The sequence below is a fragment of the Gopherus flavomarginatus genome, chromosome 7 (assembly GCF_025201925.1).
Source record: "Gopherus flavomarginatus isolate rGopFla2 chromosome 7, rGopFla2.mat.asm, whole genome shotgun sequence".
Taxonomy (NCBI): Eukaryota; Metazoa; Chordata; order Testudines; family Testudinidae; genus Gopherus; species Gopherus flavomarginatus.
Genome location: NC_066623.1, coordinates 111,941,091 through 112,011,239, shown reverse-complemented (window position 1 = coordinate 112,011,239; position 70,149 = coordinate 111,941,091). Strand labels below are relative to the sequence as shown.

The window sequence follows — 70,149 nt, the reverse complement described above, 5'->3', positions numbered from 1 at the left end:
CCTGCACTGGTCTGTAGTATTTGTGTGATACAGAAGCATGCTGGTTGCTAATATGCAAATAAGCCCACCAAGTAAGGGGATATTTGAACCCTAACATTGCACTCAACAGGTTTTATCCTTAAGAGCGCCAGTGACAAAAATCAGAGGTGACACCTACAGGTGAAAAGGGAGAATTGACCTAGTTGTGGATATTTGTATATTCAAATACGCACCAGATGCTTTGCCTGTTAATAGGAAAAAGATACATACCTGTGGTAGCAATTGCTGCTCCAGTGTTTACATCAATGACTGTAAATTAGAATATTTTGTAAATGAATTACTTGGAGTGAAGCTGAGTTAGAGATCAAATTTTGAGCTAATTTCTGACTAACCAAACTAGTCACCCTAACCTGAAAAGGGCAGACAGAGATCCTGGCCAAGCGAATGACAAAGCCAACAGAAACATAATTATGTCTTTGCTTTAGTGGGTAAGAATGAAATACTGTTGTTATATAATACAAGTCAAACAGCAATGTGCCTGGAAATTGAAAGAAAACAGAAATTAACCAAATTTTTGCTGGAGTTATGAAAAGAACTCAATAATGTTTTAGCTCTTTATTTCATAACCACAGTGGGTGGGTGAGGTTAAGGTATTGGGAAGCATCAGAGGCAATGTTCTAAACTCCAATTACCTCCCAACAATAAGGAAAAAACCACACACAAGCAAGGTGGAAATCAGAGCAGGGCCTCCCAGCGCTCATTAAATTCCCTGCATTGGCACAACAACTTGCTAGGGCTGGTCATCAGCAGGTTCTTTCTGCCACTTGGTCTGTTTGCTTTGTTTCACCAGCATCTTAGAGAGAAATTCAAGGAATGGAGTTGGAGTGGGAAGAGGGAAAGAGATGAAATTTCTCTCTCTCACACACACACAAACACATATAGCCTACCGTGCCTTTTAAATGCAAGACTCTCAAATTCCTGCATAAACTGGGGCAAGTCATTTTAATCTCTGTGCCTCAGTTTCCCATCTGTAAAATGGGGCTCAGGATCTTTCCCTTCTCTCACCCTTTACTGCCTTTAGACTGCAAGGGCTAGATCTGCAGAGGGATTTGGCCATCTAATTGCTCCATTAGGTGCCTAGGTTCAAAATTTAGATCCTCAGCTCTCCCTCCTCAGCTGCCACCTAAATTCTCTTGATGCCTAAGCTTCCAGCAGTAAAGCAGCCAAAGCATTTACATTTCTGCAGCTGCTGGTCATGTGCAAAACCACCACAGTCCCCTGAGCCTGGGGCAGGATCCTGAAAAGTCAGTGGTCCCCCACTCAGCTCCACTCTACTCCAGGGCCCAAGCCAGTGGGCATGCTCACCGGCTGTCTAGCAGATCGGGCTCCATGCGCAATGTCAGGCTTCCTATTCTCTAGCCCCTCCGGTAGAACACTCACCTGGGATGCGCGGGATCCCAGCTCAAATGCTCACCTTGCCTGATTCAGAGCAAGGATCTGATCCCAAGTTCTCCCAGCTGAGCACCCACATGACTGGGTATTCCAGGGTGGGCCTGTCTCAAGTCCCTGCCGCAGAGCAGGCAGTGTGGGAGTCTGAACTCCACACTCAGTCGCAGCTGAGTGCTCTAAGCACTGGGCAAGAGGGGAGAAAACCCGCCACTGCCTCCGTTTTTGTGCCAGAAAGGACTGCCCTGCCTTTGGCAGCTGACGCCGGGGCAGAGGGAGGCGTCTCTCTCCATTTGGGAAACGCTGCTGCGAGCTCCTTTCTGAAGCCAGATACCTAACTCCTTTTGAGGGGGAAGGTTAGACCACATCCCTCATCTTTGCATTTCCAGCTGGCTAGCTTAGGTGCTTCCCTGCTCAATGGGCTGGCTTTCCATAGGTCCCATTCCCAGGCCCCCTCACTCTCCCCACGGAGCTGAGGTGTCGACTTCATAGCTGCAGGTTCCACTCGGCAGCAGGTGCTGCAATACTGAGGCTAAATCCTCATTGTGGATCTAGCCCTGAATTCTTGGAGGCAGGGTCTGGCTCCTACCGTGTCTGTCCAGCACCTACCACAACGGGGCCCTGACTACAACCTACCCATAATAACACCCCTCCATAACCCTCATGTTAGCTACATGAACCTATTTGACCTGCTCTCAAGCCAGTGCAGGTGCTTCATTTCTGATGCTCTTTACAGCCTTAGAACTACAGAGATGGTCAGCTTGCACCTGTAGGCCTGTCTTGTCCTCTTACTGTACAAACAAGGCATCTGAGCTTCCGCATCTGTTGGCAAACCCAGGTTTTATTAATCTGTTTGACAAGGCTGAGCTGGGGCTTTTCCATGATTTAGCAACAAAGGTGGCGTGGACTTTGAGTAATATGGCAGCTAATTGTGAGCTGTATGCAGGAAGGAAATGCTTTGGTAAACCCTCCGGGGAGAGAATTCTTCACCCCATCCTCATGACTCGACGACAGGGACAAAAAGGCAGTTTACCTATCTGTGAGATGGGGAGAAGGGTGTTTATAATAAAACTGGTCCCAAAAAAAAACCCACCACATTTTTTCAAAATGAAATGGGTTACCTAGGGAGGTGGTGGAATCTCCTTCCTCAGAGGTTTTTAAGGTCAGGCTTGGCAAAGCCCTGGCTGGGATGATTTAGTTGGAAATTGGTCCTGCTTTGAGCAGAGGGTTGGACTAGATGACCTCCTGAGGTCCCTTCCAACCCTGATATTCTATGGCAATGTTGTGTGAACACTGTTTTCATCATTCAAATTTCTCCAGGGTTCAGGGAAAGAATTGGAAATGCCGCAGTTTCATTTCAATTTGAACCAAATAGGATCAGGACAAAAATATTCTAGGGTGGGGGGGTTACTCCTTCGCCTTTCACCCTCTAGCTGGAATGGAACATTTTTGGTTTCCAATGGGGGGGGGGGGAATTCAAATAATTTAAGGGGCAATGAAGTGAAAAACCTTTCAAAGTTTTCCAGTGAAAAGAATTCACAATCTTTCAACCAGCTTTCGCTGGGTGCTTGGAGATCTGTGAATGAAAAATTGCTATTCTCAGAGAGAAAACGGACTTTCCTTGACGCTGAAGACTCTTGCTAGCAAAAGGGTTTGATTCTTGAAGTCCTAGGCAGTCACAACCCCCGTGCAGGGACCAGAAGTGCTCAGATGATTATTAATCAACCCCCAGAATAAGTCCCCACAAACTGCTACCTTTTACCGGCCCCTTTCCAGTCTGACTCAGGGTTGGTGACAAATCTATAACCTTTCATTGTCAAAACAGCCTTCACAAATTTAACATTCTTAGTGCCCAGGTTTTATTCAACCCAACCAGTACAAACATCAGATCAGTGGTATTTCCAAACAGTATTAGTCACACGCCAACATCCTCCATGTACGTGACCTAAGGTGTGGTTCTCAGTGTGGGTGTCATGACCCACAGGGAGTCAAGAGAAAAGGTCTGGGGGTCGTGATCACCCTGCCCTTGCTGTATTTTTATGTAAGGTCCCAGCTGGTTGGGGAAGAGACCCTTGATGTGAGTAAGGGTGTCCCAGGGTGAAAAATCCTACCACCATCCTATGGGAATAGCATAATCAAATCATCAACATGTAGGGTTAGAAGGAGCCTTGAGAAGTCATCAAGTCCGGCCCCCTGCGCCAAGGCAGGACCAAGTAAACCTAGAACATCCCTGACAGGTGCTTGTCCAACCTGCTCTTAAAAACCTCCCATGGTGGGGATTCCACTGCCTCCCTTGGAAGCCTGACCCAGAGCTTACCTGTCCTTAGAGTTAGAAAGATTGCCCTAATAGCTCACCTAAATCTCCCTTGCTGCAGATTAAGCCCATTACTCTTTGTCCTACTTTCAGTGGCCCTGGAGAACAACGGTTCCCTTTCTCTTTATGAAAGCCTGTGAAATATTTGGAGACTGTTAGCAGCTCCCACCTTGGTCTTCTGTTCTCAAGACTAAACATGTCCAGTTTTTCAAACTTTTCTCCTAGGTCAGGTTTTCTAACCCTTTGATCATTTTTATGGCTCTCCTCTGGACTCTCTCCAATTTGTCCCCATCGTTCAGCCACCCCTATTTTGGGGTAAGAAGCATTCACCTTAAATCCCTTCTACGGCCCCTTTCAAACCACGGGGCCTGTTTGATCAAGTCCCAGCCTCCCAGCACGTCACTCTCTATAGAAAAGCCTGCACTTTGAAGAGGTTATTATGCCCTGGGGGTCATGTGCTTATCAGTGTTTCTCTGGAAGTTAGCAGCGAGAGTGGTGCCGTGCCCAGGAAAGGTACGGCTTAGCAAATGTTTGCAATCTGATAAAGCCCCGTCTAATAGCTCTGCAACAGAAACGGGTCCATAATAGCAACAGGTGACACCGCCGGGTATTTATGGACTGTTTTCAGGGGTGCTACGGTAATGAGTTCCTCCTGATATTGACGGCAGCAGGGTCCAATGGGACAGGCCATCAGCAGACCAAGATGCTATTTATAGCTCTTCTGCTGACTCATGGTATGACCTTGAACGAGTCACTTCACACCTATGGATCTCAGGTTCACAGCCTCTGAAATGGGCGTGAGACTGACCTTTATTGAGTGCTTTGGTGCCGAGCTAGGGATAGTGCATTGCCAAGCTAATAGTCTTGCTTCGGCTCATTTTTCCAGGCCAAGGTTTTCAATGAGCAATTGACACTTAGAATTCAGTAGCATCTTAGAGGCCAACCCAGCTGGGCCCCCACTGTGCCAGGTGCTGTACGCACACTAAGGGCTGGCCTACACTGGGGGGGGTTGATGTAAGATATGCAACTTCAGCTACGAGAATAGCATAGCTGAAGTTGATGTATCTTATTTTGACTTACCTCCCGTCCTCACGGCGCGGGATCGATGGCCACGGCTCCTCCGTCAACTCCGCTTCCACCTCTCGTTCCAGAGTCAATGGGGAGCGCGTTCAAGGATCGATTTATTGTGTCTAGATGAGACACGATAAATTGATCCCCGATAGATCAATCGCTATCTGCCAATCCAGCGGGTAGTGTGGACGTATCGTTAGGGTAAGATGTTCAAAAGCACCTCAGGTGTTTAAGACCACAAGCCCCTCCACTCTTCAATGGGACTGGAGTGCTTTTGAAAACTCCCCCCTAGTAAAACATCCCAAAGAGCTTCCAACCCCAAACTGATTTTGGGTGCCCAACATAAGCCGCTTTAAAAGGGTCTGATTTCCAGAGGATAGGCGCTTGGCCCTTTCTGCCAATCAGTCCCTTTACGGTGTTTTAAGCACCCCTCAAATGGAGGCACGCAGACTCACTAGTCACTTTTTAAAATCTTGGGCCCCGTCTGCGATTGGAGGTCATAACGTTTGACACCCCCCACTTTGAAAAGCACTCTTGCGCCCCACAGCCGAAAAGCTCTCCATAAATGCTAAGCCATCTTGTCGGCATCTGTATAAATAACACCAGGCAATGAAATGACATTACGGCAGAGAGTTCAAAACCACCACGAAGTCAAGAAGCACCAAGTTTGATTCGCTCCCCCACTCCCATCCGTCCCACTTAGGGACATACCTGGCCTCCACGTGTGCAGTGTCAGAGCACCTTCCTGTCGTCAATGTATTTATCCTCACAACACTCTTGTGAGGAGGGCAATGCTACTGTCTGCCTTGTACAGCTGGGGCACTCAGGCACAGAGGGACTCAGGCCTGGGCGACATTAATGTTCCCTCTCATTTTTCCCGTTCATGTGCAGAATGAATTCTGTTAAGTGCACCAGTATGGAGGTGATGTGTGGTGGGGGTGGGGCCGATAGGTTCATGGTGTGGGAGGGGGCTCAGGGCTGGGCAGAGGGCTGAGGGTGCGTGCTCTGGGGTGGGGCCGGGAATGAGGGCCTTGGGGTGCACGCTGCCCTGGGGCTGCAGCAGGGAGAAAGGACTCCTTCCAGCCCTCTTTCCCCACAGCAGTACCTGGCTTGGGGAAGATGCGCCTCTCCCTGCTGCGGCGAGTGACCAGACAGCAAGTGTGAAAAATCAGGACAGCGGGTGGGGGGTAATAGGAGCCTATATAAAAAAAAAGCCCCAAATATCAGGACTGTCCCTATAAAATCAGGACATCTGGTCACCCTACAGCTGCAGCAGGGCTGGGGCTGGGGCAAGGGCCGGGGCTGGGGGGAGAGACGCCTTTCCCCACCACAGCAGCTCCGGGGGTGGGGCTGGGGAAGAGGCACCTCTCCCTGCCACAGCAGCTCCGGGGCTGGGAGATTTAGGTGCGCAGCCCTTGGTGGCCTCCTGTGGGCCGTGCAGGTCTGCACCGTCCAGGGAGCTTAGGTCTATTCATAGACTCTAGGGCTGGAAGGGACCTCGAGAGGTCATCGAGTCCAGTCCCCTGCCCTCATGGCAGGACCAAATACTGTCTGGACCATCCCTGATAGACATTTATCTAACCTACTCTTAAATATCTCCAGAGATGGAGATTCCACAACCTCCCTAGGCAATTTATTCCAGTGTTTAACCACCCTGACAGTTAGGAACTTTTTCCTAATGTCCAACCTAAATCTCCGTGGCTGCAGTTTAAGCCCATTGCTTCTTGTCCTATCCTCAGAGGCTAAGGTGAACAAGTTTTCTCCTTCCTCCTTATGACACCCTTTTAGATATCTGAAAACTGCTATCATGTCCCCTCTCAGTCTTCTCTTTTCCAAACTAAACAAACCCAATTCTTTCAGCCTTCCTTCATAGGTCGTGTTCTCAAGACATTTAATCATTCTTGTTGCTCTTCTCTGGACCCTCTCCAATTTCTCCACATCTTTCTTGAAATGTGGTGCCCAGAACTGGACAGGTCGACGTAAAGCATCTTTCATCAACCTAACTATGTCAGCGTACACACTATAGCCTGTCCCTCCAATGTACGTGCCCTCCGACACCGACAGAACTCCGCCTCCCCCAAAGGCATAAGGCTCCTGTTGGTGCGGTTAGCATGACTCAGTGACTGTGTAGCCACAGCCTTACTTACACCCGCTGTTAGCTCGGTGGTCAATTTCACGGCTCCGAAATTAACGAGTGAGCTGGACAGCTAGAGCTCAGCTGCCACGCACTTCCCTGGAGAACTGGGTGGCTGGACCCTGCTCCTGGCTGGGAGCCTAATCTAGGCTGACTTGTTTTTCATGTAGACATACCTAAGTCTGGACCAGAGCAATACTGCCCTAACCACTGCTCCATCCTTCCTCTCTCCATCCCCTTAACTGAGCCCTTACATTACACAAAACCAACAGCTGTGAATATCTACCACCATCTAGCCAGGAAGTACAGGCTGCTACAGATGAGTACTCATGTGACGCTCAGTGTAAGACCCATGGATTGGGACATACTGACTGTGGGTCACTTCAATTCCCAGCCTGAATGTTCAGTTATCAGCGAGGGGCATTTCTCAGGTTTTGGGCACTGCGTATGTGTAAGAAAACATTTCGCTCCCTTTGCTCTATATCTCGCTTCACCCAGGCAAATTGTCCATTGCCTCCAATGAGTGTTTTGCCCAAGTGAAGACAGGGCTTGGGAGAAAACCCAGACAGAACTAGGCCCTAAGCTTGAATGACAACAAGGCCCACATTCAGCTTGCGTTAGCCTCAGTGCTTCTGTTCTTTCCCCAGCCCTTATTTCCTGGAAGGGAGGCTGGGGGAAGGAGGCTGCTGCTGAAAGATCTGGGCTGGCGTCACAGAGTGTAAACAGCCAGCGCCTACTGATGTCAGCGGCAAGATTCCTGTTGACTTCAGTGGGCACTGCCCCCTCTCAACTCTGCCAAACCGTTTCCCTGGGCTACTCCCATCCTGAGCTCCACACCCTTGACGTTGCGCCTCAATCCTGATCTGCTTCACCCCCTTTAATTTCTTGACCCCCCACATCTGTGCCAATGCAGCTCAGCACTCCGCTCCCACAGAGAGCCCCCAATAGTTCTCATGACGCACTTCGATCCCGATCTGCACCAGCGGCCCATCAACCCTTCCGGGGGCCTGAGTGCAGATCAGCCTCATTTCTACCTGTGGTCTAAGTCAGCAATCAATTCAGAGCTCTCCAGGTGAAAGCCAAGCTCATCTAATCCGTGCAAGGTGTTTCACCAGTGCCCATCGCACACGTTATTTAACCGTCTCATCTATTGCTCCACTGGGCTCCCTGCTAGCTAAGGCTTACGACTGTCATTGGTAACCCAGAGCTCTGCAAGGTCCATTTTCCCTGAAGATCTTACACAACAACACATTAAACTTAATTGCATTAAAAATTCCTGTTGGACTTCATAAACCTGGGGTGATTTTCTGTGGTGATAACGTAACGTCCTGCCCACGACTGTTGTTCCAAATGCCTCACCCATGAGGTAGCGTTCAGTACCGTAGGTTTATATTTAAACCAGGAAAGTTACTAATTAAAGCTACCCAGGTTGTATATTACAATAGCAAAGTGCAATAGCTATAAACACCACAGATATGGACTAATTAGATTGTACATTAATTCATGCCCGCTCCGCGCTGCATGCAGGAGTACAAATAAATATATTTCTTCTACTGCAGTAGGAAAGCAAAATGTCATGACAACATGGCGAGCTGTGTACGCAGCGCTATGGAACCGACGTCATTTAATTAGTCCTTTCTTGGTGTAATACTCGCAAAAGAAGGACAGTTATCGCTGGGCAATCTCCTCCACAGCCACAAGTTTAACTACCATCGCTGTGCTGACAACTCACAGTTCTACCTCTCTGCTCCAGACCTGCCTTCTTCTGCCTGAGCTAATATCTCCACCTGTCTCTCTGACACCTCCTTGCAACTGTCTAGCCCTCAGCTCAAGCTAAATATGGTTCAAACAGAGCTCATAATCACCCCCCCGAACGCTCCTCGCTACCTCCTTTTTTGATCATTGCAGATAATACCAGCACCCTACCTGTCGCTCAGGCCCATAATCTACATGCGATCTTCGGCTCGGCCCCCTCTCTGGGCTGACAGTCACAGCCACAGTAATTTACAAGGTATTGATCAAGTCTGAGTGACGCCTCCAGAAATCCCTCTTGCTTTGGGATTTGGATCTGTGTAACACCGTACCCTAGGGGTTGCCAATTTTGGTTGGATGTATTCCTGGAGGTTTCATCACCTGACATAATCTTCAGTTCCTGGAGACTCCAGGACAATCCTGGGAGGGTTAACACCCACACCCCACTTTTATTCTGGTATAAGAGTTACTTTTTTCAGTTTAGCTTAAAACTCTTTTCCCAAGTGACGGAAGCCAACCAACAGAAGCTTTATCCTGGATTCAGAGTGTCCACACAGGGGTCCTATCAATATAACTGTATCGGTTTAAAATCACACCTTAAGATATACTGAAAACAAACTCTCCCATGTAGACAAAGCCTTAGATAGAAAGCTCTTAGCCAGGGCTGGTGCAAGGATGTTTCGCATTCTAGGTAAAACTTCCACCTTGCGCCCTCCCCCGTCCCCGAGCCCCCGCCCTGAGCCCCCTCCCATGGCAGCTCCCCCCCTCCACCCTGAGGCACCTACCCCGCGGCAGCTCCCCACCCCACCCCCGCCCAGAGGCACCGCCCCGAGCTCCAGCCCACCCCGCTCTGCCTCCACCCCAAGCACGAGCACCCCAAACACGCCATCCCTGCTTCCCTTCTCCCACCTTCCAGGCTTGTGGCGCCTAAGCTGATAGGCGCCGCAAGTCTAGGAGGTGGGAGAAGTGAAGCAGCCACGGCGTGCTCGGGGAGGAGGCGGGGCAGGGGTGAGCTGGGGCAGGGAGTTCCCCTGCGTGCTGTTCCCCCCCTCTCTTACTTGCTGCAGGTGGCCCTCCCCGTGCCCCACTGCCCCAGTTCCCTCCGCCTAAATGCCGGCGGTGACCGGGGTGTCCAAAGATCCGGCCGCTGCGGTCGCTGCCAAAGAAAATGCCGCCCCCCAAATCCTAGTGCCCTAGCCGACAGCCTAGGTCACCTTGTAGGTTGCACCGACCCTGCTCTTAGCTGATGTACTCTTTGGATCAAGGAGCAGGTCTTCTCCACTGCCGTACAGCACCAAGCACATGGTCAGCACTCAGAAAGCAAAGTAGTGACAGTGGGTATAAGAAGGATCATTGCTAGGTGTGAACGGACAGAGGGAGGTGGTAGATTCTCTATCAGGTGCAGTTTCTGAGATCAGATACCTTGCAAGAACTCTGCTCTCGCGCACTCAGAAGTGACAGGATTGATGCAGGAGTTATAGGGTGAGGTGGTGCGGCCTGTTCGAGGGAGGTCAGAGGAGATGATTGTAAAGGTCCCTTAAAATTGGCAAATCTGCTATGAACCTCTTGAGGCTAAAAATCATGCTGGAAAACTCGTGATGGCCAACTTTTGTAGAGAGATTCCCGGTACTTTTCATGGCGACAACAGCCATTCCCACAGCGTTCTGGCACAGCCGCTGTAACAGAAAGATAGAAAGAAACTGGAGTGACTGTAACACCGACAGACCCCGCTGGTCGGAGGGCAGAATGGAACCCAGGACCTCTGGAGCTAAATGCAGGAGCCTCCAGTGCATGAGCTAAAAGCCACGTGGCCCTTATCTGAGGCTGTAGCAGATTCATTCATCTCAAAGTGGCCTCAGTGCTGCTAGAGATAACACAGCACCACACCCAGGAGGTGTGTAGGTTACACAAGCTCAGAGACATAGAACAAAACAGACCGGAGGCCAAGGATCACCAACAGATGGAGAAGGATGAAAAGGGCTATGCAGGATAAAAGATCAGGGAGATAGCTCAGTGGTTTGAGCATTGGCCTGCTAAAACCAGGGTTGTGAGTTCAATCCTTGAGGGGGCCATTTCGGGGTCTGGGGTAAAAATCTGTCTAGGGATTGGTCCTGCTTTGAGCAGGGGCTAGGACTAGATGATCTCCTGAGGTTCCTTTCCACCCTGATATGGTCTGCAAGCTGTGGATACCTAAGGGAGAGAGGAATTACTTAAGGCAGTTCCTGTGGTAGGAGCAATGGGATGGAATGAAGACCTCATCAAGAAAGTCAGCTTATAACTTCCCAGCAGTGAGATGGATAAATCCATGTAACAGTCTCCCCAAAGGAAGCAGCAGAAATTGTACAATCAGGGATATTGCAAATGACCTGAGATGAATCACTAGAGCAGAGGTTCTCAAACTTCATTGCACCATGATCCCCTTCTGACAACAAATATTACTACAGGACAGCAGGAGGGGAACTGAAGCCTGAGCCCACCCAAGCCTCACTGCTGCTGGGGGTCCAAAGCTGAAGCCCAATGGCTTCAGCCTAAGGCAGGGGACCTGTAACCTGAGCCCCTCTGCCCAGGGCTGAAGGGCTTGGGCCCTGGGCCCCAGCAAATCTAAGCTAGCCCTGGCAACCCCATTAAAATGGGGTCACAACCCACTTTGGGGGTCTCAGTTTGAGACCCCACTGCATTAGAGAATGGGTTGTAGGGAACAATCTTGAACTGGCTACAGGCAGGGGGAACTGGATAGTCAATGGAGGCCTTCCCACCTTAGCTTTTGTAGCACAGTAGCATCTAGCATCCTCAGATGAGATGGGGTCTCATTGCACTAGGTGCTGTACATAAACATAGTACAAGACAGTCCCTCCCACGAAGAGCCCTAAATAGGCAACAGAAAAATAGGCAGGACTGCGACCCCCCCACGTAACAGACAAGGCAGATAGAGCGACTTGCCCAAGGTGTTTGTGGCAGAGACAGGAATTAAACCCGAATCTCCTGAGTCCTGACCCAGTGCCTTATCCGCGAGCCCCTCTTCTCCCTCAGGAATCGATGGTCTTCTCCAGAACTAGGCAGTGCAAAAGCCGCCACCAAACACATAAAGAGCCAATAAGGCTGTGAAACATTTCCCTCTCCTCATCAAAGGTCATGGTCAGGTTGAAGAGAGTTTCAAGCAAAAGTTTCTCTCCCACTCTTTGTTTGGAGATCAACAAACTCCAAGAACTTGGCACAAAAACTAGCTGGGCCAGTCAGGTGCTGCGTGGTAACGTTCCACAATGAAAACCCAACAGACTAGACAGAAGGGGATGAGGGACTCCTGGAAATGCTGAACTCATCAAACCAACAGCCTGGTGTGACACAGCAACGCTGCCTCCATCCCTAGCCGCACACGATACAGGCATCAGACAACATGGCATCGGTGATATGAAAACACTCTGGGTTTACCCACAGATAATGGAGGAAATCTTGTTCACCCTCTAGATATCCGGGGCTTCTGGGGGCTTCAAATGGAGAAATGCAGTGATGCCATACTCACCTTGGCTAATCAGTCATCACACGGCCCCTTGTTTGGGGAAAGAAAGGCCATTCTTCACCAAAAAGTTAATGGAAAAGACTATGACGAACTTTAATATGACCATGACTATTGAAATTAGCACCTGAGATTAAAGTCCCACCAACGTCCAAGGAGCTGGGCTGGTGACCTAGGGCAGTGGGTCTCAAGCAGGAGTACACTTACCCCTGGGGGTACGCAGAGGTATCCAGGGGGGTACGCAACTCATCTAGATCAGTGTTTCTCAACCTGTGGGTTGCAGCCCCCAGGGAGGTCATGAGATGGGTTTAAGGGGATCACAAGTGCAGGGCCGGCATTCAGGGGTAGCAAACAGGACAACTGCCCAGGGGTCACACGCCACAGGGGACCCCACAAAGCTAAGTTCCATGCTTCAGCCCCGGCGCCTGGGGCTCGGGTTTCAGGCAAGGCTCACAAGTGAGAAACAGGCTCAAGAATCACACTGAAACGTAGGCACAATATTTATATTCCCATCAATTGACTCTATAATTATATGGTAAAAGGAGAAAGTCGGCCATTTTTCAGGAACAGGGAGCTGGGGCACTTCTGTAGTTTTAGGTCTGATTTTCAAAGCAAGTCGTTTTTAAGTGAGGTGAAACTTGGGGTACGCAAGACAAATCAGACTCCAGAAAGAGAGAGTCTGGGAAGGTTGAGAGTCACTGAGCTCCGGTAACACGTCAGCGGTGCCTGACAGATTTAGGCACCTACTTTCAAAAGTGACTCAGGGCTTGTCTACCCCCCAAGCTGTACTACTGGAACTGCACCGGATCGTGTAAAGCTGTGCAAGCCACCACCCCCACGGGGAGGCTGTTATACTGGTATAAAGAGGATTCATCCAGTTTAGTTTATTCCTATGGGAAGACAAATAACTTATATCTGTAGAAAGCACCTTTATACTCATATAACTGCATCCACTCTAGGGGCTGTACCAGCATAATCTTCTTTCATATGGAGCCAGTGGAGCAGTGAAAACAATGGCCTGACTACAGTCGGAACAAAGTTTCTTATCCAGTCCCGAGCAGAGGGGGTAGCCATGTAAATGGCTGCAACAGCTCCAGGAGGAGCAGAGAGCGGGCAATCGGCCGCAGTGCGTCCGACAGTTTGCACCACACCACAGGGGCAGTTCGGCAATTCCCTCTGTGCGGTAAGTCTGTTCCTCTCCCGCGTTGGGTGCGGCTACGGGTCCACATGCACCGTGGAAAGCAGGAACTGGGCCCTTGCAGTTGGGATGTCACTGAGATTTTTGTTTGGTTGCTGGCAGCTGCCCAGGCTTCAGACCATCTGCTGCAATCAAACTTCCTTATTTCCACAAGATGGGCTGTGGCATGAGATCAATGGGGTTTTCTTGATTTTATTTGGTGAGAAGGAGGGCGAACTAGGCCTTTGTGGTATTTTCCAGGCTCCTTATCTGTTGCAGCACCTCGCCGGGATATTTCCTGGTGTGCTGGTAGCTGGTACCAACAGCCACAGAGGTGACACTCATGCATTAATTTTGGTGGCTGCTAAAATGGCATGGGCTTCTGCTCCCAACTGGGGCACAGTACTCCCATCTCCTGCGGAATGGCCCAGGGCCAGCGTTGCTATTCGAAGAGAGGGGGAAGAGAGACCAGCCTGCTCTCTGTGTCCCCTGCTACGTGTGTAAGCACAATGAAAGGCATCGACTTGGCCACTGGATGTTCTGAAAAGGCCCCCAGTCGGCAAAGGAAAATGACCAGTACAATGATATCGTTTTAAAAAAAACCCACATTCCTAACAACATAGTGATACCGGTACAAAAACTGTCTGGCCAGTCCAGGCCAAAGGTACTTTGTCTCCTAATTTCCATTTAAATCAGTGGGAATTAAGAGCCTAAATACCTTTGTGGCTCTGGGCTTGAAGAACCCAACTGGGATTTAAGCCACCACAGAACTCACATTGCTCCCACAAACAGGAAGAGCAAGAAATAGATGCATTCCAGTCTGGCCAAAGACAGGAGTTTGGCATGATCAGGAGTTTCGCAGGAGCAGAGTCTCCTCTGTTACATTATACAATGGAAAACCACACCCCTTTTTGTGGGAACCCTGGCAACCAAATGAGCCAGGAACACTGCCCAGCTTGCAGGAAACTTCAGTGAAAGGAGGCACAGAAAAATATGTTTGCTTTGGGTTGGAGGCGCCTTTGGCCAATGATCTAGACGCACCATCTTGACATTATGCCAGGTAATTAACAAGGTGCCACAGAGGCAGGTCATGTGTCCTTGTTACAGAGCATGTCCTGCAAAACAGAAGTACTCAGGGCCTTTCGTGCCGAGCTGCCAGAACTAATGTCCAGGTAGTGGAACTTTTCCAGCGTCTTCTCCACTAGCGTTTTCTCTCCCAGCAAAGACAGTGCCAGGCTGACACGTGTTAGAAAGAGGATACTGAGCTGTTGCTTGCCATGTCCACCGAGAGTCGGACAAGGAGGCAGCAGCTTAGTTTGTGGCAAGGGAGATTTAGGTCAGATAGTAGAAAAAAACCTTTCTGATTGCAGGCTAGTTGAGGTTGTAGAATCCCTGTCATCGGAGGATTTAGCAACAGGTTGGACAAACACCTGCCAGGGATGGTCTAGGGCAGGGGAGCCAGCTAGAGAAGGAGCCAGAATTTCCCAATGTGCATTGCCAAAGAGCCACAGTAATACGTCAGCAGCCCCCACATCAGCTCCCAGCACCTCCCACCCACAGGCAGCCCAGCTGATCAGTGCCTCCCCTCCCCCTCCCGATCAGCTGTTTTGTGGCATGCAGGAGGCTCTGGGAGGGAGGGGGGAGGAGTGAGGGCATGGCAGGCTGAGGGGAGGGGGCGAGAAGGGGTGGAGTGGGGGCAGGGCCTGTGGCAGAGCCAGGGGTTGAGCAGTGACCCCCTGCCCCGGCACATTGGAAAGTTGGCGCCTGTAGCTCCAGCCCCGGAGTCGGTGCCTGTACAAGGAGCCGCATATTAACTTTTGAAGAGCCGCGTGTGGCTCCGGAGCAGAGGTTGGCCACCCCAGTCTAGGTTTATTTGATCCTGCCTCAGTGCAGAGATCTGGCCTTGACGACTTCTCATGGTCTCTTCCAGCCCTATGGTTCAATGAGCCTAAAGCCCTATTTATTCTGAGAACAACTATCAAGTGGGCTGCATCCTTCCCCCTCCAGTGCAGCCTGGTCCTGCGCTAGCGAGGCCACAAATAGGGCCCGACGGCCAACCCAACCCTGGATGCCTGTGCTGAGACCGGTGACAGGAGCAGCCAGGAACAGTGGCAGTTTTGGGGAGGAGGGCAATTTCCCCGTTTTCAGCAGCTTTCCTCCATTGCCGACTGGGTGCAAGGGACCTGCCCAGGGGCCCTGGGGTCCAGCCATTTCACAGTACGGCGGTCAGCTCTCAAATGCGCCAGGTCTTGGCTATGCGCCTTCACCAGCACGGAGTGGGACAAGCATCCCTCCCGTGCCCCAGGACGTGACGAACGGGCGCCGCTGCCCCCTGCTGGAGAGAACATCAGCGTCACAGGTTTGTGACTGTCGCCCTCTAGTGGGGGATGCCTGCAGCAGGTGCGGACGTCTCATTGAGACTAGCACAGGTGGGGAGTGGAGGGGCTGGGGAGAGCCTGTCTGCATGGGGGGATGGATTCTCATTACACCGCCCCCCGGTGGGTGCCAATGGTGGCTCAGCCCACGGCTAGTGTTCCCTCTGCAGCTGGAACCACAGCGTAATATTTGCACCGTGCGGAACCTTCCCAACGCAGCCGCTGCGTCCTTCACCCGCTGCCTGAAATGACGCGGAGCCCCTGATTCCTGCGCCACCGCCCTTGATACGCCGCTGGATTCCTGCCCTTATCTCCCTCCTCGCTGCTCCTCTCCCTAATGGCTGTTTGCAGTAGTTACTGGTTAATGCGGACGCGATAAGCACTTGCCTTCAGAGGGAAAATAACTGAGTGTGTGGGAGGGGGGGACACCAGCTCGCCCTCAACGTTTTCAATCCCACACAAAAGCAATCAAGCAAATCCAGCCAAGGGAGTTGTATTTCCTTGTTGAAGGGTGGATGGTGGGAAAGTCCCTACCCAGCACCTTGCACCCAGCAGGGTCCCAGAGGGCCAACCACCCCGCCCCATCCCTGGCCATACCCACGAGCTGCCGTGGAGGGCAAGGAGAACACAGGGGATTTTGTGACTCCAAGTGGTGAAGCCAAAGGGACGAAGACATTGGTCCCGAAGGCAGCCAGAAACCACTCCCATCTGCCAGGCTCCGCTCCCAGCCCCGCTGTGTGTTGCCAGTGATCCGTGCAGGAGAGGGAGGGGCACTGTTTTTGTAGCTACAAATGGTCACAGGCGGTGGCAGGCGGGGGCATTCTCCTCTCTCCGATCAGCTAGCTGGTGAGCTCTGGGGAGCAGGGAGCACCCTCTCTGTTAGTTGTCTGTACAGCACCTTGCATACTGGGGCCCTGATTGGGGTTCCTGGCAGCTACTGTCCTGCAGATAAATCACAGCAGAGACCAGGCTCCAGCGCTGGTTATGCGTCCAGCTGGTTGGTGCCTTTAACCCTTTCATTGCAGGGGCCATCCCATCTCCCCACCCCGCTCGAGCGGCTGACTTGCACAACAGCACATGGGAATCAGCGCAATGTCAGGGCAGCCGAGACCCAGGCCCGAGGCTAGCAGGAGAATGGTACCCCAGGCCAGGGCTGCTGCATTCCCAGGGGCTGGGCCAGCACGCTTGGCAGCAGCTGAGGGGCTGAGAGCAGAACACGTGTCCCAGACAGGAAGGCGGCTCTGCTGGTGGGTGGTTTTTGAAAGGCTGCGAGGTCAGGGGAGCAGTTAACCAGTGTTTCCTGGCTTGTCCCGAAAGACAGGCCCAGCTGAAGGTCTGAGAACAGGGTTCAGGGCTGCTCCTGGCTCCCATGATCTGACTGAGAGATTTAAAATTCAAAGCAGGGGGAGAGAGCGTGTTGGAAACATTTAAACACATGGGGGAATCCTCTGCGCCCGAGGGAAACACTCTCACTGTGGGGCTGGACACAGTCACCTTCTGAAGTCCCCAGGGAGTGATGGCAGATGCCCGCAGTACCAGGAGATCCTACTGGCCACTCCCGGAGCATCACAGATGACAACTGAGGCAGCACCCATACGTGCCCCTGAAACAAGCCCCCAGGGCTAGCATCACTAGGTGATTTAGGCACCTTTCTCCCAAAGGGTTAGGTGCCTGGCAGACTTTTGAGGTTCTGCGCCCCAGTCCCTGAAGCCCGTGCCCAGCTCCGAGTGGCCCCTGCCAAGCGGCGGAGGCGTGGGAGAGGGGGTCCCGTTCCGGGCCAGGGCAGCGACGAAGCTACAGGCAGAGCCCCTGGGGCTGGGTGCTGATGCAGCGCCGAGCCCCTTTTCCTAGCAGAGGTGGACGGCTGCCGCCAAGAGCTGCAGCTGCCCACCGGCCGTTCTCCCTCCCCGGCCTCGCCCTGCACAGCTCTCTCTTGCCAGCGGTAGAGACCAGCCCTGGAAGATGCGTTGTCTGGAGAACTCCAGGACCCTGCCCCCCATGCTGCCCGGACCACGCTCCTGGTGGCAGCTCCAGCTCTGCTAGCCACGCGTCCTGCCAGGCAGAAATCATGCCACGTGGAACGGCAGAGGAAGAGCAGGGTGGGCTTTGTGCCAACCTGACTGACCAGATACTGCAGCGACGGCGGCCCTACCAATGCTTTTGCTAAACCCCACAGAAGCTAGCCCTGATGAAGAGCTGTTAAGCTGCATGTGCGACACCCTAGGGTCAGCAGGATTGTTCTCGGGCTATTGTGGTGCTTCCCAGGGGCCCAAGATGTTCCATGGAGAAAGGGGCCAAAAGCAGGACAGGTTTCCTGAACTCTCCTCCTCTCAGGGGCAATGAGCTCTGGCCCCCACAGCCGTCCCTGGATTTGGTTGCAAAAAGCACGTCTGGTTTGTACCTTGCACCGATTCCCAGGCCTGATTGTTCTCCACAGCTTCTGCCCCAAAGGACTGGCCCAGTAGATGGTGGTGTGGTCCCAGGGGGAATCCAGGGACTGGGAGAGAAGGAGTGGGTGGAGAGCACCCAGACAGCTTTGGCTGCAGTTTTAAATATGGCCAAAACCAAGCATACAGTTGCCAGCCCTTCCCAGAGACAAAGCCACCGTCTTTCCTTCTGCACTGTGTGGACAAGGCCAGGAACTGATGGGGAAGCTCCTAGGAGATGGTAAAGACCAGAGAGCGAACCCAAACCTCCTCAGACCGGCCTGCTTATACCACATCCATGCTGTCCCTCTGCCCAGATGTTTTATGGAGACTCAACCAGAGGGCAGATCCACTGGGGTGGGTTGGGGGAAACATTGCTGCCTGGGAGGTCCTGGCAATAGAGGCATTTTCAGCACTGTTGCAGTTACCGCTGGCTAAAATCCTTGAGTAGACAAGACCTAGTGCACTCAACACCATCCGAACAGAGGCACAGGGAGCAAGAGAGGCAACAAACCCCATGGGGGATCCTGGGATCCAGGCATCTACACTTCAGCTCTTGGTGCACTTCTTTATCATGCTGTAGGCAGTTGTTATGCAGCCTCCGTGCTCCTCCCCAGAGCTGGCTGCATGTCAGCACGGGGTGATGCAATTTGTTAAATATAACCACACCTGCTGACCAGAAGAGATGAAGTGAAATTAAAGGGGTTTAAAGGTCGCTGCTAATCAGTTTAATTAGTGCAAAGCTCTTTCTCTCCCACTGAAGTCAAGGACAAATGCCACTGGGTTTTGCCAGGGGCAGCATCAATCCGCACCCTGGTATGCGTCACAAGTTTTTTTTTTTTTGAGTGGGGTTGTATTTAATGTCCAGTCTCTCCCTAAGGTCAGCATTTAAGAGGGGCCCTGCTTGGCTCTGAGCGTCACAGAAAGGAGCGCTCACCTCTGGCGTGGAGGGGAGCCCTGGGTCACATGGGAAAGTGAGTTCACACCTCAGCAGGGGTTGGTGCTCAGCCGGAGACATTTTCCCACAAGAGTCACACTTTTGCTTTGTGGTAACTCAGCACATACAGAGAACAGGATGTAAACAGGGGTTGGGGGTGGATTGTGGGGGTGGAGGACAATGCTCTGTAGCAATGAGACAGCCAGGCCCTGCCCCTTTCTCCCCCAGTACTGAAAGAGCAGCTCACACCTCTGGTTCCAAACACAGCTGGCTTGGGGCCTTCATGGTGCAGCTTTTTCACAACGCAAACGTGTCACCGCCCCGACTCTGATGGTGAGCTGTGTTTGCAATAGTGCACTGTGGGAAAACCAGAGCAGCTGTTGCACAGCGTGTCTCCAGAAGGATACAGCGCTCCCAGCACACACCAGCCACGTGGCAGCTGCTGTATGGAGGGCAACCCACCCTGGGATATCCTACTGCCAGGGTCGCCCCTAGGGGGTGCAGGCCCGGGACAACCCCCCTCTCTGCCCCAGGCCACGCCTCCACCCCTTCTCCCAAGCTCCTGCCCCACCCCCACTCCCCCCCTTCCCCTGCTCCCTCCTCTTTCTGGCTTCCGCCCCCTCCCCCGAGCGATACTGGGAGCCGGTGGGGTGGAGCGGACTGGGGCGGGCTAGAGCGGGGTCACTTGCTGCTGTTGTCACCAGGCTTCCCACTATCTCCCCAGGCTGCCCTGGACCCCACGTCCCCCAAAGCGCAGGGCAGGGGAAGGAATAGCTCAGTGGTTTGAGCATTGGCCTGCTAAACCTAGAGTTGTGAGTTCAGCCCTTGAGGGGGCCACTTAGGAATCTGGGGCAAAATCAGTACTTGGTCCTGCTAGTGAAGGCAGGGGGCTGGATTCAATGACCTTTCAAGGTCCCTTCCAGTTCTAGGAGATTGGTATATCTCCAATTATTACTTATTACCTATTTTTTTATTTGTTGCCCATGTTCATCCTATGAACGGGATGGCTTTGCCTACTGCAAAGGAATTGGGTTAGGAGTGACCCAGGCTCCATCAGGGAGTTAAGTCCAGAGAGCAAAATAAGAGTTGGCAGCTGGATAGCAAGTAACATGATGGCAGTGGAGGCTGTGGGCCCCAGGCCATGCCGGATAAACAGAGTCGGTTGGAAGGTCCCCATGGGAACGGTTTTTCTTGTTGGAAAATGAGGGTTCCCTTCAATCAAAGCCTTGCGTGGGAGCATGCCAACTGCAACAACACGCCAGTGGAATCCAGACACATTTTCGACAGAACTCTGGTGGCCCCGCACGTTTCTGATGGAAACGTGCCTGGCACCCTCACCCCAGCTTGGCTCCCATGCAGCCTGCCAGGCGGGCCACCGGGGACCTGAAAGCCTCAGCTCCCTGCTGCCCAGGTTCCCCTTCAAAACTTGATCATTCCTATTCCGGGGGACGTTTATTTTCAGTCCATTCCAGAACTAAGTTTTTCCTGAAATGTTGGAACTGCCCACGGACCAGGACTAGCAGCTTCTGAGCAGCTCGATTTCGGGGTAACCGCAGAGGCTAACAAACAGCTAACTCGTAACATGTAATGGGCGTAGTGGAGCTCACACGCTAAGGTCTCCTCTTCTCGACAGCAACAAGCTTACCATGGGACTTGGTTACAGTGCATTTAATGCATAGACAACGAGGCAGGATCTAAGTCATTTCCAAACCCAAGTTCAAGCTTTGGCCTGGCCCAATCAGTGCCTGGTTGCAAGTGGCTGGGCTCATCCCTGCGCCCCAGGGGAGCTGTATTCTAATATGTCAGGGACAAGTCTCTTGTAATTTGGTCTCCTGCCCACGACTTGGTTAAGGCTTCAGTGTAGACAAAGCCGCCTCCTCCCGCCGCGAGCACTGTGTGCCCTGGTGCCGTCACGGAGTCTGGCTCTGCTAGGGTGCCCGACGGAGCATGGCGAAGCCATTGTTCTGCTGAGGCCACACCCCCTTATTAGCTCCTCCCTCCCCCAGGATCTGCCCACTGCTCACACAGAGGGGAGGGGGCAGAGAGGAGCACCCGTCAGCAAAACCAAAAGTCAGCCCCAGGGGCTCCAAGGCCTGAGACTGGCTTAAAAGGCATGAGATTCTCCCCCCCGGGTTTCTTTTTAGTTGCTTCTGCTCCTTCAGGTGGGACTTGGATCATCTGCAAGCTTTTCTCCTCGGAGGCTAGGGCTGGACAAAACAACAAAGACGAGCACTTGGATTCTCATGGAGGAGCTGCAAGGTGGAAGAAAAACTCAGCCACCAAAACCCATCACAAGCTGTGAGACAAAAGTCACTGACATTGGCCACGCTGACACTGGTAAGGTACAGCACCCTGGGCTCAAGGCCTTGTGACGCTAGGTGCTGTATGAACCCCTCGAAGAAATGGGCGCTGGCCCCAAAAGTGGGCAACCTTGAGAATTTTAAACTGCAGAGGGGCCAATGCATCCCTTACCCCCCACCCCCAACTCAAAACAGGCACTGAAAGGAAGAAAACAAAGCAAATTATAGGCAGAACCTCACCCTGAAACAATCGCAAAGCGGACTCCTCCCACCGTGTTACAAGTGAATGGAGAGGGCTGGATCAGATGGCTGCACCTGTCTCTTACTGCGGTGGGTTCCCTAGTGCCAGCAGGGGGCTGGTTGGTAGGCGCCTGCCCCCTGCTGGAGGGGCTCAGGCCTGTTTTGACTGTACCCTAGGCCTAGACCCTATGCTGTTAGCAGCTCCCGGAGAGTCTCCATCACATCAAGCAGCAGGGTTTGTGCATTCGCAGCAGAAGGATCCACAGTCCTCATTGCCACAGTGTGCTAGGTAGCAGCCGGGGCGGCCACGCCTTCGGTATGATACAGTTCGAGACTTGCACAATGGAGAAACTCAGCATTCAGCAACAGCTGGCTCTTCTCCCTCCTGCAGCCAGAGCTCGGCCCTGCCTCAGAGGCAGCCTCCTGCATGTGCTTGGTGGTTTCCAGTTCCTGGGGACACGGGGGAAGCGGGAGAGATGACATCACGCCGCAACCCTGTGACAAACCTGTGGCTGTGCGGCTGAGTGGTCAGTTTCACCATGAGGGAAAACAAACCACGTAGGGTGGGAAAAGAAAAAACCACCCTCCAGGAACAACAAAGTAAAACCGCCCCCACACAAAATCAGGCTGCGAGCCACACCTAGACTCGACAGGGCTCTGAGGACCTCTGGTGGCTTCCTCTGGTTAGGACAGACAAACACTTCTGGGCATCTCTTGGATCACAGCCTAAGTCCAGAGGCCCTCAGCTGTGGCCAAGACCCACACTGAGGCAATAAACCTGACAGCTGAGTTACTCTCCTGCCTTTAAAAGAGCAGAGTCTATTGTTTGCCCAACCTACACGCCATCCCTCCCGTGCTAGATTTCAGGGGGATTAACCAGGAAGGAGGTTTGAGGTTCTCAAGAAGAATCACATCATTTTCAAGAGTCCATTGAAACTCACTGCCCCACTGAGCTCCCCTCCATGTGCCCGTGGGGAAGCTGATATCCTGACCCTGCCGCAGTTTCTGTTTTGGCGCTGCCATGCATGGCGGTTCCGGGGAAGCCCTGCAGAAGACGTTCCTCAGAGCTGCCCAGAAATTCCCTGGGGGAAGGCCTGCCCCACAGGGGAAGCTCTCTTTCAAGTTCTTCCTTAAGCAATTCCACTGCTGCAAAGCCTCAGAGCCGGGCTGCGTCGGGCCTGCAGAGCCAGAAGAGAAAAGCCAAGCCAACAGATCAGACGCTAACCGCTAGCGGGGTCTCTTCAGAGGGGACACCCTCTTGGGCTAGAAGAGGTGTACCCCTCCCCATCCCTTCCACCACCCCCACGCAATAGCCACCAAAGGAAACAAAAGGGCAACATGACCAGGCCCCATTCCTCCCTCTCCCACGTCTTCCACCCATGTGGATCACATGCCATTTGCTTAAGCTGCAAGGATGTAGACTGTTCCTATAGGAAAGCCAACCCCTTCCAATGAGTATGGCATACCTTGGAGAGCCACTCAGGATCTCCCCCTGGGGCAGTCAGCTCTACACGTGATGCATTTGGTCACACATGGGAATTACTGATCTAAGCAGGATGCTTCTGAAGGAGGAAGGGCTGCCTTTGGGTTCAGTGTCTCAACTAAGACCCAGGCGACCCACCTTTGATCCCTGCGGCGTGTGAACCTTCGGCAAGTTGCTGGCTCTTGCTGCATCCCCGCTCCCCAGCCATAAAACAGAGACAACGCTGCCCTTACTTCCCAGGGCAGCTGGGAGAAGTTAATGGAGGGGTACAAGTACGTACATATGTACGTACGTGTGTGTGTGTTTGTTTTGAGGGTCTCCTCCTATAAGGAATCCTCTTAGCCTCTTCCCCAGGCCCACCAGAGCATCCCATCGTCCTCTTTCAATGCACCCAAATCCGGGACCCGTCCCTTTCATCCAAAAGAGCCATCTTCTTCACCAGTTAGTCTGGATCCATTTCTCTTCCCCCTGCTGCCTAGGAAGTGTCTCACAGCCTAGGAAAACTCTGACCAGCAAGGGCACGGGCACGCAGCTGCCCCCCCTCCCTTTCTCTCTGGTGGGTCCAGATCAGCGAGAGGTTGGGACCAGGCAGTGTCATGCAGAGAACCCAACAAGCACCCACACAGCAATGGACGCAAAAGACACAAGGGTAAACAGGACTGCAATATTTATTTGGAAAAAAAGATAATCAGATTCAGAAAGTGCCAATTCCTCACACAGCCCCTGTCCCACCCTTCCATCGCACTCAGGACCCTGGGCTGGGCAAACCAGGGCTGGCCAGCCCGTCCCTCACACAGCCCCTGTCCCGCCACCCCATTGCACGCAGCACCCAGGGGCTGGGCAAACCAGGGTCAGTCAGCCCCTCAGACCAAGCCAGATGGACTGGGGCAGTCAGAGGAGAGAGGCAAAAAAAAAAAGAGGCTGACAGCACAAAGCTGATAGTTTTCAAGGAAGGACGGTAAGAAAAGTTTGCCCTATTGAAGCGCTGCAGAGCCAGACACATTGCGACCCCTTTCCAGAGTCAAATCCTGTTACAACTGACGGCAACAGTACATTGGCTTCAATGGGGCAGGAGAGACACATTCAAGTGAAGTCAACGGGGCCCTTCCATCCCACTCTGTGAATTGCAATGCCATTGGTTAGAGCAGAGCCGAGCCTGCTAGAGAAAGATGGATTAGAGGATTCCCCCGGCTGTGGCCTTTGCTGGATGATATCAGGTAGTAAGAAAAAACACACAAGGAGACACCAGCAATGAAATCACATTATTTCAGTGTACAAAGAACCACCTTAGGTTGCCTTCTTCCAGCTCCTCTGCTCCACAGGTTTAAACCAAGTACAAAACAAGAGTGGAATTAGCAGTTCAGGGCCAAAACTCGCACGTGATTGTAAAACACGTGTGTGTGTGTGCGTGCGTGCGCTTAAAAGTTTGCCTGCAAAAGGCAAGGGGGGGGGGAAATGGGGTTCTTAGAGAGGAGAAAAGAGGACACACCCAGCCTTCAAGCATCACTCCGGGGTTCAGAACGGTCACCGTACACCACCATGACAGGAGAGCCGCAGCAGCCCCCACTACTTCTCGGAGACCCAGCGGCAGAGACAGCGCTGTCACGTGATCTCATGTTGCTATGGGGTCCTTTGGGGTCTTGGCAAAGTACGCTACAGAGCATTCGCTACAGCACAGCAAAAGGAGCAGTTAGCACTGCGGTACATACGCTGGGTCAACTGTGTGTGTGCGCATTTCCTTAAGAGTTTGCAAAAATCCCCCATCACCTGTGCTTGGGCTTCTGCATTTAACCCAGTGAGGTACTGCTGTATATTTTGAGGGTGAAAAGAGAAGCACCACAAGCCATCATAACCCGGCCAAAGTCAACGGGCTGAGGGAGAACCGACTGGAACAATGTGACGCCCCAACATTTGCTTAGTGGGAAACCCCTCGCTCACAGCAATCCCAAAGGCGGACCGCAGGCGCCTTCCTGTTTCAAAACCTCATCCCTACGGTCGAATAAATAAATAAGTTAATATAGTGTTCTGCGCAGGAGACTGCCTGGGGGATTGGAGGCTCATCCGGGGTGGGTTTCGATCCTCAGTACAGCCAGCTGCTCCTAATGATCACTTGTTTTCACCACACGTGCCTTTAAAATCAGGCCCCTTTGACGCTCTTCCCCCTTCCCCGGTGCCACAAAATGCGGACGGCCCCAGCCACTCAGCCAGGGACCGTCTCAACGTACCTGGGAACCACAGCAGTGGAGAGGGGGATGCGTGGCAAACAGCAGGCCGGCGAAGAGAGCAGAATCTTCCACAAACAGCACAGGCAGCAGCAGCACGGGCTTGCCCCATTCGACCCTTGACCTTGCAGCCAAGACGGCCAGTTGCGAGCAATGCAAATGCCAGATCCGCTAGCTGCCAACTTGCATAGCATGGGCCAAACAGTTGGCACGGACTCTGGGCCAGACCTCAAGATTATTTAGGTGCCTAACTCCCATTGAAACCAATGGAAGTTAGGTACTTGGTCTTGGCCCTTATCCCTGCATGCCTGGGCTGCAACAAACCAGTATCCTACAGCTCTCATTCTTGAGTCCCCAGCTCCCCTCATCCCAAATTATAGTGCATTGGCGCTCTGCTCACAGCCCTCTGCCTCCAAGGCCGCCGTCAATAAATGCACTCGTTAGCTATAGGGCTGGAATCCAGCCCAGGGAACTGGAAGTGCTGAGGGTACGATCCCATAGCGAGCAGAGGCTGGGGGGTGCCTGATCCAAGCATGGCCCTGCCTGTCCCCAACGTGGAACCAGAGCTCAAACCAATTCAAAGAGAGCTCCCAGGGTGGGGCCTTTCCCAACTCCTCCACACGGAGGAGCAGAGCAAGAGCTCACAATTTACCCAGCTTGGAGAGCCGCTCCTGCAAATCTGATTGGCAGGAAGGGAAGAAAAAAAAACAAACATCGCTATATAGGCATCAACCACAGGACAGGGATCTACAGGGCTCAGATCAAACTAGCACCAGGGAGCATCGCTTGCTGGGCCACTCCCAGTTCCCGCTGGCTACAGCTCGGGGAATCTACAGGCTGGGATCACTCATTCCACCCTGCCCTGTGGGACCTCAGCTAAGGCACAGGCAGTGGGGAGGGGAACCCCAAACCCTCCTTGTCCCTGAATTTCCGTACCTTCAATCAGGATGACAGGGCTCAGGGCCGTAGGGGACAGCCGCTCCCACCTTGAGCACAGATCCCGGCCTCCCTGCGAGCAGCGTCCCGTGGCTGCTGCTCAGAGCCAGCTCAACCCTGCTAAGCGCAGGAGGCCTGGGGGACCTGGCAGGGTGGGCGAGTACCACCGGGAACCAGAAGTGATCACAGCAGGACGTGGCCCCCTTCAGCACACAGGAGCCTGCCGCAGACACGGGGGCCTGCTGCAGCTGCTCTCTGTGGTGGAGTCTTTGGGCTCCCAGCCCCCTTGCTGCTGTCTGCCCTTTACGCTTTGGGCAGCAACCGATGGGGCCATGCACGGGCAGGGGCTGTTCTCCACACACCAGGTCAGCGCCCGCTCTGCAAGGCTCTTCTCCCCCTCCTACCCCTCCCTCCAGCTGGCTCCCATCTCTCTGCTCCAGCACCATGGCCAGCAGGAGGCTAATCCGTGCTGCTCACTGGCTGCCACATATGAGCAAGTGTTGAGACATTGGTGGCCGGGCAGGGACACCTTGAACCCCGGTCTCCCATGTGGCACCATCCACTGATCCATGTGGTGTGGTGGTGGGGGGTGAAGAATTCCATTTAAAAGAGACAGGCCACATTTCCCCCCCGATCCTTGTTCCTCCAGATGCCGTGAGCTGGGCCCAAGGCTCCAGCCCTTTCACCAGTGCCATCCTCAAACCTCTCTAGAGCTGGGCCGTACCATGTCCCTTCTCCGCCCCACAAACCAGGCAGAGGACAGGGCGTTTCACCCAGCTTGGCTCAGACTCCCAGGGTACCGCTGGCCCAGGGCAGAGCCCGGCACAGGGCGAGCCAGCCACACAAGAGTTAATAAATAAAATCCAGCCCGAGGGCATCAGCACTTCCTGGGCTACAAAATTCCCCTGCCACCCAGAGAGGGCCTTAAAGGAGCCAGTGCATTTAAAATGCCTCCACCTAAGGAGAGCAGCAAAGTTAGTAAAGAGTCAGTGTTAAAAAGAGCCCACGCGGGTGGGCGGGTGTCACATCCTACAGGGCAGTGCTGCGGTGTCCCAGAGCGACGGCAGCCAGTTTTCCATCCGGGGAGCACATGCCCATCCTAGGGCGTAGCTGAGTCCCTATCCCACCCCCACTGGAAGTACCCAGCCTCTCCCAAGTGCTGCCCCCTCTCCTCTCTGTGCGGTGGTGCCGTGGAGACCTCTCCGGCTCACGTCTGCTCTGCTGCTGCCACCTGCCCGGCCACCTCCTCCTTGGCAGGGGGCTCCATGTAGATCGGGGTCACGGTGGAGGGCTTCTTCGACCTGCGAGGACCAGCCAGGAGCAGCTGGTCAGACATGGGAGCGCTTGAGGGGCTGCAAGTGGGACCCTCCCGCACTGGGTGCCATCTAGGCCCAGGCCATGCTGGGGGAGAAAGGGGCAGATCCCTGTAACCATGGGGAGCAGCTGGGATTCTGCTCAAGAGTGGTATTTACGGGGTTAATATGGAGCCTTCAGCTCTAAGAGGTTGGAGGGGGTTTTCCCCTCTCCCCAGGCAGGGACCCACCAGGGTTTTCTTTGCAAGAGGACCCAGCTGTGGGTGCAGGAGGGGAGCCCGCTAGACCGGAGCTTTCATGGGGCGCTGCAGGGATCTTGTGCCCCCTCCCGCGCCCCCAGGTGGGTGTAGCCATACTCACGAGTAGGGGGAGGCGGGCACGCCCACCACCAGGACGTGGTTCTTCTTACGAAAGAGACGCCACAAGCCTTTGTGGTTCCCGCGGACGTCCAGGTCCCAGACGTGGAGGCACTAGGAGGGGAGCGGTGGACAGAGAGCTGAGGGCACGTACCGTGGCCCACCCTGCCGCGCTCCGCCTGTTGCTCTGGGCCTGCAGAGCAATGGAAACACTGACCATGCCCAGGGCTCAGAGCGCTACAAATCCCACGACTCCTCCCATGGCTGCTTGGGGAGAGTTGCACGCTCCCTCCCCTTCCCCTCAGCAGCCAGCAAGTAACCCCGGCTTCTGATGCGCGAGCCAGCCCGATTCACAGGTCAAGGGGAGCCTGCAGGGCAGGTGAGCAGAAAGCTGCCTCCTCCCAGGGACCTGACCACACATGTTATGTATCTTTGGTGCACGGGTGGGGCTGGGCCTGCAGTCACATGGAGACTGGGCAGGGAGTCACCTTGGCAAGTTGAGTCCAGGTGGTGAAGTCGGCTTCCTGCTCCATCCGGATGTACATCACGTAGGTCTTGCCCTCAGTGTCGGGCAGGAAGGAGTCCTCGCATGGGTTCTTGCTGTGATCCAGAACCGTGGCCTCACTGAAATGGGGCACAGGGCTGGTGAGTGGGCAACCAAGGGCGTCCACCCACCCCCTGGCATGCCATACACATGGGGTCCCAGCCGATGCCGGCCTGCCGGAGGAAAGCCTTGGACCACTTTATGACCATCCAGCCTTTATAAGGACATAAGAAAGGCCCTACTGGGTCAGACCAAGTTCTATCTAGCCCAGTATCTTGCCTACCGACTGTGGCCAGTGCCAGATGCCCCAGGGGGAATGTCCCTCCAAGAGGATGGCATTAGTCATACCCCTGTGAATCCCAAAGCACTGGCAGGCCTTGTTACAGCCCTCATCTTCCAGGCCATGGGACACAGAACACTTACCCCAGGAGCCGGTGAATTTCAATCTCGTAGGCGTCTTTCTTTAGGCTGCATGGGAAAGACAGAGCGTCAAGGGCCAGTGTACGAGGGAGGTTCGGCGAGATGGGCCACGCGCCATGCACGGATGGCAACACACTTCATCTCCCAGCCAGGTCCAACGTCTCCGAAGTCAGAACAGGGGAGAGGAGTGAGTGCCGGTGGCGTAGTTCCCGCACCAAGCGTTCAGCCCCCTGGCGCTTTGGCGTACGTGACATATGCTAGTGGGCGTCTGATCCAATGCACCTTGTGTCTCATCCCCTAATCAATCACGCTTTCTGCTCAGGAGGATGGAAAGCTACTGGAACAGCACAGGGGGGCCCTGGCAGAGCTACATGCAGTGGAGGGGAAGGGGAGCTCAGAGCTGGAGTAGGGGAGCTGCAGCAGGGTGGGTTGGAATTACGAGGTGCAAGAGACAGAGCCCTTTATGCAGCAGGCTCTGGGCAACCTCCTGTGGTTCCTTCGCAGTGGGCTGGCACTCACCTCTCCACGTTTCTGAGCTGCACGTTCGGGACAGTGTTGAATTTGTGCTTCTTGAAATAGGCTTCCTGGGAACCAAGTGCAGAAAGGGACTTGTCAGAGGATCACTGCTCATCAGGTCTGTCCAGCAATGCTCTGGCTCGCGCCCCTTTACTGGCTGATGCACCTAGCGAGCCCAGCGAGGCCACAGGGTGCGTGCAGAGGTCAGCTAGCAACTCCCGGCAATGCCCAGCGGGCAGCCTCTGCACCTAGGAGCAGGGAGGGGAGCCTGTATACTGGCCCGCCCCGCCCCGCCCCACCCCGCGGCCTCACTCACGTGGAAGTACCCATTCATGTTGAGCCCCACGATGCCGAAGTGGTACGAGCGCGAGACGTCTGGGATGATGCATTCCCGGCCTTTCCGCTGCTCCGGCATCCGCATCCACATGTCCCAGTCCCACAGCTGGAGAAGGGAGAGGATGCTGCTTTAGAGGGGGAAATCTGGCTCCTGCACTGGGCGCCTGTTGCGGCTCACGCTGTTCCTTAAAAGAGCCCCTTAACCCCTGGAGATGGAAATACCTCCCGCCCCGGACCTCCACGACTCCAGGCGTGTGCACGCACGCAGGTAGCCATTTGTTATGGCCAGAGCCCAAGCAGCACCCCCCGGTGTTTGTTATTGTAGGGCTTCTCAGCCAGATCGCTGGCACAGATGCACGGAGTACTGGCTTGACCCAGGCTCTGCGGCCAGCGGGGTTGATAACCCCTCAGATCCGGGGGCTCAGAATGGGGATGCCGTCCCTGTATCTAAAATGCGAAGAGCAACATGCATCATTTGTGGGTGCTCACAGCCCGGATACTTCAAGGCAGTTCCTCCACTGGCTGCCCACGAAGCCTCACAGCTCCCCCCTCCCCACATGCCCGCAGCAAAAGGTGTGCCAGGGCTTCTACCAGGGAGAGCAGAGGGCACTCACCTTCTCAGGGGTTGGCCATTTCGGCTCCAGTTCGTCCTTGTAGAGGCTTTTGCTCAGCACCCAGCCGAGGCCAGGCATGGTCTCGACGCGGTACAGGAGCGAGGGGTCCTCGGCCGTGTGCTCGTAGCCCTGGGGAGCCATAGGGCAGCGTTCAGCGCAACCTCACCAGGAAGCCAAAGGGGGCATGGGGACCCCGGCAGTGCAGGTACACCAGGAGGAGGCGCTATTCCCAGAAGAGCCAGTGCTTCCCCCTTCTTTTGGGTGGGGGCCTCCTCACCAGCCTCTGGAAGGGATCAACACCTGCCTGCCCCACTCGCCTCCCCTCCTTCACTTACATCCCCCCTCCTGCTCATCACATTTGGCTTCCCCTCCCCCACCCTCTCCTTCCCTTTCTATTTCCCCCTTCTCCTCCTCCGTTCACCCCCAGAAACCTCCCACCAGTCTCAGTTCTGCACCTCTTCCTGCTACTCCAAGGCCTCATTCAGAGGAGCCGGGATGCTAAACGTGTGAGGAGCAAGCCCCACCGAATGGTGCACAGGGTGGGTGGAGTCAAGGGACAGGTTCCCACGTTAGCATGGATTTGGGGGGTAGAGGGGACAGGTGGGACGGGGAAGGTTGTAACGCTGGTGCAGAGCACAGCTCCATACTGAGTTCTGCAGGGTAAATTCCAGGCACCTCAGTATCTAGGGGGGGAGACTGGGTGAGCTAAGAGGGTCTTCTCCAGCAGTGCATGCAACCAGATGCACATTGGCCCTCGGCCCCCTTTGGAGAGGGCCCCTGAACAGAGCGGCGCTGCAGCCTGGCACCTGGGCAGAGGGGAGGGTGGGTCGTAGCCCCACTCAGGTTTGCCCCTCTGCAACTCCATCTCCATCTGTGGAGAGATGGACGGATGGACCAAACCCTCAGGGGCCAGGTCGTTAACACCGGAGGCAGGCGCAGGATGGTCAGCGGGGGTTGAGCATGGCACAGACTCAGTGCTGGGGCCAGCGGCTGCAGCGGGGCCGCCTGGGATCTCCCCAGCTCACATGGTACACCTCTGTACCGCGTAAAGAATTTCTGGGGCCTCCACAGCTGCCTTTGCAGAGGGAAAAGCGTGCTGCGAACGGAGCTGGTGGTGGCAATCCCTGCCGAGCAGGCAGGAGGAACCAGCGCCTGGAGGAGACGGAGCACAGGGATGGTGGACTTCATCGGAGCGGGCCTTGTTGTGGGGTTACAGAGACGGGAGAAGCAAGGCTCCATGAGCCTACCTGATCATTCCAAGCCGAGATGCAGTACAGGCTGTCGTCCTCCTCCAGTAAATAGATCGACTGGCTCAGGAAGCTAGAAACGAGGCAGATTACAGACAGGACCAGTTGTGCTCTGGTGTGCCCGGCTTGCCCTGGAAAACGATGCTCCCCCACCTATTGCTACGGGACACAGCACCTCGATCCTAAATAAGCCCCTCCGACCTCCAGCTGGGCAGAGGAGATAACAGAGATGCCTAGGAACCCCCACTCCTGGAGGCTCTTTGCTCAGACCCACTAGGCAGGCAGCTCCCACTCTCACAGCCAGAGAGGATGCTGGGGAGAAATTAAGGCAGGGGATGGAGGAGAGGGACAGTTGCCATCCTCAGCGCAGGGATATATGTGGGTCAGCTGGGGCCAGAGGATGCTCAAGGCATTTTGCCACCTGCGGGAAGTCACTTAAAGTAGCCTGTGACCCAGCGATCAGGGCTCAGCAAAGGAGCTCAAAATGACAGTGGGCCAGATCCTCCGCTGATGTAAATCAATGTAGCCCTGCTGACTCCAATGGAGCTACAACCACTTACCTCAGCAGAGGATCTGGCCCAAGTTATTGCTAGTCCCTGTAGTAATTCCTCTGCCAGCACCCGCCCTCCACGGCTCCCAGAACCAGCCTCAAGTGCTCATATATTACGCTTCCTGGCCCCGCTGTGAGGTAGGTACTGCAAGTACCGAGCCCATTTTACAGATGGGCAAAACAGAGGCATGACAAGTTCCAGTGATGTCCCAGCCTCAACTCCCAGTAAGTCAACAGAAGAGCAAGGAGTTCTAGCGGCACTGACCCCTCACCATCCAGGAAGCTGTCTAGAAGCTAAAAACCAAGAAGGGATGGAGGTTCTGACACATGCCCTCTTTGTAATCGGAATTTGGTTGTGGATAACGGGGTCACCCCCATCCCAGCATCAGCGGGATGCTCCCACGTCTCCCAGGACTTTCCTGCAGACCGTGGTACACCAGTAGAGTGAAGAGCCACTCGTTTCTGGTCTGGCAAGACAGAGACACGTGGCTGGGCCTCCTAGGCGACAATGGAAGCTGCATGTTACGAGCCTCACCTGAAGAAGTCGATGGAGATGTCCAAATCTTCTTCCAGCACCACAGCGAACTTGGCATCCTGGGAGTGAAACGAGAGATGTCAGCAGGACAGAGAGGACTATTCATTCAAGCAGTGAAAACTCCTGGTTTTGACAAAACCCTGGCTGGGATGTTTTAGTTGGGGATTGGTCCTGCTTTGAGCAGGGGGTTGGATAGATGACCTTCTGAGGTCCCTTCCAACCCTGACATTCTATGATTACATGACTAAGGACACACCAGAGACATCTCACGGCATCCCCTTGTCTATGCTATCCTCAGCACTCGGCCACAACAAGCCTCGTCAACGTTATTTGCACCAGGCCTGTCTGGACTCAAACCCAACACGGTGGTGCTCGGCCATGGATGCTACCTCAAAAGCGGCCATTTTGCTTCCCAGAGGGCTTCATTTCACAGCAATCGCTCCCGTGAGATGGGCATAAGGGAAGTGGGATCAGTGACACCCAGGAATTCAGCATTCCCAGAGCCAGCAGCAAGGCACCCAAGCTGCTGCCCTGAATGTGTTTCACTCCTTCTCCTAGGTGCTGTACCACAATGAGAACTTCTGATGCGCAAGTGTCCAGCCCGTCCCCCAAGCGGGTCACCGGGCGGGTCCCCAGGCACTCGTACAGGAAGTGGAACTGCCCGGCGCTGAGAGAAAAGATGGTCAGGAGGTGGGGAGAAGGGACTTGCTCACCGGGTGCAGGTTGAAGGTTGCTGTCAGACTGGCTTTGTAGTGCTGCGGGAAGAGACACGGGCGTTAGCAAACACGGCTGCCGAGGTTTCTGTCCCCGCCAGACACCGATGAATGGTCGCTATTGGCGGGCGCCACTAGGGGAGCATGGATCCAGTCCATGTAAGAGCCCACTACTGCTGCCAGCTCCGTGACCCACCTTTCATTCAAGCAGTGGAAACCAGGACCACCCAGAGGATTCCGGGAGCGTGGGGCAAAGCGGGGGAGTGGACATTAAAAAAGGCACCACTCGTTGCGGCGCTTGTACTCACCGGGCGGTGCTCCAAATCTTCGGCGGCGGGTCCTTCACTCACTCTCTGTCTTTGGCAGCACTGAAGGGCCTGCCACTGAAAAGCCGAAGCGAGTGAAGGACCCACTGCTGAAGTGCTGCCGAAGACCTGGATCACCGCTCAGTGAGTAAAAATTAAAAGAAGATGCCTCCAGCCAGGGAAGGGATTCTTGGCCAGGGCTCGTGGGGCCCCTGTGGGGCTCAGGGCAAATTGCCCCACTTGCCCCCCCATCTGGGCGGCCCTGGTGGAAATTCCTGCATTTATTGCTTTAGGTCAGCGGTGGCCAAACTGTGGCTCATAAGCCTGAAGTTACCATTAAAGTGCGGCTTGCGGAGCCCCCATCCCCTGCACCCCATTCTCCACCTACCAGATTTGGTGGGGAGCTCGGAACCCTTGCCTTGCAGCAGGGTGGTAGGGTAGCGGCTTCTGCCTAGTGGGGAGGGGGTCTTGGAGCTTCTGCCCCGCAGAGGCTTGGGGCTTCCGCAGGAGCAGGGCTGAAGCCCCGAGCCCCAGCTCTCGAATGTCTGAAGATTATTGTATGTGGCTCAGAGGGTCAGTAAGTTTGCACCCCCGCCCTCCCCAGGTCCTGGATTCAAGCCCCACCACCAGTCCGTGTGGGGCACACAGTGAACCAGGAAGAGGGGGAAGAATTTCCCTAAGTGAGGCCAGAGGGGCAAGTAGGAAGGGCCCCTCACCTGGGACACTCGGGCATTTTTAATGCTGATGGGCGTGTGCTGGATCCCTTTCAGGCCAAACAACTCCACCACGTCCATTGGCTCCTGGAAGAGAGAGACACGAGACTCACTCACCGCACGGGCCCCAGGTCTGTTTACACCTCTATGCTCAGCCCCTTCTCTAGTGCGCATGGTTGGCAAGCCAGGAGATGGGGCATCTGACGCTTCAGGCAAGAGTGGGAAACACCTCATAATGGGCCTAGCTGCGCAGTGCTGCGCCATGGTGACCTGCAGAAACATGCTGCCTGACCTCAGTGGATAATCGGCTCGTGCCCTGAAGCATGAACATTGATAACCCCTGTAATGGTTAACCCAGCTTGTTTAACTGAAGCTGCACATTAGATATGCTGACTCATGCAGGCATCTAATCCTGTTTTATGTGCATACAGCACTGAAAAGAATGCGGGGGGGGAGAGCGCAATCCATGGGTATATGCAACAGCTGTGTTTTATACACATACAACAGAGAGAAACTTCCTTTACCATCCAGCATGACACAAGGTCACCTCCCTAGATAAGCAGTAATCCCATCAGAGAGCCTCTTAATTATCCCTGGCTCTGTGCATCCAGAGTCCAGCCTCCCTTCTCCTCCACCCCGCAGATCCCTACTGCAACCGGGAAAGGGAACTTGGATTGTATCAAGCACCAAGGGTTTATGCTCTGCTAGACACCCCAATAAAATGACAGCACAGCATTCAGCATCTCCTGTGCTACTTGCGAAAACAGGCCCAGCGTCTATGTTGCTCCCTCATAGGCCAGGGATCTTGCTTGTGCTGCCATGGCAACGGGATGCAGCTATCATTAGCTGCTCTCACTTACAGAGCATTGGGCACTGTGACAAATGTCTAAAAAGAGGATTTTCCTCCTCCCTTCCCCCCCAAAACCCCCACTACTAGTTTAATTCATGTTCTTCCTCGCAAAGAAACAGCTCTGTTCATCTCACTCCATCATCCCCTGGCATTAAATCGAGTGACATTTTTTATATAGCAGGGCGAGAGGCACTGTATGAACAGGAGAGACGGAAACACCGGGTCTGGTGGAGGGGGAAAAACCAATAGTCACCCCTACCCCGCAGTACATGCCAGACCTCGTTAACGGTGTCTGCAATCAATGCCCACTAGACACAGTATGTCCTGAGTGCCTTGGCTAGCAGTCTAAGTGCCAGCCTGGGAATTGGGAGATCTGGGTTCTGCTCCAGGCTCAGTCATTGTGTGAACTTCGGCGCCCCCCTGCCCAGCCAAACCACAGGGACACAACGCAAAGCGGAGTCACCAGCGAAGCACTTGGAGACCTAAAGAGATGAGAAGTTCCACACAAGCATTCAGCATCTGGTTCTGTCCATGGCGAGGCCTCAGCTTACAGACCAAGGGAGAAGATGAGGTTTACGGGGAAAAGCCAACCGAAGGCAGGTTGTTTTAAGGGGCTCTGACCATTGCGCCCCCCCACCCCCCTCCATGCCAGAACTATGCAGTGTGACAGCTTCAAAAGTCACACCCAGCTGCAAGTCAGAGAGTCTAACGCAGGCTCCAATCTTGAGACAGATTCGTGGGGTACAAGGTGGTTACGCTGTTTATTTTGGCTTAGTGGCGCAACAGGTGAAGCCTGGATTGGAAGGGGTCTGATGGACATAGGGGTGCTTGGTGGGAAACAAGGAGCTGCACCCTATGTATAGGAATCTCGAGGTCCGGGGTAGCAGTTTCAGCACTCCAGGACAAGAGGCCCATGACTGAAAGCCATTAAGGCTGAATGGCTCTAATTTCCAGACAATGGGGCAGCCATCATGGGGGCTTCTCCTTATCTGGCCCGGCTGGACAAATGGAAGAAAATAGTTGGAGACAAATGGAAGATTTCACCCCTGGCCCTGTAAGAAAGCCCTTCAGGTGTGTCTATTATGCATTGTAAACCGGCTCTGTGGGACTTGGGCTTGAGCTGCCAAGCCCACGCTCGAGTGTCCTCACTGCATTGTAACCCCGGGTTTACAATCACTGCACCCGTGTCTCCCAGCCATGTTAACATGTCCATACTGTGCTACCCAGACCTTCTGACGCAGGTCTGCAGCTTGAGCTATGATCACGCTGCAAAACAAGGTTTGGACCAAAGTCTCTGAAGGACGGGGGCTCTGACCCACCCCCTCAGCAGGCTTCTAGGCCCCAGATTCTGTGTGTGGACAGAAGTGGGGCTTGAGCTCAAACCTGAGTCAGTCTAGGCTCAGTGGGCAGCACAGAAGTACCTTGATAAGTGGGGTCTGGCTCATGCAGGGAGAGGATTTTGAGAATGGGGTTTCCTTGGGGAGGGAATCACTCTCCAGAAGGCAAATGGAGACCAGGCTGGCTTCTAAGAACTCTTGGACTTGCCAAGAGAACGTGTTGGGTTCGTTCTGTTCCTCTAACCAGCGGGAAGCTTGTCTAACTGAGCTCGTGGCGAAGTCTAAGATCAGACAGGTCTAGACAAGTGTGGTAGCTAGTTGTTGTTTTAAAGTCACTGTCTCTAATACTTTGCTCCATCTGCTAAATAAACCCACTTCATTTCAGAAAGACGCTCATGTCCACCTAGCGCTGGATCTCAGAGGGAAGGAGCACGAAGGAACAGTCAGGCCTGGGAATAAGTGAAGATGGGTGACTAACTGATCCTGTGAGTCACTGGCCGTTCAAAACCCAACCAACAAAAAAAAAAAAAAAAAAAAAGTCTTTTTGAGCCGACCTGACTGAACTTTTTCAGAGAGTTTTCAGGAAAGCAGAAAGGAGTTGGCAATAAGTCTGAATCAAACAAGAGAGTTAGTTTTCAGGCATTTTTAGAGAGTTACATTAATGGGGAGGTGACCCAGGTATGAATTCCCGCTCCAGAACAGGGATTTGAACCCAGATCTCCCCTCTTCCAGGTGAGCGTTCAAACCACCAAGCTATCAGCTACCTGGAGGTAGGGCTCTTAAATTCTAATGAAACTTTTGCGCTGCGTACAAATAACCACATACTGGAGCAAGGACTGAGCCTAGGTCTTCCAATTCTCAGGTGAGTGCCCACCCACTGGGCTAAACATTACAGGGCGAGGACTGCCCCATGCCACCTCCTCCATGGATAGGCCCTCGCGACTCTACTCTGAGCCAAGGTTTTGGGCTGAAACTCGTTCAGTGAGTTCACGTCAACTTCGACCCAAAGTGGCGAATAGTTCCATGTCCACTGATGCTTGCGTTCGTCAGCGAATAAAGGATTCATCCAAAAAGGTTCACTCTCATATAAGGTGAGGTGTCGTACCCTGATCTCGGTCAAAGAGTGGGAGAATGGTGAAATTCTACCCCAGGACAGGAAAGGACACGAGGCCTAACCCCTGGGGCTGGGGGGCTCGCAGAGGGACCAGAAAGGGGACAGAGGTGCAAGCTGCCCCATAGCTGTGACAAGATCCCATGGCAGCTCTCCATGTAAAAACAGACTGGCCACAGCGAAGTCCCTAGCGGAATCTCTGGCTCTTCTCACAGCTCGGAAGCAGGGAGAAAGATCTTCCTGTTAGAGGGCACGCTGGGTTCTCTTTCATGGCCCGAAGCTCTGTGACCATCAGGAGCACCCCCGTCAATCCACCCCGAGCAGCCGCCCCTCCTTCCCCCCCCGGACAGTACCATTCAGTTTATTTATTTCAGCAGGAGTGGAAGGGGGCTGCAGACAGACGTCGATCAGAATGTGGACTAGAGGGCACCTGACACCTCTTGCCCCCTCTGTTCTAGCCCCACAGCCTCTGGGCATTTTAAAGATGCAGCAAATAACGTATCAGGAGCCCCAGTCACGGACTAGGACCCTGCTGCGGTAGGCGCTGTACAAAACCCAGAACAAATACATGGCCCCTTCCCCAGAGAGCTTCCGATCTAAGCCTGAGACAAGAGACAACGGCCAGCTTGACACGCAACTGGCTCGGCACACCAGCAGCCTAACCGCCGTCAAAACAAAGATGCTCAGCAGGAAACAAGAGCCGTGAAATTGCTCCATCCCAACGAGCCGAGTGGGATTTCAGAACCCAGCGAGGAGCCAGCTCCTGGAGCTGCCCTAGGGGGTGGGCAGAAAGGGGACAAGGGCGACAGCAGTTGCCTGCTCCTCCCCTCCTCCACATTCAGAGACAGTGTGAGACGCCCCCCAACTCGTCGCAGGGGGAGATCTTACCTCGTAATACCCATCAATAAAGACTGTGATCATCTGGGGGTTGACCCCTTGAGACGACAGCAGGGACCGCAGCATCCTGGGGGCCAGAAGAGGAGAGGAGTGGGAACGTGTTTGCTTGAAAGTCTGGAGTCTCTTTAAACAGATGACTGAACGCCATGGCCACGGGGAGAGGAGATGCCATGCAAGAGTCTTGCACAAGCGTCTTCTCTCAGACGGAGGGGGCAGTAGGCCCTCCCAGACCCCTGCTCTCTTTCCTGGGAGCATCCAGCCCTCCTCCTGTGGAGGGCGCTGAGTGAGAGACGGCCACCTGGCAACACCCTGAGCCAGTGACGAAACTTGGGCAACAGAAGCAGGAGACGATTCAACATGCAAGTGAGGCCTAGATCTCTTTGGGGAAATGGGGGCTAGGTCCTTGCAAACCCAGACATTGCCCCCTACTCCCTTCCCATGGCTAAGCTGAGAGGGGAACGCCTATCACCACTCAGAGCTGGCTAGCAGGGACGGAGAAAAATCCCATCAGGGCTACACAACACACTAACCTGCCCACAGAACAAAGCCACTCACCCGTGGGGCATTCTGAGTCCCACCACTGTCTGCTCCCACGGGCCTTTGTGGCTGAGCTATTCCAGAGTCGGACACTGGGAAGATGCCCCAGAAGCATTCTGGGAAAGCAACGGAGACTGGCAGGCGACACCTCCCACTAATGACATCAGAGAGCTGGCTCCCCAAGAGGAACAGGGGGGCCCGCATAGCCAGGACTGAGAAGCAGAGCTGTTCCCAGTGCTCCATCTGCACTAGCTGGGGATGGAGTGATCTAACCGGGCTTCCCCCGCTTGGCTTTCTATGGCCCCTGCAATGGAGATCCAGTGCTTCCCCAGGACATCCCTCCACAGACCATGTAGCATCCCGCCCAGCACTCACCTGTACAGGTAGTTGGGTCTGTTCCCTGCAATGACAGCCACAGGCACATTCAAGACTTTATTGTCCTTGAGCTGGAAAAGAAAATGTTTGTGATAAGGGCCTTGGGAAGCCACTATGGGCCACCCGCCCACCCCCAGGCCCTGAGGCCGGGACAGCCCTGAGAAGAGCCAGTGATATCTGCAAGGTTTAGGAGCTCTGCCTGAAGTCAGGGGATCTCCTGGGAGTCATTCCACTACCCAGCTTCCTTCCCTTTAGGGGCAGGGCTTTATTTCAAGAGGGGACAGCACTGTTCTCATCCTGCCTTGAAATGGAGCAGAGACCCTTTGCCCGCAAGGCGAACCCAGGTGGAAGGATTGCCTCATTCTGTCTCTCTTAGACACCTTCAGATGCCCTCCTGCCCCACCACAGCAGGCTGGGATCCGGGCAGGGCTAGGCCCGGCCAGTACTTGGCTGGGGGACAGCTAAAGAAATCCTGGGGCTGCAGGGAAAAGTTACATGGTGATTATTAAGGCAAGGTTCTCTCTTTGGGACTGATCCAGGCCTCAGCCTGGCCTGAGAGGGATGCCAGGCGGCTGGAGATACCAGCTGTCAGGTAAGAGATACTACAGGAGTCTTGCCCGCTTGCTGCCATTCGGACCCGAGAGTACTTTTTGCTGGACCATCACAGAGCCCTGGACCAGAAGGGAGCGCCAGATCAGGAGGTCATCACAGGCCTCCCCACACCGAAGCATTACAGTTCTCAGGAGACTGGACGGTTGTGCACCACGGGCAGGGAATGGAAGAGCTGAAGGTGCCATGAATGCCCCAGGCCCCTGCAATGGCAGCGAATGGATGTAGTGAGACAGACACTGGTTCGTATGAACTCTTGTGCCCTAGCTACACTCTGCTGCTCTACAGTCGTCCCTGGCTGCTGCAGACACACTGCAGCATCCTTCCCTTCCCGGGCAGGGCTAGAGTTATGGCAGCCATGTGCATTCTGGGAGCCTGCTAGAGGAGGCATGGCACGCAGAAGCAGACCGACGTGATTTTAGCTGAAGCCCTCCGGGTGCCGTCTATATTTAAGCCTCCTGCAGACGTTACGCCGAGTGAGGGCCATGTGCGGCTCCATGCTCAGCTGGAGGCAAGGGCTTGCCGCTCCCCTTCCTCCGCTCGGGCTTGGAAGGCGGGCTCTGGCCGCTGCGCACTCACGGGATCAGGGTTGAACTCGATAGGCGTGGGGTCTTTGCAGCTGCAAACACTGCCGTAACCTTCCACCTTGGTGCAGAACCTCCGCCGCCGGCGGTTCAGTTCCATGTCAGGCCAGTGGCACTCGGCATCTACGGAAGAACGGGAGACAAGTCGAGTTAAGACCACTGCTCTGGGAGGGGGGGAAAAGCAGGCAGCTCATCCCTTTGTGCCAGGGCAAGGATCCCAGGACACAGTCCTCCTGCCCTGCCACTTCACTGCCCCTGCCTGCAGCCTCGGCCGTCGTGCCATAGCTAATTGCCTCTAGTGGCAGGAATTCAGTGGCCATTTGGGCTGAGCGGATGCCTTCGCTGGTGGGCAAACCCTACATGTGCACAAAAGGCCCTGACAGCTGGATCAGCACAGAAGGGATGTGAGCTCTGAATGACATGAGATGTCTTGCAACTTCTATTTTAAGACCCACCCTCGGCATTGACAAACAATCCCCTGGAAGCAGGGAAAGGAAACCCACTCTTATCTCCTCCCCTCCTCCTGGCAGAAGCAAGCTGGTTTGCTATTGTAGAGTTGCTAAGAAAATAAGGGTGAGCACCGGATTTACAATAGAAGCACCAACTCCATTTTAACTGCCAGTCCTGTATTAAATGAGGGCAGCGACTTTAAAAAAAGAAAAAACAAAACAAAACTAAAAAACAAACCCACTGCTTCCTAGCCCCCAGAGACGGCCCTGTCAGAACAATGGGGGCTGAAGTCAGCCCTCATCACCCTCCAGTGCAAATTCCTCGCCGAGGGGATCGCACACCATTCTGCCTCACCTTCCCAGAAGAATGCCGTCCCTGAGGTATGTGAACAGAGTTCTTAGAGAGAGACCCCAAACTTTCCCATGCCAGCCAGAAGGTCACACAGTGCTGGCATCTGATTACCTGTAGGTCAGCAGCACCTCCAGGCCACCGCTGAGCTCAGAGCTCCATTGCGCTAGGCGCTGTACAGCCACTGTGAGAGACAGTACCTGCCCCACAGAGCTTGCAAAGTGTGGGGCACAGAAAGGTGAGTGGACTTACACAGTATCAGTGGCAGAGCCAAGAAAAGAATCCAGGTCTGAGCCAAGAGCCCTATCCACTAGGCCGCACTGCCCCCTCCCTCCACTCATGTCTCATCTCCATGGGGCCAGGTTTACAGCAGACTCCTGTTCCTCCGCCCCTCCCCGCTCACAACTGGGAACAGGGGCTGATCTCTTCTTGAGGGGTTCTCCAGCTGCAGGCGCCGAGGCAGATCAAGGGTCATGCCCCAGCGACCATCTCTCTCCCCCGACTCCGACCTCTTATCCAGGTGAGGCTCTGTGATGGGAAGGGGGCGCCCACCCTCCCAGCTGCTCTCTGCCCCTGTCTGCAGGAGCCCCCCCAGGGCCAGTGCAACCTATTAGGCAACCTTGGCAGTCGCCTTGGGCACTAGGATTTTGGAGGGGAGGGGGGGAGCAGCGTTTTCTTCAGTGACGACCGCATCTTCGGGGAGGAGATGGAGCAGGGGTGAGTGGGGAGCTGCCGCAGGGGAGGTGCCTCAGGGCGGAGGGGGAGGGGGTGGAGCAGAGGTGAGCTGGGGTGGGGAGCTGCCGCACGGCTCCCTAGGGTGGGGGAGCTTCTGCAGGGGAGGGGTGAAGCAGGGGTGAGCTGGGGCGGGGAGCTGCTGCGGGGGAGGTGCCTCAGGGTGGAGCAGAGGTGAGCTGGGGTGGGGAGCTGCCGCACGGCAGGCAGGGGTGAGGGGAGCTGCCACGGGGTGGGGAGGGGTGCCTCAGGGTGGAGGCGGGGAGCTGCTGCAGGGGGGGCGCCTCAGGGCGGGGAGGGCAGGAGGCTGCCGCAGGGCTTGGGGAGGGGGCAGGGCGCAAGGTGGAAGTTTCGCTTAGGGCACGAAACATCCTTGCACCAGCCCTGGAGCCCCCCCGAGGCCTACCTTCCACAGAGGTCAGCTGGACTTCGGTTTTCAGCAAGACGGGGTCCCCCCACGTGGAGAGCGCCGGGGACTTGGAATGCTTCTCGCCGTACACCTCGCCTGAGGGGCAGACATGCAGTCAGAGCCAGGCTGCTGCCGAATGGCGCTCAGGTGCCCACCCCCCTGGCCGCTGTACAGAGCCAGCCAGAACCCATGTCATCACCAAGAGACCAGCTGGTACCTCCTGCCCTCCAATAATGGCAGGAGCTTGAGAAGAAGACATGCCTCCCTCCCCAACACACTCAACCTGCACCCAGGAAGCAGGCCCCCATGGCCAAGAGATGCCGAGGTATGAGCAGAGTTGACTTCACCTTGCAGGGATTATGGCCCCTGCCCCTACTCACTGAGGGGACGCTATTTCCGTCTTTAGCCGCAGTCCATCCCTTCTGCCTCCACTCCCGCCCAGCCCCTGGGCCCGGCCGGAGCAAGGCTCTCACCTCCTTTCTTCCCCACAAAGCTCCACATGTCCCTCCAACTGAGGGACGAGACGACCTGGCTTCCCAAGCTCTTCAGGAGGCTCTTTGCCGAGTCTTTAAGGTGGAAGGAGCCTTCATCCTGGAACAGAACAGAATACATCATGAGGCGGCCCCTTCCTCTGCTCTGAACTGGCAGGATCCATCTCCCACTGCAGCCAGCAGGGTGGTCTTCCCATTGCCCCCCTCTAAACTCCACTGGAGGCTCAGCCCAGGAGAGCCACGTTTTGGAGCTGGTTGTTGGAAGGCCTCTTCCACTCACTCCCCAGCAGAGCTCGCCGATGCGCACCAGCTACAGGGAGATGCACCCCTCTGCAGATTGAGGGCGCTAAGCAGACCCACAGAGACGGTCAGAGCAGCCACACATTTCCGACTCAAGGTCATTGCCTTTGCAAAAATCAGTCAGAAAGACAGAAGTTGCCCCTGGGTCATAAGGGATATTAAATTGCATTATGGATTTAAAAAAAAGGTTAATCTTAATTCCTCTGGGGAATGTATCTTTCAAGCGATTTCCCACCTGAGACAGGTGATGCTGCACACCAGTGTCAATCAGAAATCAGGAAATGGAACAGTTTAAACATGAGGGCACCAAGGTGTTTTGGACATTGCATGTTTCAGAGAAGCTGCAGCTGAAGGACACTTTACAGGATAGAAAACGCACAACCCCACAACAGCACACGGCACCGGAGTGACAGAAAACAATGGGGGAGGAAGACACCCATCTAGATGCTCTTCCCACTCACACTGGTGGGAGACAGGGGTAACCCCATTCTGCTCAACAGCGGTACTCTGGGGTTACATTTAAGAGTTTTCAAACAAACAAGCACCCTTGTGCTTTCTCCACGTGGGGGCTATCTGGGAAGCGCTCCTCATAAACATCTGCAAAACTCACGTACGATCCTCCTTCAAAACTCCCCTTTGCCAGGATGGCTATAAAAAAAACTTGACAACGGTTCAGCTGCTGGGTGTGCTGAGACCACTGCCTGTCAGGCTGACCAGTATGGCTGCATTGTTTCCTTGGGCTTCTCAGTCTGTCCGTATTCAATTGATGCCTCTTGTCTTGTACTTAGAGTGTAAACTCCTTGGGGGCAGGGACCGTCTTTTTGTTCTGCGTTTGAACAGCACCCAGCACACTGGGGTCCTGGCCCATCACTGGGGCTACTAGGTGTTACTGTCATACATACGTTACATAATCCTTGGCATTCCCATAATACAAATAATAAGCTGGAGGAAAATGGGGCTCGCTGTCTGGCACGTGTGTTAGAACACTCATGAGACAAGACTGCACGGAGGCAGAGCCAGTTATTTTATCTGCAGTCTCCCTCGGCATCGGACCCACCTACCTTAATGGAGAAGATCAGGATGCGACCACGAGCGACCATGTTGAGGAAGAGGACCATGGCTTCATCTTCATGGGGTGAGTAGGTGTCAAATACTCTCTTGGCCATCACGTGACCCTGTAGATGTTCAAACACACGGCACAGCCTGCATGATACATGTACACCAGGCCCCCAGGCATGAGTGCCACCCAAAGCTCCTCACTGGAGGAAATTCAGTAAGGAGACATGCCAAGCACTCCACTTAGGAAGGAACTATCAGTTGCAAGCATCCAAAATGGGAAATGACTGCCTGGGAAGGAGTATTGCAGAAAGGGATCTGGGAGTCATAATAGATCACGAGCAAAATGAGTCAGTAGTGTAACACTATTGGTGGGGGGGGGGGGGGAGTAAGCATCATTCTGGGATGCATTAGCAGGATTGCTGTAAGCAGGACATGAGAAGTAATTCTTCTGCTCTACTCTGCGCTGATTAGGCCTCAGCTGGAGTATTGTGTCCAGTTCTGGGCACCGCATTTCAGGAAAGATGGGGACAAAGTGGAGAAAATCCAGAGAAGAGCAACAAAAATGATAAAAGGTCTAGAAAATGTGATCTATGAGGGAAGATTGAAAAAACTGGGTTTGTTTTAGTCTGGAGAAGAGAAGACAGAGGGGACATGATAGCAGTTTTCAAGTAAATAAAAGGTTGTTACAAGGAGGGGGAAGGGAAATTGTTCTCATTAAGCTCTGAGGATAGGACCAGAAGCAATGGGCTTAAACTGCAGCAATGGAGGTTTAGGTTGGGCATTAGGAAAAACTTCCTGTCAGGGTGATTAATCCCTGGAAGAAATTGCCTAGGGAGGTTGTGGAATCACCGTCATTGGAGGTTAGTAAGAACAGATTGAACAAACACCGGCCAGGGACGGGCTAGTTATTATGTCATCCTGAGGGCAGGGGATTGGACTAGATGCTCTCTCAATGTCCCTCTCAGTTCTCTGATTCACCAACTTTTTACCAGCCGTAAGGGTGAGCAATGGGGGCGGGGACGCAGAGCCTTAGGGGAAGAGGCTGTGGGGGGGGGGGGGGGGGAGTACTATGGTTCCGGTGCAGATGGCCCCCACACTTTTAAGGACCTTCCGTTGCCCCTGCATCCTGGCACTCTGGGAAGCCAAAAATAGAGTTAATTCTGCCCTACGTGAGCCAAAGCCCAACAACGTCAGCGGAATGACTCCCACTGAAGCCCATGGCCCCACCTCCAGCTACTTCCAACCATGGCTTTCCCAAGGCATTTCCTCGGGGGCTGTAATTTCCCTTGGCTGAGGCACCTAGCTCACGGGGCTGAAGCATCCAGCTCACGGAAGGGTTCTCCTGTTGTTGCCAGACATTCCACGGCAGCTCCAGTTGAGCTGGGCTGGCAGAGGAGAAACCCACCCACTGCTTTTAGACCGCTGCAAGAGAAGGGGTTCAGAGATTTCTCTTCAGCATGGAGAAATGCAAGACTGGCTTCACGCATGTAGCTAGCCCTCGGCGAGGGACAGCGTCACTGGGCAGAAACGCCAGACAGCCCCGCCTGAACACATGCAGGGACAATCAGTGCAATTTACCGTAGCCTGATTTAACACAATGATGTGGATCCCTCTTCCCTGCTCCCGAGCATCATCTTCCAAGACCTGTGGGAGGGGGGAAACGTTACTGTAGCAATCAGACAGGCCTCCCTAGCTCTTTCCCGGGAACGCCTCCATCCCAATGGGTTTGTCACACAGCTGCTCCTAGCGAGGGAGAATTCACTAAGCTTCACGTTCCAGCCCCTTCATTGGTTTCTCCAATTCGTGGCAGTGGGACACCTGCTGCCACTGTACTCAGCACAAGCCATCCTCAGAAGAGAGGAATTAGCCTGAGCCTGACCCTAGATCATTGAGTCATTAGGAGCTTTGTCGTTGACTTCAATGGGAGCAGAAGCAGGCTTACACTCAGGCCATTCAATTGCTGAGTATGGTAAAGGCCTTGGATGCACTCTGCTCCAGTGAGGAGCACTACGCTCCAGGATGGCCTTTGTTCAAGGTCTGGGTGACGGAGACCAGGTCTATTCTCGTTCCACCCATGCTGGTTTGCCCACCCTCAGCTCACGTGGGTAACCTGCAGCCTCCCGTGCCAGACACTCACTGTCGTCCCGTCCACAGCCACGTAGACCTTCGACCGGCTGGAGTACACCTCGATGTCCAAGACCTTCCTGCTGCTGGTGGGGCGGCGCGGGGTGTCCAGATGCTGCACACCTTCATCTAAGGATAGAGAGGTGCCCAAAGACTCAGACCTACCTGCTGAGTTGTGGCTCAGTGCCAGGAGGACCAACAGGTTCCCCTCAGTGGATGGGGGAGATTCCCAACCTATTAGCACAACACATGCTCTCTTGCCACTCCCAGCAGGCTGCAGCATCTCTCTTTACAGATCTGGTGGGATGTTCAAAAACATCCTTCCGAGAAGCCCAGCTGACACGGCCCCTGGCACTTGAGGGACCACGTGGCAAAGCTTGAGGACCTCCAGCTCTTTAATTCTGCCTGACAAGGGAAAAGGGGCAGGCAGAACCAGCTCCACCCAGCCTTCCTCAGTTGGTGTCTCAGTCCAGCTCTGGGTGGACAGAACTCCTTGTCTCCAGAACCATCTTGGCTGGCAGTCTGAACAGAGAAGTCAAGGATGGATAAGATGGCCATCCATGTATTCCCAGAACACCAGACATTCCAGTACTTCCAGGAATAGCGTGGGCCCACCCTTGTCGGTGTTGTACGCACCATGTGAGCAAGATCATGTCACACTGCACAGAGAATGCCATTTTGAACAGCATGCCACTCCACCCCCCACCCCCCGTGTCTGGTTTAGTCTCGATAGCGGACAGGAGACCAACCACCAAACAGAGAGGGCTGTCTGGTCTAAAGCCAGACAAATGGCCTGCCGAAGAATGGAGCAGACCCAGAATGAAGTACTATCTCTAGCTGCATGCAGAGGGTTCAATCAACATTATGGCAAGGGCTGGTCAGAAGTTTTCCATCAAAAATTGTCTTTCCAGCAGAAAAAATGGGGGTTTCAGTTACACAATCCTCCCCTCCCCCCAGAAAAAACAAAAAACAAAAGAGCTTGCTTTCTGGAAATGATTTCAGTGTTTCCATCAAAACCACAAAATTCCTGAAAACTGAAATATTTCATTTTTGACACACTGCCCTAGTACCTCATGGGAGTTGTAGTCCTGTTTCCTCACCTCCCCATTCTCTTCTATGGACTGGGCTCCCCAGGCAAACTCGATGTCTAGTTGGCAGCCATTATCAAGCAGAGTGCCCCAGGGGTCGGTTTTGTTCAACATCTTCATTAACGATCTGGATGATGGGATGGATTGCACTCTCAGCAAGTTCGGGGATAATAAGCTGGGGGGAGATGTAGATATGCTGCAGGGGAGGGATAGGGTCCAGAGAGACCTGGACAAATTGGAGGACTGGGCCAAAAGAAATCTGAGGAGATTCAACAAGGACAAGTGCAGAGTCCTGCACTTAGGACAGAAGAATCCCATGCACTGCTACAGGCTGGGGACCAACTGGCTAAGCAGCAGTTCTGCAGAAGAGGACCTGGGGATTACAGTGGATGAGAAGCTGGAAATGAGTCAGCAGTGTGCCTTTGCGGCCAAGAAGGCCAACGGCATATTGGGTTGCATTAGTAGGAGCATCGCCAGCAGATTTAGGGAAGTGATTATTCCCCTCTATTCGGCACTGGTGAGGCCGCACCTGGAGTATTGCATCCAGTTTTGGGCCCCCTGCTATAGAAGGGATGTGGACAAATTGGAGAGAGTCCAGAGGAGGGCAAATGAAAATGATCAGGGGGCTGGGGCACATGACGTAGGAGAGGCTGAGGGAACTGGGGTTATTTAGTCTGCAGAAGAGAAGAGTTAGGGGGGATTTGATAGCAGCCTTCAACTACCTGAAGGGGGGTTCCAAAGAGGATGGAGCTCGGCTGTTCAGTGGTGGCAGATGACAGAACAAGGAACAATGGTCTCAAGTTGCAGTGGGGGGAGGTTTAGGTTGGATATTAGGAAAACACTATTTCACTAGGAGGGTGGTGAAGCACTGGAATGGTTACCTAGGGAGGTGGTGGAATCTCCTTCCTTAGAGGTTTTGAAGGTCAGGCTTGACAAAGCCCTGGCTGGGATGATTTAGTTGGGGTTGGTCCTGCTTTGAGCAGGGGGTTGGACTAGATGACCTCCTGAGGTCTCTTCCAATCCTAATTGTCTATGATTTTACAAAACTACATCTCCCAGGATGTGCTAGGTTCAGGGGACTCCCGAGGATGCAATTGCTGCCCTTAACCATGAGGTGAGACCATGGTACACCATGGGAGATGTAGTCCAACAAGGAGTATAGCCTATACATTAGAAGAGTGGGCGCACAGGGCACCTGAAATACAACTCCCATGCGGTACTACAGCAGCATTTCCAGCTAAAAATATTTTTGGTTTAAATTTTGTTTGCCAAAAAAGTTGATTTCTCCCCCCATGGAAAGTTTTACCAAAGCCTGTTTTCTAGCCAGCTCTGGTACAGCATGGCCGCACGCATTGGCAGGGTGGCATGGGAATGGGTTGACTTCTGCCGCCTTGACTGGGCCCCCTCAGACTCACCATAGTCTTGCACAGACTCCTCCTCCTCTTCGCTGGCAGCTCTTCTAGTGTCCAAGATCAGCTTAATATTCACAATCACAGTTACAAGCAGAAAGAGGACGGCACCCATCTGCAAGGCAAAGAGCTCTGGGCCAGTTACACGCCACATGACAACGTGTTAGGATAAACCACAATATGATCCTTGCAGAGGATCTCAGATATCATGGTTTTCCCTAGCACACAGAGGGAAGGGTGCTCCAGTGGCTAGAGTGTTTGTCTAGGACTTGAAACACCCAGGCTCAATTCCTAGTTCTGCCACGCACTTCCTGTGTGACTTGGGCTAGTCACTTAGCCAGGCCATACCTCAGTTTCCTCATCTGTATAATAGGGATAACACCCCTGCTTCACAGGGGTGCGTGAGGGAAAAAAAAACCCCAAAACAAAACACAACCACATTAGAAGAATGTGGATGTCAGGAAATTCAGCATTACACCTTAACTCCCCCTGCATTACGATCTCTGCAGCGATTCACACACCCAGATGAGCGCAGTCAGAGTTCTAGGGGGAAAGAGAGGAGTGGCAGGATTTTATTTCCTCTGCATGCCTGGAGACAGCAATGCAGTCACTTCCATGACATTACAGAGCATTGCACGCTGCAGAGAACATCACACGGCCCAGCTGCCTGTGATGCTATTGTAATGAAAGAGCCCGGCGTACGGCAGACCTATCAGGAGATGGAGGTTTCTATTGGAACTTCAAGGGTGAGCTTTGTGTGTCATTTGCAATCCTTGCCCAGCCACCTGGGCTGAGGATACAGCAAGAGCTAGAAATGACCTTTCAGGGCTGAAATTGAGACAGAAAGGTTGGCCAATGCCCTAACCACATAGACTGGGGCTCTGGCGATCTGAGCTCAAATCCTGGTGTTGCCACACTCCAGCGTGACCTTGGACAAGTCGCAGAATGACTCCCACTGCGTTAGTGCCCCTCCCATCTCTAAAAGGAGGAGGATATCCCTCAATTGGCGTAGGGACGGGTTTAGATGCCATGGGGGTTATATACATGCTTCGAGTCACCAAAGCTGGAAGTCACAAAAGTTCTTGATCGCATCCCCAGTGGAGGTGGGATATAGCAACAAAAGAGACAAGACTCCTTCACTCTGCTACATACTCTGGTGCCCATCATGCCGGCGTTAGCTCTAGTTAATACTCAGAGAGCCGTCCTCCAAAGCAGTCGGCGCAAGATTATTTACAACTGCAAGACTGGAAACTGACCGATGGGGAATGCCATTTGCTCACTGGGCACCAAAGACATCTATCACACATTCGGCAGATGGGAGGCAGGTCCACATGGCCTCAGTCCAGCCTGGAGTTGTGTCATCGTCTTGTATTTGGGGGAGCAGCTCCATTTCAATAACTGGGTTTTAGATCCCTGTTTACAGATCAGGGGAGCTTGTCTCAGCCATTCCTCTCCTATCCACTGTGCCTCGCCTTTAGTCTATGGCCGCTTGACTTCTATTAGCAAGTGCCTCATTTTATGAGTGGAGCTGTGTCTAGGAGCCAGGCTATGCGGAAAGACAGCAGATAAAAAACAAGAGCCAATTAGTTGCTTAAGCCTGTTGGATAGGAAGAATCCAGCAAGAGAAAGCCACCTTCCCAGCTACTCCTTCTGCTCCAGCTTTTCACTGAAGTACAGAGAGTTTTTCCTCTCACCGGTGGTAGCCAGAGCAGGTTTGTTCCAGGGAGCTCGCTGCACAGTGCGCCAGCCCAGATTTCGTTATTAACGCCGACAGTGTCATTAAATTGGGATTGAAGAGTACTTAGATAGTACCAGGGTCTTAAACAGCTCTGCACAGAAACACATTCCCTTCTCGTGAAGGCTCAGACACACACACCTCCCCTCCTCCCAGCTCCGTTACAGCCATTCAGGCTGGGAGGATGCCACTCTCCTGCTGAGCGTCTGCGAGACTGCCTAGACTAGCGGCTATGCAGCAAGACAGAAGGCGCATCCAAGGATCTGAATGACTGGATTTCTGTTGCAATGCCCATGGAGTTAGAATATCAACCCCAAGGGCTACGGGCTGCTGATTACAGGCCCTAACGCTTTGCTGCTTTTGGATAGCAGGGACAGACGCTGGAGCAGATCCGTACTGCCTGATGCACGGGTAAAGGGCTTGTTTAACCGAAGAGCAGCGCCACCTAATCAGGGTCAACAATGCACAGGTAACGGAATGGGGAAGGAGATGCAGAGCGAGCAGCCAGCACAGGCTTCATGGGGCTCTGACATGGGAGAGATACAGCCAGTTTCCATCCACCCCACTACAAAAGTTATTCTTAAAAAGGTCCCACCCTTGTCCAATACAATTAGAATCCAACTGGTTCATACCTGGCCATTTGTTTATCTACAAATAGAAGCAGCTGAAAAAACTTCCCAGGTGCCATATGCTGAGGAGCCTTTGTTAGACTCCCAGGCCCTGTATGTGGGTTGTTTATTAGCCAGAGCCTATCAATATAAGCTATAAATATCCTTAGCTGGTGGTGGCAGGAGTAGCTAAGGTATCGACCCAGGAGACCTGGGTTCTGTCCCTCACTGCACCACTGACTCGCTAGGCGATCTCAGACAAGACACTTCTTTTCTTTGTTTCTCCATCTGAAAAAATGGGCCCACACCAACTGCACTGGGGGCTGGCAAAGCTTAATTTTTTATGTTGGGTTTTCAGCAGCTCCCATCACAGCAGCACTCAAGCACCAAACAGGCCATGTCGATGTACAAAGCATAACAAAAATTCTTCTCTTCACCTCCCTCCATGTTCTAGTTCACCAGCGTTACAGTCTTGCTATGAGATCCTCAAATGGGAGCTAACAGGCAAGGCAAGTGACTATTAATTCTTTTTGAAGGGTGTGTTAACCTGTTAATAATTTTCCCACCATGGCACAGCCTCATTCCCTTCACCCCTTGCCAATCACTCGAGTCTCGGTAGGACGCACACACAGGCTGGCCAGAAGCTGCAGAACTGTGCGGCTTTGGATAGCTGTTTCTGAAGCAGCCACCCCATGCCTCAGGCATGTCCATCCCCATCACCTTGTTACTTCCAAAGGGACTCAACCAGATCTCCAGCTGGGGTCAAACTGGCTTCAATGGAGCAACACGATTGACACCAACTGAGAATTTGGCGTTCAGCTTTCTAGAGTGCACACATACATGCACTTGCCACTGCTTTATTAAAGGGACTGTAAACAATTGCTTCTGCACCTGCAGAGGCAGGATGCTCCAGTGGTTACAACCCTGGCCTCGGACTTGGGAGCTCAATCCCCTGCTCTGCCACAGACTCCCTGTGTGACCCTGGGCATAGCCTTTCAACATCCCCATTGTGGTGTCACAGCCCTTTCTTGGAAGGTAAGAGTGGACACACTGGGTCAGAGCAAGGGTCCATCTAGCCCAGTCTCCTGTCTTCCGACAGTGGCCAATGCCAGGTGCTTCAGAGAGAACAAACAGAGCAGGGAATCATCAAGTGATCCATCCCCTGTGGCCCAATCCCAGCATCTGGCAGTCAGAGGCTAGGGCAACCCAGAGCATGAGGTTGCATCCCTGACCATCTTGGCTAATTGCCATTGATGGATAGGCGCTCCATGAACTTCTCATTCTTTTAAGAACTTAGCTGGGGATTGGTCCTGCTTTGAGCAGGGGGTGTGACTAGATGACCTCCTGAGGTCCCTTCTGACCCTGAGATTCTGTGATTCTAGTTAGACGTTTGGCCTTCACGGCATCCCCTGGCAATGAGTTCCACAGGTTGCTTTTGTGTTCTGTGATGTAGTACTTCCCTTGGTTTGTCTTAAACCCACTGCCTACTAATTTTATTGACTGACCTCTGGTTCTTGCATTATTTACTCCCCTACATAACACTTCACTATTCACGTTCCCCACACCAGGCATGATTTTATAGACCTCTCTCATACCGCCCCTGCTTACTCATCCCTTTTCCAAGCTGAAAAGTCCCAGTCATTTTAAATCTCCCCTCATATGGAAGCTGTTTAATCATAGAATATCAGGGTTGGAAGGGACTTCAGGAGGTCATCTAGTCCAACCCCCTGCTCAAGCAGGACCAATCCCCAGATTTTTACCCCAGTTCCCTAAATGGTCCCCTCGAAGTTTGAACTCACAACCCTGGGTTTAGCAGGCCAATGCTCAAACCACTGAGCACTCCCTCCCATAAACTTTCAGATCACAGAAGCAGCATTTACAGGGCAGAGAGGAAGCCATATCTTTCCAGCTCTCAGAAGAAGGGTTACAATGTCGTGAAACCTTTAAAGAGAAGAGATCCCGGAAACATCCCAGAAAACATCTAAGGACTGGAGACTCAAAGCTGTATATAAGTGGAAAAAAAGGCAGAAAATATGGAGCAAATAACTGAAAAAAGGATGGGAGAGGGGGAAAGATGAGACAGAGCTATGAAGGTGATGGGTCTACCTTTAAAGGTTGAGTTTATGACTGTCAATCAGTAGCCAAATAATTCAGAACATAGTCCAACTCCAAAACTCTAGGGTAAGAAAAGCATAGTAATTGAGGCACTAAGTTTACAAACCAAGATTTCTAACACATACAGGCAAATAGGTAAGAAGATATCAGTTTTCATAATTACACCACATGACAAAGTGTTAATCAAAATATTTCAACATACATAGCACCCACTGAAATCTGATGTGTATACTATATTTATGCCAGGGACTGTTCCTGACCTCTTCTTGGATGGTGGGTTTTTCTTTTTTAAAGATTAATCACTTCTGACTAGTGGAGACTTATAAATTTAAAGACGCTGGAAGGGAAATCAGTTTTTGGTCTCTACTCCCACCTCAACAACAGGTGTGTCTGTGACAGGTTCAGTCTCTGCTACTCTAACTTCCCCAACCCCAGCTTTTCCCCTTGGATCATTCTCCCATACGAATATATCCACAATGCTTGCCTCTGCTGTTGCCCTGATCTTGCCCAAGCAGTAATGTGAAGGTGAAATGCTACTTGAGAGTTTCAGTGCTGTATACAAGGGTTTGAGTATCAGCAGAACTGAGGACTCTTGTTAAAGGAACAGTCATCTTGGGGAAAAAAAACTCAGGAAATCTTTAAACCTACTAGTTATTTGGAATGCTTAATTTCAGTAAAAAAAGTTAGAGAACACACATTTTTTGGTGTAATATCTTGGTGCATCAGACAGTACTTGTTTATGGACAATTTCTCCTCTGTGTATCCCTGCTGGAAAAAAGGCAGCTGTATAAATGGGGGAGCAGAAGAGCCCTTCTGAAGTTTTATTTTTATTTACTATTTAAAGGAAGTTCTATCAGGAAGTGAAATTTTGGGAATGCAGTGAATTTCAAAATTTGAAGTTTACAAGCTCCCTTTAATTGGGCCTACAGACTTGGTAAAACAATACTTCATCAGTTTACAACCAGTGACATTCCACCCCCTAATCATTTTTGTTGCCTTTCTCTGTACCTTTTCTAATGCTAACATCTCTTTTTGGACATGGGAGCATCAAGAATTACACACAGTATTAAAGATGTGGGCGTACATGGATTTATATAGTGGCATTATGATATTTACCATCTTATTATCTATCCCTTTCCTAATGGTTCCTAACATGGTTACCTTTTTTGAGTGCTGCTGCACGTTGAGTGGATTTTTCCGAGACTATCCACAGTGACTCCAAGCTCTCTTTCCTGAGCAGTAACAGCTAATTTAGACCACATCATTTTGTGGGTGTACTTGGGATCCCCCTCTCCCACCGCAAAGTGCATTACCAGGACTTTGGGAGGATACATACAGTAATTGCAAGATGCTTCGATACTACGGTGATGGGGCAGCTCCTGAGATACACAAACAAACAAAACCATGTTCCGCTCTGAGCTAAGAAAGAGAAACCCACTACCCTGGCAGCACCAAGAATGAGAGCCTCTCTTGGCTGTGCAGAGGGATCACACAACAAAAAACTGACCGGCTCTAGTTTCCCTGGCCAAGATCACAGCGGAGAAGCCTTATTAGTCGAAGCCTCACAAGGATTTCCCTTGCCCTCTGGAAGTCAAACCCAGAGCTAGGGCTCAAAACTAGGACCAAGCAAGCCCACCCTCCGCTCCTGGAAATGCTATTTAACAGTTGCTGAGCTGTGCTTGTTCCAGTAATAAACAACATCTAACCACTGGTGAAGTCTATAAAAACCCCCGTTGTCTGCAGGAGAAAAATCTTTAACTGGCTGCTGGCACTTGCTGTAGCTAAAGGAGAGTTAGACTCATTCTATTCTGCATTTTAAGGGTAAAACGCAACTCAGGTGGCTTCTGATTGGACAATTTATTCTCTTCCACCACGTTAGGTTACAGGGGCTGCAGCCAATTCCACCAACACAGACTCCATAATCCATGGGCTTTGCAAGTTTATCTTCTCTAATCCCCCCCAGGCATGATTCACATTCCTCCAGAGAACTCACCTGGCATAGCCGCCTGACAGCTCTCTGATTCATCAGCTTGTACTTCCAGGAGAGGTACCAGCTCCGGTTTTTCCGCGGGACAAACTGCTTGGCTGGAGCGTTGGGTTTCCACTCATCCATTATCACAGGGCGAGGAGAATGGGTGAGGGGAGCAGCATGAGGCAGCTGTCAGGATCTGGTAGGCTCCGGTCCCATTCCTTCAAGGGTTCCTGCTGCGACAGGATCAGCAGATAATAAGACCTATGGTTGAACCAGGAAGTGATAACCTGTTCCACCCACTCCCAGCCTGACACTGGGCAGGTCAGGAAGAGAAGAGGCAGTGTAGGTGCTCCGGATCAGAGTTACCCCTAGGGCAGGAAATTAGCTGCAGGGCAGACAGATGTCACCCCGAGCCCATGTCAATGCAAAAATCAGGCCCCTAGCACACAGAATCAGGAGTGACAATTTGCCAGCAGCGGGAGCGTCACCATCCCCTTTTTCAGGGCGGAGGGGCACATGTTGTGATCCACGATGGGCGAACAAGCAGCAGGTTGCTTTGTCCCTGTGCCACCGGTTACAATCTGGCAGAGGCTGGTAGCGACCAAGAGCCATTTACTGACCTGTGGGGAGTGAACGGGTGGCTTCAGTCCAGTTCCTAATGGAACCAGTGTCTGCAGCAGGGACAGCAGCATTGGAGCTGGCACTCTGATCAGCAGGAAATCCTCTGCTGTCACCCCACACTGCCCCAGACCTCATTAGCTAGGGTGCGAGGATACTCTCGTGCCGTGCCATCCTGCCCCACGCTGTTCCAGGGGCTCCCTGAGAATTTCTGGGAAGCAGCCACCCCAAGCAAGGGGAGTCTTTAAACCCACCAGGGTGTCATGCACACCAGACACGACGGGGGGCACAGAAACCCCCAAATCTCAGCCCCGCTTACCACAACTCACCCCGCACGCCCAACGGGAGTGCTCCATCCGCAAGGTCACCCCCCACACGCTGTAATATTAGAGGGGAACCCACTGCCACACAGCACCCCAGGGCAGGGTGCCTGGCAGACAGGCTGCAGTATCTCTATGGGGCATGGGCTCCGAGCAGCTGCTCCGACCGCCGGAGAAAGTGGAGGGAAGGGGAGATTTAAATGCTAAGCGAGTTAGGCTGGGGGGGGTGAGAAATCCACTAGCAGAGCTCCCCCTCCTCCATGTTTGAGAGTGGGGGGCAGCAATGGGGAGGGTCTCCCCCTGCATGCATCACTCCTCCCCCGCCCCATTCACTTAGCGGAAGCGGAACACGGATTTGCAACAGTGTTGCCGCAGGGCCAGGCTGCCCCGGCCGATCCCGGGGGCCCCGGCAGGGATCGCGGCGGGTGACGGGGCCTCCCGGCTCTGCAGCGCCCCGGGGACGCTACTCACTGTCGGGGAGGCTGCACCTTGCAGGCCGGGCCCCCTCCTCAGGGGCGGGCGCTGGGCACCGCGGAGCTGCCCCCCTGCGGCAGCCGCCCCCTTCCCCCGCTCGGGAAAGGCTGAAATCGACGCGCCCGCCCGCTTCCGGCGCGGGATTTGCAGCTCGCAGCCTGCTCTTAAAGGGGAAACAGGGAGGGGAGCCGGGGGGGTCCACTCCGGAGCTAGCGGCAGCTGCCCACGTGGGGCCAGGTTCCCCCCCCCCCGTGGGGAGCTTTTCAGAGCCCCTGGGGATGGGTCTGTGCGCTGATGGGAGAGCGCCGCTGCCAACCTGCCCTCCTCCTGGGGCTCCAGCCCCTGGGCAAGCCAGGCTGCAGTACCCAGGAGATGCAGAGAGGGACCAGGACAATTGTGGCTCGCCCCTCTCCTTGCACAGTGTCTAGGCACAGCATTACCTCCCTGAGCCAGGAAGAAAAGTACAGTGCGGGAGCTGGGGCCTCGGGACTCGGCCTCATCTAGCTGTGTGTCATGAGCCCTGTACTGCCCACAGAGATTTTCCTGTAGCTTCGGAATGCTTTGCATTGTGGCCACAGCTATTGTACATGGTCCTGCTGGTATGGAAGTAGCATTATAACCCTATCTATTTAGCCAATGAGGCAAACTGAGGAGCAGAGGTAGTGAGTAATTGGCCGAAACTCACCCAGCAAGTCAGAGGCCTCCAGCAGTGTTGCTAACTCTTCTGATATTTTTTTCATGAATCTCGAGATATTGAGAGAGGGGAGGGGTTATTCAAGCCCCCAGCTCCTGGAGTAACATGAGTTTGTGAAAAATCTGTTTTCATTTAAGAAAATATAGTTTCTCTCTCTTGTGGTTGCAGAATAAAGCTAGAAAATGTGAACTGAGGGCATGATAAGGGCTCAGAAACCACAAGAAAAAAAGTACGCAACCTTTTAAATAAATCATGATTTTAAAGCAAATATTATGAAATTTTTTTTGAGGAATGAGGGTCTGACTCATGACTTTTGAATGATTGGGGCTTGCGATATTCCCCATGTCGTCTTCTGTCTTCTTCTCTCTCAAGCGGGAAAGTCAAATCTATTTTAGATTTTTATACAGTGCCCTCATATGTGGTAACAAAGCAGGAGAGGTTGTGAAAGCCAGAAGTCTAACTAGATAAGTTCATGGAAGATAAGTCCATCAATGGCTATTAGCCAAGATGGTCAGGGCCCCACGCCCATGCTCTGGGTGCCCCTAAACCTCCAACTGCCAAAAGCTGAGATGGGATGATGGGATGGCTCACTCAAAATTGCCCTGTTCTGTTCATTCCCTCTGAAGCATCTGGCGCTGGCTGCTGTCAGAAGACAGGACACTGGGCTAGATGGACATTGGCCTGATCCAATATGGCTGTTCTTATGAGATAGTCTCTGCCCCAAAGAGCTTGCAGTCTAAATGGACAAGACAGAATTATTATCCCCATTGCACAGCTGGGGAAACTGAGGTGCAGAGTGATGCGGTGATTTGCTGAAGGTCACACCAGGAGTCTGTTGCAGAGGCAGGAACTGTACCTAGATCCTCTGAATCCAAGACCGAAGCCTTAACCACAAACCCTCCTTCCTTGCTAAACCAGTCTTGACAGACGAGGAAAAGAACTAGCCACCTACTAGTGCAGAGTCTTCAACTATAGGTCAAACAAAACTGTCATAGCAAAGTGGCTATGGTAAAATGGCTGTTTAAGAGAGAGACCAGCTTATGGAGGGGTATTTCCACTGGCAATCGTACATGCCTGACCTTTCTCTGTTCTTGCATGAGAAGTGGATGATTACTCAGGGGTTGAGAGATACTCTGAGGCTATGTCTCCTCGATATAGATCCTAGTGATGTTGTTATCAGATGCCCGGTGATAAGAGAGGGCTGCCAACTGGATGCGGGTGCTTTAAATAACGGATGCATGGAGCCTTTGGGAGCTCACCGAGATCTGTGCTCTGTCTGTACAAATGAACCATGCCAGATTGGGCGGTGCGCTCATCTGCTATGATTAGAAGGGCAACTGCTACCTTTATTTTGGGCAACTGGGGGGCAGGGTTTCCAGTCACGTGGGGGAAGCCAGGTTTTGGGAAGGTGAAGGTCGCAACATAAAGACTGCCTCCCCCACACCCCTCGGCCCTTTAATGGGAAGGTAGCACTGGTAGAGATTTTGAAACCAGGACTGTGGCTGGGGAGGATTAGGGGATCCATGTTCTTTTCCATTCAAGGGACAGCTTTCCATAGCATCCTTCGAAAGGAGAGGTGGTGCAACGCGGGGGAGCGAAGGAAGCCTTTCCCATGGAAGGGATCTATATAAATGGCATTGACCGAGAGGCATCACCCTGGCCTAGAAGGCAGGAGGTCACTGGTTTCCAATCCCCTGCACTCACATCACAGAGGATGGCAGCAGTTCCAAGGAGGCAGTGCGGCCTAGTAGATAATCCCTGGGACTGTGGGTTTCTACCACAGACTGCCCGTGTGACTTTGGGTAAGTTGCCTCCCCTTTCTGTGCCTCAGTTTCCCCATCTGTAAAATGAGGATAACGTTACTGGCCTTGTTTGCAAAGTGCTTAGGGATCTATGGTTGAAGAGTGCTAGATAGTCTCTCTGAGGTGCCACTGACTGGTAGAACTAGATAACAATCCGCATGTTAAACCCTTTGTCAATTCAATTTACTCAGTGCCTGGGTTGAGACCTGAACCCACGACGGGCCCATTGGCACTAATATCTAGACCACAGACCTTCATGCTCCCCCATCAAATGTCTCCAGAGCCACTGAACAAGCTGGCACAGGTAGGTAGCTGAGTGTGCCTGCACCTCCCCCATAGAGCTGACCCGCTAGGCTGCTGAATGGACCAGGCAGAGCACAGCTGTGCTCACAGTATCCTTGGAGCTGCGACGTGGCAGCAGTGCAGCTGGAGGATCTGGCAGCAGGAGAGTTATGGCTCACAGATGTTGCAAAATCATTCAGCTCCTTTGGTGCTCAGAGGGACGATGGCTGATGATGGGGGAAGCCTCCATTGTTCTCGGTGGAAGGATGGGTGGTAGAGGGGGAATTTGGCATTGTTCTCAATAGAGGGTGTGGCTGGATTCTCCACTGTTCTCCGTGGGAGATGCTCTGCGCTCAGCACATCTGCTCCCCTCTGCTGTGGGATCCAAAATGGTCGCTGATTCGCAGCCAGTGTCCTGCGGCTCGCATGCTTTCCGCGTGCTTCCACCTTATCAGATGAGTGTCAGAGCCCCAGGCTGTTTGGCAGAAGCTGCCGGCATCCAGAGATCCAGCTACGTACCGGCCTTGACTCCTAGATCAGCAGAGCAGGGAAATCCCTCAGGCACCGGGTACGGTCCAGCAGCAATAGCTCCCTCCTCATCACTGAGGGGTACAGAGCTGATGTGAAGTGGACCCTGAGGGGCCATCCAAGCTCTGCCTGATCTCCTCAGACGGGAGGTGCCACTCATTTCCAGCAGCTTCCCTTGCTTGGGACCCTGAAAAGCCTAAGGCTGCTGCTGGAGGGGGGATGTCTTTCTCCTCCAGCCCAGCTCCCTTCCACCAGGCTGCACGTTGCGTCAAGACGGTCAAGGCCTCTGAACTGCAGGGAAAAAAGAGCAGGGACCCGTCACTAGCAGCAGTGAGGGCTGCTTGGCCAGAAGGACTGATTGCATCGTCGCACCGCTAGGGGCCAGTGCAAACTTTCTCACAGGTTACAGCCTTCTAAGGTTTACCAGGACTTTCCCACAGCCCTGGGGCCCTTGCTTGCCTGGGGTTTGGATCACAGTGGCCCAGCCTGGAGTTTCCAATCCCCCCCTCCCTGGGACATTGGAATGTTAAATACAGGACATTGTTAGACTTTCATTGCTCCCATCCTAACAGTCTCCCCTCTAACCCATTTGTGGTGGAGTCACTCCTCCCTCATGCACAGATTGTCCCCCGGGGAGGCTGGTGCTTGCTCTGCCTGTCCCAGAGCTGGGGTGGGGGTGAAGGGACAGGATTTCCCCTTTCAGTGGGAGACACTGGGCCCTGTGCGCTGCAGGGGCTAATTCATATTGGTTTTGCAGGGGCTCACTTTGGCCTGTGGACAGCATAGGCTGGGGCAGAAAAGCTCTGATATCAGGAAGAGCCCGGAGTAACCTCTGGGTTCACAGTGGTCTCCTGTTTCTCTTCTATGCCCAGTGTGAAAAGTACAGGTACAGCCGTCTGCCTGAGGGACTCAGCTGCGCTGTCCCCACCCCCCCCCATGTGCTTGTATGAGCATCTCATATGATATTTATTCTCACACAACTCCCCAGTGAGGCAGGGAAGGGCTGTTCTCCCCATGTTAGAGAGGGGAAACTGAGGCACAGAGAGGCTTAAGGTCTTGCCCAGGGTCAGTCAGGAAAGTCTGTGGCAGAGCAGGGAACAGAATCAAAGTCTTCCAGTCCCATGCTAGCACCCTGCCCAGTGCGCTGCAAGGGAGGATCCTGCACCAACCAGGCCTGAATTAGATCAGACCTAAGGGGCCTTCTCCCATTGATAACTTCTAGGATTCTGCACAATTCAATAGCGAGTTGGGAACACCTGGGACACTGTCTGCCTTGGTTTTTCTGCATAGGTCAGTAAGGTTTCTGCTGCAGCCAGCTAGTTTTTACAGCTGTCTATATAACAACCTCTCTGTGTGAGCCACCAGCAGGGCCTTCACTCAGGAGCTGCAGCACGGGTTTCTCCCACTTGAGCTGAAGGAAGAGCTCCATTAGCCCTGCTAGTGGTAGTAGGCTGTTATCCTCTAATGGATGCACACTCGGCCAGTGTTACACCTACAGCACCTTGTCTGCCACTCCAGGAGCTGGTGAGTGGGTGTCAGTGGGAGACCCATCCCCCTCTCTCATCTTTCTTCCCTCAGGGCAGCCCAGCCTGTGCCCATCTCAAGACATAGGCCATACACAGGATCCTTGGCAGCAGCCATCCAGCTGAGCCCACCTTTTCACAGTGCCAGGGAGTAGAGGAGTGGCAGGGCAGAGGTGGGCAGGGTCCTCCTTCGATTCCCTTCTCTGCTCAGAGCTGGCCTGAAGTCAAGCTGGGCCCCCTTCAGCAGCTTAGCCGAACCGGCCTCACACTAGCTGGGAACAGCCGCAGGGGGAGCCTCGCTGCATCCAGGCTGCTGTGCTAATTAAGTGTTGTGGCTATTAAAGTAAATGTCTCAGAGGGGGAAGCAGGCTGCAGCCCTTATCCGCTCAGCCCTGCAAGTCCAGCTGTGACCTCGCAGGCATCTGGGATCAAACGGCTCTAGCGTGTGCTGGAGTGAAGGGCTCTGAATGAAATACAGCCCACTGACTTGAAGGTATAAGTTGTCCCTAAATCTGAAATGGTTGTGGGTGAGGACAAAGCTCAGGATAGTGGTCTGTAGAATGTGGTGGTGGAGAGCTGCCTGGCAGCCTCCTGTTCATAATCCGACCTGATCGTGATGATTACAGCCCCTTTGATTATAATGTCAGAGAATTCTCTCTCTCTTGGTATTGATAGCGCCTTATCAGTTATTGGGAGTGGACCACATCCACCCTAACTGAATTGGTCTCGTCAACACCAGGTCTCCACTTGTAAGGTAATTTCCTTTTCTTCACGTACCAGTATATTTATACCTGTACGTTTAATTTTCACTCCATGCATCTGAAGAAGTGGGTTTTTTACCCACGAAAGCTTATGCCCAAATAAATCTGTTAGTTTTTAAGGTGTTACCGGACTCCTTGTTGTTTTTGTGGATACAGACTAACATGGCTACCCGCTGATACTTGTAAACTCTTTGAATAAGTAACTGTCTTGTACGGTGCCTGATCTTGGCTGGGCCTTCCAGGTACTACTGTAATACACATCATAGCAAAAGATTCTTTCCTTTGCCACTGACTTACTGTGTGGCCTTGGGTGAGTCACTTAGGCCCAGATTTTCAAAACAGCCCAGCTTCCATGTTGGCACTACAGTAAGTGACCAGATGTTCAGAAGAGCACTGCACTTTGGTCACTGAACAAGAAATCTGGCTCTTGTTGTACCCGTGCCTCAGTTTCCCTATAAGGAACATGGGCCAAGAATGACCTATAAAGCATGCTACATGAGTGCTAGGCCTCATGAACTACTATGATGGCTTTATTATATCTGTCATGCCTTGGAATGGTCCCCTCCACATTCCTTAATAGGACTGTGGAACAACTGAAATAGAGACAGCTCCTGAGAACGGCATCCCAGAATTCACCCCAGACTCAGCAGTGAGATGGGACTCCTACTAGAGTGTTTAGCCTATTCTACTCAGAGTTGGAGCAAGGCTTCTAAATCAGTGGCCCGGTTTTCAAAAGTGGAGAGCAACCACCAGCTCCCATTGGCTTCATGGGTGCTCAGTGCCTCAGAGAATCAGTGCCCCAATGACGCAGTCCGTGGCCCCCAAAATTAATTTGATCATTTTTGAAAGCATGCTTGTTAGTGATTTGGCCAAGCTCACACAGCAAACCTAAGCCTGAGGCAGAAACAAAGAGACTGAAATCTCCTGGCTTCATGCTCAATCCATGACACCAGGTTAGATACCAAAATTCTGCCTATCTATAATCCAGTCTTTCTTAATGCTTTGATCTAGATCATTTCTCAGTGGATGGGGTTGGAAACTAGCCATTCACTGACCAGTACAGCAGGTCACAAGCCAGTACTTCTCTTCCGACAAAAATTTCATTCCAAATTGGAACGTCAAGCTGAAATTTCAAAATTTCCCCACGGAACAAAAATTCCAACTCAGAGCCATCTAAACCTTTCATTTTGATTGTGTGGCGACATTTCCTTTTGATCTTTTATATTATATTCAAATATGAAACACCACATATTTGATATAAAATCCTAAATGTAATTTAATGTTAAAATGACTAGTTTAGTATCATGCAAAAGTCTAAATGACATTAATTATAGACTCATAGACTTTAAGGTCAGAAGGGACCATTATGATCATATTCTCATCATCAATGAGAAAGTCTAAATCTTTTGACTCTTTCTTGTTGAAAATGTAATCAAAATCGACACATTCCTGCAAAATGCATTGATTTTGATGAAACTGCATTTTTGGATAGGAAATTGTTTAATCAAAAAACAAAACAAAAAAAAAACACACCCCAAAATTCAGCCAGGTCTGTGAGTCAGGATTTGGAGAAGGCTCCTCTGTTACAAACAGTAATAAGTATCAACAAAGAATGAAAACACACATTAGATAGATAGCTGTAGGCTCATGAGCACTGAATCACCGATATCACAGCAGCGCTGTGATGCCAAGTGCTCCAGCAGACCCGTAGCTAGCTGCTCCATGCACAGTGGGTCCAGTACCCAGTTGGTGTCATTTGGCATGGCGCCACTGAAGTCAATGGAGTGACGCTGATTGGCACCAGCTGAAGATCTAAGATCAACAGCTGAGAAAGTGGCCCGAGGTGGGACAAGTATGTACCTGGCCTCCAGAGGTGATGCTCATGGCCAGGCAGTCTGTGAAATCTCCAGCGCTCTGGGGGAAGGGAAAAGGAAGGAAGGGTTCTCTTGTGATCTGGAGCTGCCAGATGTGGTTGACACCCTTGCAGGGGCCAGACTAGCTAATCCCTGGGGTGCCCCCACTGGTGCTATGGGTACAGGTGTGGCTGTTGTTATCTCTGTAGATCTAGGCCACACACATCTCTGCCTGAAAGAAGCTTGTTAGCGCAGTCGTTTTAGAAACCTCTAAGGACGACTTCCCTCCCTCCCGACCCTCGCCCAAACGTGTCTGCTCCATGCCCCGAGGGGGGCTGCCCGGCCCCTTGTATTGGGGAAAGCAGAGCGGAACATTGCATCATAATACGACAGCACATGCAGGAGCAAAGGCCAGGGCAAACCCTCTGGTGCCATTCAGTCACCGGTGGGCAGCCCATTTGCCAGGCTGCGGTGTTACTGTCAGAGATCTGCGTTTTCTCCTACCCACCTTTCATACACTGAGTGAGGCAGAAAGGGATAGTGGTTAGAGCTCAGAGCTGGCAGACAACCCTGATTCGCAGCTCTGCCAGTGACTTTCAGTGCAACCTTGGGCAGCTCCCAAATGGGCTGATTCTGTGCAGCCCTTAACTTCCATTGAAGCAAAGAGCATTGAAGCAGCTCTACCCCTCAGAGGATCAGGCTCAACACCCCCTCCAAATCTCCATGCCTCGGTTTTCCCATCTGTAAGATTGGCTGAATTGCCCCTCCCTGTTGGAAGGCTAAATTCACGTGAGGTTGTAAAGCACTCAGAGAGCTGCGCATCTCAGAAGCCACAGAAGTTCAAAGTATGATTATCAGAATCTCTTTACGGGGGCATAAGTGACAGCAGGTCGGCCTGGCTGACACTGATCAGCTGTTGCGGTTAGGTAGGTTGGCTGGGGAAAGCAGAACTGGCTTTTGTTTGATGGATCCAGAAAAGGGTGGTAGCTGCTAATGGGAAACAAGCTGTGTAGCTGTCCAGAACTTCCTCTCTGGCTGGAGTTAAACTGTGTTAAGAGTGGAAAGATAGCTGAATAATCAGAACTGCATCCCTTGCAACTCGGAGACATCTTAACGTCCTTGGGTCATCTAAGCAGCCTGGAAGGAATGCCAGGTTCAGAGACAAAGCTGTTCTGCCAGAGGCCCAGAGATGAGTCAGTGAAGAAGGATTCCCAGCTGAGACAGGCTTAGCAGGGCTCCTGCTGGCTCAGTGAGGGGGCGGAAGGGAGCAATCTTGTAGAACGGCTGCCTGTGAGCCCACACAAGAGGTCTGTATTTCGTACACAACACACGTACACGTCCACACACGTGCACATACAGGGTGCGCAGCCACCTGCCAGCGTTCTATTAAACATCAGAGTCTTCTCTAGTGCCTGGCCACCAGCCGACAAACACACATCATTCCTGCGGGTGTTGAACTCCAGTCCTTCAGGGTCACCCCCTCCTTGACCCAGTGGAAGGAAATGTTAACAACAATGGACTGGAAATCAGGAATCCTGTGTCCTAATCCCCATCTTGGCATTAAACAGCAGTGTGGTCTTGGTTAAATCATTTATTCTATCAGTGCCTCAGCGTCCCCATCATAAAATGGGGATAACGATCCTGACTTTGCCACCCGAGACTTTTGTTAAAATGAATGCTTGTAAAGTCTTTATGTGTCCCACATTTGGAGAGCATGGGTATTTGTCTCCCTCTAGTGTTCCATATACAAGGATAAGAGTCTACTACTGCTACCCAGGGCTGGTGCAAGGAAGTTTCGCCTAGGGTGCGAAACTTCCACCTTGCACCCCCCCCAGCTAACCCCGCCCCCCCATGGCAGCTAACTTAGCCCCCCCACCCGGGGAACCCCCCCGCAGCAGATACCCCCCCACCACGACAGCTAACCCCTCTCCCCCCTATCCCGCCACGGCAGCAATCCCTGCCTGGGGAGACTTCCCTCCTTTGCCCCCCACCCCCGCCACGACAGCTAACCCTGCCTGGGGAGGCCTCCCCCTGTGGAAGCTAACCCTGCCTGGGGAGACTTCTCCCCTTCCCCCCCGGCAGCTAACCCTGCCTGGGGAGACCTCCCCCCGTGGAAGCTAACCCTGCCTGGGTAGCCTGCCCCAGCTCACCTCGGCTCCGCCTCCTCCACTGAGCACGCCGGCGCTGCCCTAATTCTCCTCCCCACCTAGGCTTGCGGCGCTGATTGGAGGAGACTTAGAGCTGGGCTGTGTGCTCAGCGGAGGAGGCGGAGCTGAGGTGAGCTGGGGCGGGGAGCTGTTCCCCTGTGCGCCCCCCCCCCTTCGTCACTGCTGGCAGCTATCCCCACGCACTCCCCCACCCAGCTCACCTCTGCTCCACCTCCTAGCCTGAGGGGACTTTTAGGCACCCCCAACCACTAGGCACCCTAGGTGGCCACCTAGTTTGCCTAAATGGTTGCACCGGCCCTGCTGCTACCAGAGTTTCCTTTAGCTCAAACAGTAGATGCTCATACTCTGGAGACCCAGAGTGGGTTAGACATTAAGACCCTCCAGGTGCTGTGTAAATGTAAATTATTAGTGAATTATTATTATGCAAATATTGTTATTATTCTCACACAAAGTGGAATTAGACTGTGGAACTCATTGCCACAGGATGTTGTTGAGGCCAAACATTTAGGAGGACTGGAAAAGAGATTGGATATTTGTACGGCTAACAAGAATATCCAGAGTTATAGCAGTTAATGCTCACAAATTTTGGAAGGGATATAAAGCCTCAGGCTGGATTTAATCCAGTCTTTAACTGTAAGGGATTAGGATGATAATTAATGTGTGTGGTGAGGGAGAACCCATGGTAGGGTTCTTAAACCTTTCTCCGAAGCATCCAGTGCTGGTCGCTGTCAGGGAGACAAGATACTGGGCTAGCTGAACCATGGGCAGATCCACTCTGCCAGTTCCTATGTGGGAAGACATTTTTGCCTCTTGAAAGGAGACAGTCCCAAGATCAGCAGTTACCTGCCAGGCTGGCCTCCTCGCTCGGCTAAGGCTGAGTGATAAAAAAAATAATAATGAAAAATAATAGAGAGAGACGAGCTGATCAGAACTTCCTCCGCATGAATCCTGAGAATGGGCAGCAGCTGAATCCTTCAAGAAGCGGCACGTCCCCTCCCTGGGACTTCAGTGCTAGACCGTTCTGGTGCTGCAGTGGGTGATGCGAGCCAATTTGCTGCACTGGCTCTGCTTTGTAACACTTCAGTGGGAAGCCAGGGGAGTGCAGCTAGCAGAACCGGCTTAGTTCTGGGAAGGGCTGGCAGCTAAGCCGGCGCCTTCAGACGTGATACTATCTTGTAACTGCATCGAGGCTGAGGATGATGTGAAATGCCTGATTTTTCACCTGGGAAGCTCAATATTGTGATCAGGCTGTCAGGTTTTTAAGCAAATTGTTTCAGCACTTGTGACAGGCCCTGGAGACCAAGATCCGTTTGGTATCTCCAGCCTGGGGATCAGCAGCACAAGACCCCTTGCTTTGCCTGTGCCAAGAGCAGATGCCACCCTTCATGCTGCCAATCAGAGTGCCAACTCAGACTCCCTCCTGTACGCCATGCCCCTCACTGACCTCCCAGGCCCCTGCCAAATTTCCAGCACTAATCCTTGACAGTTCAGTCCAACTGCAGCCGCGTGGAGTATAGAGTTTCAATCACTTGTCACCTGCCTCAAACCAATTTGCTTTTCATTCTGCTAAGAATAAAGAATGCTTTTTTTAATACCATGGACAATTAACCTGTGGAACTCAGTGCCACATGATATTACAGAGGCAATTAAGGAGAGAAATAGAATCTGCAGGTTCACTAGCTACTATCAGAATAAAAAGGGCTGTCCATACTCCAACCTCGTGATAGAAGTTCTGATCCAATCACTCCCATTAAGGTCAATAGCAAAACTTCCATGTATTTCAGTCCCATAAACTGTTCTCCATCTGGGAACAAGAGGAAATATTCCCTAGATCTAGAATATTGTATATTTAGTGCAGTGTCTAGGTTCATGCCGGGGCTCATAGGCAAATACAAATACATGATAATCTGAATTGTATTTAGCAGTTTTGTACCTATCCCCGAAATACCCAATATTGTTTATTATTATTTATCACTTGCATTAAGGTAGCACGTAGAGGCTCTAACCAAAATAAAGGTGTGGGGTTAGGTGCTGTGCAAATGCACAGCGAGAGGCAGTCCCTGCTCCAAACAGACAAGACAGATGAAGGTGGGAGGAGAAACTGAGGCACGGAGTGGGGAAAAGCCGTGTCCAAGGTCCCACAGGAGTCTGGAGGCTGAATGGGGAGCAGTCCTCAGGTCTGCTGAGTTCAATCCCACCCTGCCTCAGGCAGGGCTGCTGTGCCAGATGGTCCAGGGGTCTGGTGTCCTTCCTGCCTGGTAATTCCCACCCACCAAAGAGACTCATTTTAATATCATTTTTCTGGGGGTTACAGTCGCGGCAGAGCCCTGCTCTGTTGCATCCTTCCACAGCAGCGCTTGCTGTGCACATCCTCTGGGTTCAGTGAGCTGTTTCACGTTCTGAAGCACACATGGCATTCTTGGTGGCTAATTTTAGACTCGTTCGTGTCCCAGGCTGACATGGAGGGCGGGGGCAGTATTACAAAAGCAGCTACGCAGCCTCAGCCCAGTGGGCTTTTTGAACGCATGTAAATCAAGACACAAATTGCAGGCGAGGTTCAAAATGAAAACTGTTAAACCCCTTTGGCCTCGAGAAGGCTAAGGACTCAGTCATAGCAATCGACTACAGGCCAGCCACAAAGGCCTCCTGGCTCCTCGCCCAAGGATCGGTTGATCCCATGAACTTAGAGGCCAATCCTGCACCAACTGAACTCTATGGCAAGACTCCCATGGATGTAAATGGTCCAGGATCGTGGTTGCCTTACACTAAAGCCACATGGATGATGTTGGCACTTCTTTAGCACCGTCCGTCAGAGGATCTCAGCAGGCTTTGCAAATAGCAGGTAGGTAGTTCTCATGAGACATCGGTGAGGGAGGTCAGTCCTGTTCTCGCCATGGAACGTATGGGGAAACTGAGTCACTGAAAGGGGCGTGGCTTGCCCAACATCACACAGGAGATCTGGAACAGATTTAGGACTAAAGCTCACAATCTCCTCACACCCAGGCCTGTACTGTAACCTCAGGACCATCCTTCCTACATCCATATGGGGCCTTTTGTCCAAATAACCATGCTCAGGAGTTCCCTAGGGCTTTACAGCTTCAAATCTCTGCTGGAATATTCACTACTGAATCCCAAAGCACCTTTACAAATAGATAGAGAAGCTCTTCTCAGGGTTCGCTTTGGCACTGGATTTCAGTGTGTTATTCTGTGGCAGATGCTTATCAGCCCAGAGTAACACAGTGTAGGACAGGAGAGATGAATATTCGGGAGTATTAGCCTGGCAGAATCAATATGATGCTTAGGTAGCATGGTGAAGGGGGTCTTAGAAATACCCTTCAGGTTTTGGAATGGGATTGGCTGCCTGGAGTTTTGGCACAGGCTAACAGTTTCCCTTACTGTTTGGAAAAGCATCACCAGCCAGACAGAGAGAGCATCTATCTGTCAAATCTGTGCTATTTCATAGATTCATTCCTTGGCTTTAAGGTGAGAAAGGACCATTGTGACCATCTACTCTGACC

At 52.9% G+C, this 70,149-nt stretch overlaps 1 protein-coding gene and 1 long non-coding RNA gene across 6 annotated transcripts; both read right to left on the bottom strand.

Moving 5' to 3' along the window:
• Window positions 1–20,778: 20,778 nt before the first annotated feature.
• On the bottom strand, window positions 20,779–23,387 carry LOC127055172 (uncharacterized). 2 transcript variants are annotated; one of them, XR_007775421.1, is made up of 3 exons: window positions 23,287–23,387; window positions 22,658–22,843; window positions 20,779–22,115 (listed from the first exon to the last, which is right to left on the bottom strand). It is a non-coding gene; the product is annotated as an uncharacterized LOC127055172 (long non-coding RNA). The 2 variants fall into 2 exon arrangements; XR_007775420.1 differs by lacking the exon at window positions 23,287–23,387 and having other exon boundaries at window positions 22,658–22,931.
• Window positions 23,388–23,798: 411 nt separating this feature from the next.
• On the bottom strand, window positions 23,799–57,107 carry POMGNT1 (protein O-linked mannose N-acetylglucosaminyltransferase 1 (beta 1,2-)). Of its 4 annotated transcripts, none has more exons than XM_050961838.1 (22): window positions 57,018–57,107; window positions 55,630–55,841; window positions 49,185–49,293; window positions 46,695–46,810; window positions 46,136–46,201; window positions 44,560–44,673; window positions 43,181–43,298; window positions 42,705–42,803; window positions 40,764–40,891; window positions 39,576–39,646; window positions 38,655–38,730; window positions 34,472–34,555; window positions 33,451–33,492; window positions 32,738–32,796; window positions 31,653–31,725; window positions 30,406–30,534; window positions 29,772–29,897; window positions 29,459–29,523; window positions 28,943–28,987; window positions 28,464–28,599; window positions 27,980–28,089; window positions 23,799–27,607 (listed from the first exon to the last, which is right to left on the bottom strand). In XM_050961838.1, exons 2-22 carry the CDS (start codon window positions 55,747–55,749, stop codon window positions 27,514–27,516), a joined length of 1,980 nt encoding a protein of 659 aa, XP_050817795.1. In that variant the 5' UTR covers window positions 55,750–55,841; window positions 57,018–57,107; the 3' UTR covers window positions 23,799–27,513. The 4 variants fall into 4 exon arrangements, with proteins under 4 accessions (XP_050817795.1, XP_050817797.1, XP_050817794.1 ...); XM_050961840.1 differs by having other exon boundaries at window positions 55,630–55,838; window positions 57,018–57,106; XM_050961837.1 differs by lacking the exon at window positions 57,018–57,107 and adding an exon at window positions 56,546–56,966.
• Window positions 57,108–70,149: the final 13,042 nt, after the last annotated feature.

Excerpts from the sequence above, each read along its gene's own strand:
- POMGNT1 (XM_050961838.1), bottom strand. The coding sequence starts at position 55,749 with ATGGATGAGTGGAAACCCAACGCTCCAGCCAAGCAGTTTGTCCCGCGG. Across the intron at positions 40,892-42,704 it reads CCAGCTGACCTCTGTGGAAG|ATGCCGAGTGCCACTGGCCT; the intron begins GTAGGCCTCGGG and ends GTTCTTCCGTAG. Across the intron at positions 28,600-28,942 it reads GAAATTCACCGGCTCCTGGG|TGAGGCCACGGTTCTGGATC; the intron begins GTAAGTGTTCTG and ends GCCCCATTTCAG.